Raw genomic sequence first — 71,876 nt, forward strand, 5'->3', positions numbered from 1 at the left:
GCCAGGCCGAAGTCCAGGAGCCCCAATGCCAGGCCAGCAGACTCACCAGGCCAAGACAATATATGCACATGGCAGGTGAGGACCTGCGATTAATTGGAGATGGAAAGTCTTTCAAAATTCTAGCAACCTTTGTTTTTAATATTAAAGAATGATAGTCATCGAGTGTGCTTGTTACGGTTCCAGTCAGGATTACGTTTAGAAGGTCTGGACCTTTTAGGTTTTCCAGATTGATTGGAATCACGGGGATATCCCAGAATTTGAAAATTTTATTTTCCTGTTACCAGGTCACAGATAACATGCAGTTTACCACCTTTATTATTAGCTTAGTGGAGAATCCCCATTTGTAGGCAATGTCCGCCTGTCTATGGGCAGTGGTTAAGGGCAGAAGCCATCTTCTAGCATAAGATGTTGCCTGTGACAGATCCGCAAACAATTTGATGTCCAAAAAGGGATTCGGGAGCCGGCCCAATTTTCATGTTGGCCACATCAGTACCCCCTTAAAATAATAGGAATCTATGCATGCGATAGTATCGCAGGGCGCTGTGTCAGGCAGGAATCTGGGTGTGGGGAGTCTATGTGCTCTGTTGATAAGTTCACCAGGAGGTGTTTCGGGGAGGATCTCTAAAATTAAGCGGGATACTGCGGAATTTAACATTATTTTTTCTGCTTTGGTCTTCTACATCCGCTAATTTGTCTTTAATTAGTTGGAATTCATTTTCAAGCGAGTAGTGGCCATCAAATACTTCATTATGTGATTTTGTTAGTTCAGTGGCCAACGTTGAGCAAAATGAAAGTGACTGCAGCCGGCTGCTTACTAGCGAGGATTCCTCCCCATCCTCCTTTCTGCTTCTCCCGTTGCTCTCTGTGTGACTGCAGGTACAGTGACAAGGAGGGCCCCTGTCAGCTATTTTTCTTCCTGTTGCACTTTAACTGACAGTGAGGGAGGGAGCTGTGGCCGACTCTGTGCAAAGTAAAACCAAAAACGTGGCTCGGCTGCTTGCTACCAGGGATTCTCCCTCCATCTTCCTTCCTGCCCCTCCTGTCCCCATAATGCTGTGGGTGTGGTGGCAAAGAAGTCACCTTTTCTTTTATGCTCTGGGCACACTGCCATGCTGGTGCTGTGGGAAGCTGCTGCTGCGGTCTTCTCCTCCTGCCACTCCTCGCTCCTGCATTTCATCCGGTGCCATCTTGGGAGAGGCCTCCAGCGCCGGGAAGAACTTGTCCAGCTTCCTTGACTGGGCTCTAGATGGCTTCTTCTTGGCTGCATCCAGTTATTTGGGTCCTCTGACCAGCTGCAAAACAACCACATTGTCTCTAGTGCTTGTACGTCGCTGTATGAGAGGTTATAGCGGGGAGCTCCCCTTCACATGTCCATCCTGCTCCTCATCCAGTTCTTGTCCATCTGTCTCCTTTCTGAACTGTGGAACATACCTTGGAACGTAGAGGTTTTGCCGGCGTTAGTTACACCGTGATTAAGGATCAGTCTATTCTGTCCTTTGATTAAATCAAACACTTTCTGCTACCATCAAAGAAAACAATTTGCACTGTCTTGGGATTGTGTTATCACTGAAACAACAAAAAGATTATAAAACAATAATATTAGAGGGACGGTGCACCCATGAAAAATATAGTATGGAAAGGTGAGAGTCAAAATAAGAACTCGCCAGTAGGCTTGCTGCCATAAGCTTAGATGGTGGCCTTAGTGTAGTCCAGTAGTGGAATTATCTGTACTTCCTATATCCACCAGAAAGGAGAGTGAACAGACCAATCACCGGAGGGCATAGAGCGATCCAGGAATAATAACATGGGTAAAAGGAAAAAGGACTTGAGCTCATAGGAAATCCTCCAGGAGTTTACCTCTGGACATTAAAAAAGGCAGTGTGAAATGAGCCTTACCTACTGCTCTGCCCTCCCCTGTGATTCGCTTTGCTCCTTTCAGTTTCAGTAAGAGCTTGTGACTGAAGGAAAACCTACATAGGCTCTTTATGATGCAATGAACTATTCTGGAAGTACAAAATGTGTAAAGTGATCAACTGCTGCTCCCAATCATTAGGATATATAGCCCTATAGTAGACTGACACATGCTGTGATACAGATAGTACATGAAAGGTATGGATTAAACCAAACTCTACGTTACATGGGATCTAAAAATCATACCCAGCCTAACAAGAAGCTCTTTTACACGACCAACAATCGGGCATGAACATCACCTGCCCGATTATCAGCCCGTCTGAATACACTGACAATCAGCCAAAAGATCAAGCAAGAACTTGTTCAACAGCCAACTGGCCTTTTCTAATGTCGGCGGCGCATTCCCACGAGCAAACAGGAGGGGTGCCATGGGGAGATGAATAATTGTAGCAACAATTATACATCCCCCATACTTGTGGTCCATCTGTCCATGTAAAAATGTAAAGGGAACCTGTCATATCCTATAGTTCCCATAAATTAAGCTATGGAGCTTATAGGACAGGGAACGAGGAGTCCACAGTTGAAGCCTAGAGGCAATGGATGTCATATGAGAAATCCTGATGGACATTAAATAAAGGCAGTGGAAATGGACTTGAACACCAGTTCTGTACACGTTACCCTGCAGAACAAGAAGTGTCCTTTCCCTTTCACACCTCCAGAAATAACACAGGTGAGCTTGCTGCCTAAAAAAAAAAAAAAAAGGACTCTAGCGTTACTTCAAACTGCGTGGTTAAGTTTGTAAATTATTGTAAAAATGTAACTATATCAGTGTTATAGTCAGCTATGTATTAATTAAGCTGTCATATAGGCATCGGATATGCAACCCGCGCTTTATTGTGTTTCTTGTTCACTAAAGCTTTTTTAAACTTTGCATTTAGTCTGCTGTGAGTCTCTATATGCCTAGGCGTATAACTTCAAAATATTACAATAATGCTGAGGGGCTGATAATAGACTGTGGTGGTAGATAACACCATTGAATAAGATTTTGATGATCTATAACTTCAAAATCAATACAATTATGCTATGATAGCCAGGGGTTGATACTCTAATAGTAGACTTTAGCAGTAGATAATGCAATAGTCATAATACAGTGAAAATGAATTGGAGAGAATAACTCCAATCAGCCGCTAGGGAGCAGTATAATAACATATGCTAATGTAGGCGGGGATACAGCCTCTGGAAGGGGTCAGCTATCACACTATGGAAGGGGTGAGGGAGGAGTGTCAATTAACCTATAAAAGGGGGCATGGCCCCTGGCACTTTGCTAGAAGGGGCATTTGAGATATATAGACTCTAGAATACTTACCTGAATCCCCGCGCTCCGGTGACTTCTTACTTACCGATTGAAGATGGCCGCCGGGATCTTCTCCCTCCGTGGACCGCAGCTCTTCTGTGCGGTCCATTGCCGATTCCAGCCTCCTGATTGGCTGGAATCGGCACGTGACGGGGCGGAGCTACACGGAGCCCCATTGAGAAGAGAAGAAGACCCGGACTGCGCAAGCGCGTCTAATTTGGCCATTAGACGCCGAAAATTAGGCGGCTCCATGGAAACGAGGACGCTAGCAACGGAACAGGTAAGTGAATAACTTCTTATAACTTCTGTATGGCTCATAATTAATGCACAATGTACATTACAAAGTGCATTAATATGGCCATACAGAAGTGTATAGACCCACTTGCTTTCGCGGGACAACCCCTTTAAGAGATTTATCTAGAAAAGATAGAGCTATATTGCATTTATTTGTAGCAAAAAGCGAGTTTTGGTTAGTATGATATAGTTTAATAACCATTGCAGTATACATTCAAACTTCAGAGCTAGCTATTTAATTGATGCCAGTAATATAAAGTTACTCAATGGTAGGGACACAAGTAAGAACTGATGAGCCATATAGAATAATTTTAGTTTCTTTCATTTCTGTTAATAAGAATTTGGCTTGTAGTCCTGAGGGTGCGCCATTAGTGGCCCATAACTGAACAACCCCTTGGTACTCCTGGCTTCCAGTTTTTCTTAACCATTGGGACTACGGGTAATACAAACAGGATCCTTGCTAACACTGCAATGGTACCTGGAAATGGGGAGAACGTGGCAGCGGGAAGCAGTAAGCTTTAGGTGTTGGATCATCTCTGCTGGAAATTGGCAACATTGGGCGCTTTGTGTCCAAGTGGTCGGGTGCTGAAGTCCCATAAATGCTATGGGCAATCATCAAGACAGGAATTGGAAATCTTATGGTCCCACCTGTCTTGGAGAGGGGCTGTGCTTCTTTGCACACCTCAGTACTTTACATTGAATCCCACTATATTATTTTTTTGCATGGATTCAAAGAGGGGAGGAAATGGGAAGAGTAACCACTGACCAGCCTGATAATACTCTAGTTTTTTTTTTTAATCACTAGATTCTCATAGAACAAAATTGCATCTGAGCATGTTAAAAATAAACCTAATGCAGTTGCTATTGCAAGGTTTGAGTTTTTTGTAGATTGTTCCAAAATACCATGATGGACAAGCAGAAGAGGTTATGCATTGATGACCAAAATTGGAAGTCGGGAGGAAAAAAACAAAACACTCCTTTCCTGGGCCGTTTGAGAAGAATGGAGATGATGGCACTCACTGCAATGGGGGGCTTGTTTGAAGGTAAGCACTGACTTAAGGGACACTTTTGGAATCAAATTCAATTTCACACCCTTGTAGCGCAATGAATATTTTGTTATTTTTGTTGAATCATTGTGTATCCAGAATACAGAAGCAGTGTCTTTGTTGTACAAAGCTTTAGATCTTCCCACACATGTAGTTGTCATCAAGATCCGCCAAGTTCACACCAAGGATGTAACTTCTGAGGCTGTAAAGAACCTGAGAGTAGATGCAGTAGACTGACTCTCCTCAACTAAGGTACGGCTGCTAACTTGGTTACACCAGGATTGCGTGTGGATATCTGTCTGGTGCTTAAATAGCAGCAACAGGTCTGAGGGGCACTATGACTGAGAGAAGAAAGAAGAATGAACCACACTAACAGCATCGGGAAGAAGGATTAACTCCTGTGCTTTTCTCACACGCTCTACACCATGATGTCTCACCTGAGCCATGCCATCAATCTATGTGGTATAATGTGATCAAAAAAAGATGATAAAAATCTCAGCATTTCCTTAAAAGTTCAACTTTACTGTTAATGCATAAAAATGACAAAAGGTAGTGACTGCACACAACAACTCCTACGTGTTTCAAGCATTACGGCTCTTAGTCACGGGATACAGAAAAGTGAAAACTCCAAAATTTAAAAGCAACCCTACCCAATCAAGTGGTATAATACACATCACATGTTGAGCACACATCAATTGAAATATTGACCCCATGCGTGCCAGAGAGAAGAGGAAAAAAAACACTATTGCCTTAACAGCATTGGCCTTCCATTTATACACCGCTAGTGATTACACATATGAATTGAAAGGATATATCCTTAGAGCAGTCCAAAATGTATTGGAGCATAATTATTTAGTGTCTGACCAGCAATACTATTTACAAACATGCGGCTGTCTCTTGCTAACCTATTTGTCTCTTGGTGGGAGGAGAGAAACATCTTACCCATGACAATCGATACCTCCACCATATACACTAATATGGTCGTTTCCACACAATCACAATATTGTCTATGAATGGAGATGGGAATAATTTACCCAATTTCATCTCATTTTTGAACAATGACATTAATTTACAATCTAGCAGTACCTTTGACAAAAAATATTCATTTGTTGGATATAACGTCGATTGGTGATTCCAAATTGCAGTGTACAGTAACAACACATTGCCATAAGGACACAGCCAGAAATAGCATTCCTCAGGCTTCCAGCAGTCATCCCCCCACACGGTTAAATCCATACCAGTGGGTGAACTCATTAGACATAAACAGGCATGTTCAGATACCGCAACTGTTGACAAGCAAGAGAAAGCGGTCATAGACAGGTTTACCAAATGGAGTTATCCTGCTGGATTTTGAATAGAGCCAAGAATATAGCTCTTAGAATAGATAGGAAGTATCTTCTGAGCTCCAATCACAATAAACATGGAGTGTCTCACTTTTCTGTATGCCATGACTAAGAGGGGTAACACTTGAAACGTGTAGGTGCTGTTGTGCAGTCACTACCTTTGTCATTTTTATGGAAAGGCATTACGCCGAAACGCGTTCTTGTGATACCATGTACCTGATCATGCAAGCTTAAATGAAAATAAAGCAAAGAAAATTCAACTCGCGTGTCCGGATTCCTACATATTTTTCTGCTATTGAGGTTGAGGGCAACATTTGCAGGATTTGGCGAGTTGACCTTTTTTTCAGTTTTTTTAATTGTGCGGTAGTGTCTTCTGTTTGATTTGCCCCAGGGTTCAACACTGCTGCGAGCCGGTTAGTACTGGGCTGCATTGTATGCGCCCGTCACAATCCAGACCAACTGGTCAGCGTACCTCCTCGCTGAGCGCCAGACTAACCGTTTTAGTGACTGCAGATGACTGCATACAGCTACCAGAGGTAGGCGTCTTGGAGTTTATATTGGTTTGCATCGACCTCTTCTTCACTAGAAGCATGGCTTGTAGAATAAAATAAATAAAAATGATAACATCAAACCTACAGCTAAGAGATTGACAACTGAAATTATAACACACACACACACACACACACACACACGGCAAAACACTTCTGCATGCCCACAAGCAGAAATCAACTGTGATATCCGTTAATGGAAGTTGTCCGCCCCGCAGTGGATCCATATCGTGGCCGATGTGTCATTCTCAGCACTGCACATATGTATCGGCTCACCCGCTAGAACATCCGCAGGGCAGAGAAGACGACATGACAGGTACGTGTGGGAAGGGGGGGCGGGGGTCACTGCTGGGGAACAGGGTCCAATTCCAATGCAAGATCTCGCAGTCAGAACCCAACCCGGCCACGGGCATTTGCCCTAAGAGGATTATCTTAGGTCAGCGGCTTTGATGAATGGATCCCACAAAAAGAGAGATATTAAGATTCTGGTTCAAAGAGTTTCCTTCAAGTGATTCTAGTTCCTCAGGAACCCAATAGCCCAAATTATAGAGTAGGAGTAACTGTCCCGATTCTGGCAGACCCAGGAAGGCTACTAATCAAAAGCTCCCCGATTATAGAGCATAGTATTGGAAACTCTCAGTAATAAAACCCTTAAAGGGGTTGTCCCGCGAAACAAAGTTGGGGTATACACTTCTGTATGGCCATATTAATGCACTTTGTAATGTACATCGTGCATTAATTATGAGCCATACAGAAGTTATTCACTTACCTGTTCCGTTGCTAGCGTCCTCGTCTCCATGGTGCCGTCTAATTTTCAGCGTCTAATCGCCCGATTAGACGGGCTTGCGCAGTCCGGTCTTCTCCCTTTCTGAATGGGGCCGCTCGTGCCGGAGAGCGGCTCCTCGTAGCTCCGCCCCGTCACGTGTGCCGATTCCAGCCAATCAGGAGGCTGGAATCGGCAATGGACCGCACGGTGCACCGCATGGTGCACCGTGGGTAAAGATCCCGGCGGCCATCTTACTTAAGTAAGAAGTCGCCGGAGCGCGGGGATTCGGGTAAGTACTGGCCGTTTTTTTTTTTTTATTCCTGCATCAGGTTTATCTCACGCCGAACGGGGGGCCTATTGAAAAAAAAAAACCCGTTTCGGCGCGGGACAACCCCTTTAAAGGACTAGAGACAATCTTCAAGATGCACTGAAAAGTCCCAGGACTAAAAGCCCACAGTGGGGCTTGACCCAATCACTGCCAATAAAAAAAAATCCCAAACCCCTATAATTGTAGCTCCTGCCAGCCTGGATGGTGGACTATCAGGTGAGATCTGGTTCAACTCTGAGTCCACAGGTATATATAGATCAGATAAACGTCCCCTCCAATCAGGGCGTGGCCCCTACTGGCCAATCAGATACAAGAGGAGGTATCTGCTATGTAAAGCCAGACTCGTGAAAGGACACGCCTATCCCGGTCTGCGAAATACCGGAAGTCAAGGACTAGTCGCATAACGTTACAGGAAATTCCCTCTGGACAAGGATCGTAAAAGACACGCCCAGCACGATGACGCTAAACGTTTGGCTCTGCCCCATGCAAGAATGTTAGCGCTAGAGGCAGAACCACCAGGTAATGACGGTGGAGGGCGGGCCTCCGTGGGACGTGATGACGTTGGGGGCGGCCACCTTGCAACGTTAGGGTAGATGATTGCCAGCTTTACGACGTGATGGCGTCAGGAGTGGGGTGGTGCCACCGTGCGAGCTCAGGTTGGGGGCGTGTCCAGTATGACATGGTTGCTACGGGCAACAAAGGCGGTTTAATGAATGCGACCTCAAACGGATTCCCCGCTTCACACAACCCTGATTAGCCCCTCCGTGCAAGTCTACAGAGCCACGCCCACTACTGTGGCCACAGCTCCGCCCCCACTGCGCCGCGCGTCATGGCGACTCTGTCACACTCACCGGAAGCGGAAATAGAACTGTTGTCGTCACTGACTCTCCAGCGGGCCGGAAGTGGCGAGAAAGAGCGCCTAGCGGTAATATACCGAGCGGGGATGTTGTGGAGCCTGCCGTGTGTCCGTGCGGCGGCCGGGCCTCCCGTTATCTGTAGTCCTGCCATCCCATGCCCGTCCTGCGGAGGGCGCTGCAGGGAGTGCTGTGGGGGCACGGAGAGCAAGCCGCCGAGCAACTTCAGGCTTTTCTTTGTTGTGTCTTCCTCACCCCTTAAGCTGGGACAACCAACATGGTCGCCGCAGGTTGTCAGCGCAGTTGTGGGTGACTGGTGGCGAGCGGACAGGTGGGGTGCATCCGTCTGCAGGAGGCCCGCGTCCTGGTACCGTCTGCGAGTCGCGGCGCCACAATGTGGATCCGCGGGTCAGTATCGGTGGCAGGTCTCAGAGGCGGTGCCAGTGTTAGGTACAGACGGGCGCAGGCAGCAAGTCCGTAAGAAGCGCTTGGTTTTCTCGCACGTATCTCCTTTTACATCGGTGCGGCGTGTCGTCTCTTTATCTCACAGGCAAATAAAAAAGCAAGAAGGCCCAAGTGATGCCAGTTTTGTCGCAGCCCGCAGGGTCCGTCGCACCTTGCCGCACTTTTTTTCCCACATCTGTAGACTTTAATGGTGAATTTGGTCCATAAATACGGAACAAAATGAGAAGCGCGCAAAATAAAAAATCGCAGCAACATTGGTCACATAGGGTGGGTGACCCCGCGGACAGGTGTATGTAGACAGCGCCTCCCTGGGGGCCACTTAGGTTGGGTGACCCCGCGGACAGGTGTATGTAGACAGCCCCTCCCTGGGGGCCCCTTAGGTCGGGTGACCCCGCGGACAGGTGTATGTAGACAGCCCCTCCCTGGGGGCCCCTTAGGGTGGGTGACCCCTCAGACAAGTGTATGTAGACAGCCCCTCCCTGGGGGCCCCTTAGGTCGGGTGACCCCGCGGACGTGTATGTAGACAGCCCCTCCCTGGGGGCCCCTTAGGTCGGGTGACCCCGCGGACAGGTGTATGTAGACAGCCCCTCCCTGGGGGCCCCTTAGGTCGGGTGACCCCGCGGACAGGTGTATGTAGACAGCCCCTCCCTGGGGGCCCCTTAGGTTGGATGACCCTGTGGACAGGTGTATGTAGACAGCCCCTCCCTGGGGGCCCTTGGGGTGGGGGACCCCGCGGACAGGTGTATGTAGACAGCCCCTCCCTGGTGAGCCCTTGGGGTGGGTGACCCCGTGGACAGGTGTATGTAGACAGCCCCTCCCTGGGGGCCCCTTAGGTCGGGTGACCCCGCGGACAGGTGTATGTAGACAGCCCCTCCCTGGTGGGCCCTTGGGGTGGGGGACCCCGCGGACAGGTGTATGTAGACAGCCCCTCCCTGGGGGCCCCTTAGGTTGGATGACCCTGTGGACAGGTGTATGTAGACAGCGCCTCCCTGGGGGCCCCTTAGGTCGGGTGACCCCGCGGACAGGTGTATGTAGACAGCCCCTCCCTGGGGGCCCCTTAGGGTGGGTGACCCCGCGGACAGGTGTATGTAGACAGCCCCTCCCTGGGGACCCCTTAGGGTGGGTGACCCCCGCGGACAGGTGTATGTAGACAGCCCCTCCCTGGGGGCCCCTTAGGTCGGGTGACCCCCGCGGACAAGTGTATGTAGACAGCGCCTCCCTGGGGGCCCCTTAGGTCGGGTGACCCCCGCGGACAGGTGTATGTAGACAGCCCCCATGGTGGGCCCTTGGGGTGAGTAACCCTGCGAACAGGTGTATGTAGACAGGCAGGGCCCACCCGGTGGGCCCTTAGGGTGGGGGACCCCGCGGACAGGTGTATGTAGACAGCCCCCATGGTGGGCCCTTGGGGTGAGTAACCCTGCGAACAGGTGTATGTAGACAGTCCCACCCCTGGTGGGCCCTAAGGGTGGGTGACGCCGCGACAGGTGTGTAGGTGGTTTCCCCTCCCCAATCCCCCGTGGTCGGTCGTAATCCGGGGTTAGTTATAGTCCGCACGTCTCTGGTGGCACATGGGAGGAGCACTTAGCGGCAGTCTGTCGGAGCCGTCCTTTTCACTTCTACCTACCTCTCTCCACAGGTCACTCTCGGTCGTTGCTGCATGAGTCCTGCTATGGTTACTCCGTCCCAACTGTGAGTTCCTGAAAGACAAAGATGTCAGAAGTGAATGAAATCATCGTGCTAGATGACAATGAAGACGAGGAAGAGCCGCCGCGTCCCGCAGCAGCCAACGCAACGTCCTGCCAGTCATCCAATGGGAAGGAGGAGGAAAGCCACCCCAGTAAGGCCCAGGTGATCAGTGCCCAGAACAAGGCCCTCTTCAATGAGGTGAGGACGGACTTCATACCTCTTTATTAGATTCCATTCTCTTCTGCTGCGGAGGGGATTGTGCCCCTTCAGGCCGGGAGGCGCTTCACTGGTTTTTAGTCTGTGCTAGTTTATTGGCTGCACTCTTGGGCTATTCACGATTGAGGTTTTCCCCATGACCATTGCTCGTTCTTCCTAACATTTGTATACACAAGCTTTTCTTTAATTTTTTTTAAGCATCTTTAGGCTTGTAGTAAAAAAAAAAAAATTTTGTAACCCTATAGCATTATCCTGAAACACTTCTTGTTTGTATCAGTCAGTGTTTAGTTATTAAAGGGCTTCTGTCATTAAAAAAAACAGTGCTTACTAGTGATGAGCGGGCATACTCGCTAAAGGGCTATTGCTCGAGCAATAAATAAATGACTTGAAGGCACTGCGGAATAATTCATTTATTGGCACGGAATGGTTTGCTACTATTGATTAACTATCATATAGCTGGCAGCGCAGTCATGTGACAGAACGACACGATGTAGATGCCTTGTTGTCAAATTATTTTTCCAACATCAAATTGATGGAGGATGCAGAAGTCCATGGTGGGAGAGTGAAGACTGATTTTAAAGGTAAGTATATTGCGATGTTGTTTGTTTTCAGACCTGGAGCTGCTTCATGATATTATACCTCAGACTCCCCTGTGTCATCAGAAAATGACCAATTGTTTTAATCTCCCCTGAAAATAATCGGGCATGTTGAAATTCAAAGTTCCTGACCTTTCATACTGCAACATCTGCCATCGGGGTTAAGTCAGGACACCATCATACACATTTGTCAGCTGGTTCCATTGAAATTGGCAAGTTTGGCCAACATTTATGTAATGTGTATGGCCACCTTAACAATGAAAGGTAACAACTGTTTATAGATACCAACTTTCACAAAAGTTGATGGTCACAGCTCTCCTTCTCCACACTCGATGACCTCTGGCAGGTGGATAGAAGCCAATGAGTCCTCTTCAGTCTACATATCCTCTGAACTGCTTCCAGTGGCTCGGGCTAGATGGCTGCCCCCATAATTTTGTAAAAAACAGAAGAAAATGCGATCACTTGAGTGGGACCGCTAGCGAGTACTAAATGCTTGAGCGTGGCTCTCTGGCTGGTCCCACTGAAGTTACCGGTGCTGTGGCTCGCATGCACAGCCACCGCTGACTAACATTACAGTGTGCGCCAAGGTTGATCTCTCTGAACTGGTAGTCCCAATGGTTGGATTCCCACCGATCACCAAAGTTATCCTCTATTCCCTACCTGCTGAATGTCTTGAACATAAAAGAATAAATAGAAGGGCTGTGGAGGATCCACCTGAACACAGTATTCTAGTACTCGGGGGAGAACCGATTCTAACACCTCAGCAATCCCCAATGAGCGCCGGAGCACCTCAGAAGTTATGAAGCAGCTGCTAGCCGTGTGCATCAAACAAGTACTTGGTGAAGCGTTCAACGCGTTTCAAGGAGTCGACCACTTCTCCTGTAAGCAAGTGGTTCGGGGCATCACCCTACATGCGCATCTGCTGACAGTCACTCTATTCAAACAATCCTGTTTGTTTAATGTTACTCCTGAGGAAGAGTCACGTCTTCACCGTGTACCAATAAGGATCTGCTGTGTGATGCAGCTTCTTCATAACTTCTCAGGTCCTCCAGGATTCTTTCTGGGTTGTTAGGGTGTGAGGATTGGTTCTGCTCCTCTGAGTACTTACTGAATGCACTACCTGTATGCTGTTGAATCTCCACTACATTCCAGGCGGATCCTTAGGCGCTTTTTTTTTTTTTCTCCCATTCCTTATGCTCATATACGGGTGATCCTCTGCGGTGTCATGGTCCCTGACGGATAACCCTTGCGGGAAGAGGGGCCGTACTGGGTGAAGAGTATTTCCGATCTATTAATTGATTGAACGGGGGCCGCACGCTTGTGGGTTATATTTTTTTGAAATCTCTACTACTTTGGCACCATGAAGGATTTTTTAAATGTACATTTGTCCCTTTAATGTCTTGGCTTGTGTTTTCCGCGGTCTGTAATCCTCATGTTTCTTCCTATTTCTACTGATTGTTCTGAACTTTTCTACATCAGAATCTTAACTCGTTATATAATTTTGTTTCAGTTTATCGATTACTGCTCAAAACTGACTTCGGAGCACCCAGAAGTGATCTCGTTTCTTCAGGGAAGATACACCAAGGCCAACCCCTCCTATTTGTCATCTGTTGAGTTCCAAAACACCCTGAGTCGTTGTCTTACTCGGGTGCAGGCCAAGCGATCCAAAATCTTTGTTTACATAAACGAACTCTGCACCGCCCTCAAAGCAAACTCACAGAAGCGTAAGGTGAGCTTACAGACCCAAACTATGCAGCCGCCCACCACAGAGAAGACGGAGGTGCTGAAAGAAAACGATGGGGAGGCGGAGGACCCTCCTGTGAAGAAAACCGGCTCCAAGCGTCAGATTCGCCACCTGGAGAACCTTCTGAGGCAATACTCTCAAGAGATAAAGAAGCTGCAAGAGAAGGAGATGAGCCTGGAGGAGCTCGAGGACGAGGACTCCAGCTACATCCAGGAGTCCAGGCTCAAGCGCAAATTGCTGCGCATATTTGAGAAACTTTGTGAGCTAAAAGACTGTTCTAGTCTTACCGGTCGAGTCATAGAGCAGAGAATACTCTACCGGGGTACCCGCTACCCAGAAGTCAATCGGCGGCTGGAAAAGTTCATCAATAGTAGCCGAGACCTCTTCCCCGATTATGGGGATATTCTTCGTGTAGTTGAGCGAGCAAATGATAAGCATAGCTTAGGACTGATGCGCAAGCAGATGCAGAGCATGGCCCAAGATGCCTTCAGAGAACTTGGTAACAAGCTCCAGGACAGGAGACACTTGGATATGGTCTATAACTTTGGCTGTCACCTGACGGACACCTACAAAAGTGGTGAGTGGAGTGACATGCTTTGTGTTTGGGAAAGGGATATTTGGCTTACTTAACTTAAAACCGGTCAGGACGCGCTCACACCTTGCGGAAACGCTGCGGATTTTCTGCAGTAGAAACGTTTACTATTAAAGTGAATGGGAATCAAGCAAGTCCTGCTCACATGTAGAGGGGAAACCACTGTGGATTTCCTTCTGTAACTGTACTGTGAATCTAACCTGCGGTTTTGCTGCAGATCCACTGCGGAAATTCCTGAACAAATCCATAGCATTTCTGCAATGTGTGTATGCACCCTTAGGAAAGTGCAGCAAAAGCGCAGGTTAGACTTACAGCAGTAAGTCTACAGCGGGGTTTTCTCTATTCTTGCTTTAATCTTTCCCTTTTATAGGAAACTTTTCTGCTGTGGTTTTTCCACATCGCCATCTGGGTCGGAGCAAGAAGCCGAGCAGACTTCGCTCTCATTGCGTTCAGTTAAGGTGCCCCTGAGACTTCCTGCTCCAAACCCAATGACATTTGGCCCTGTCGAACTGACAGCACACCAGGCAATCGGGTAATCACCAGGGATCCTGAACGGCGAATCCCCCGCAATTAACTATTGATGACCTGTCCTGAGGATAGACCGTCCATAGTATTTTCAGGAAAACCCCTCAACGTTTTTTCAGTCCATTATACGGTACATTTAATGGCACCATTGAAAAATGCAGCTCGTCCCATAAAAACAACAAGTCTCCAGACCGCGCTATATTGACTGAAAAATAAATGTGAGGAGGAGAAACAAAAAAAGAATAAATGGCTATGTCCTCAAGGGGTTAACTTTTATTTTGCTCATCTAGCTAAGGTGGTTTATAGTTAAAGTAATTTGTAAATTTTATGTAACTTGCACATTTAAAAAAAAAACCAAAAAACAACCCTGCTGTAAACGGCCTTGTCGTCTCTGGCTCCTAGAAGAGCGCAGGTAGCAGTTAACCCCCTCTCTGCAGACCTGCACCGCCCAGTCAAAAGACAAGCTGCAGATAAAGGGGTTAAACCATGCCTCCAGGACCAGGTGGGGGTCAGATCACCAGATGACTCCCCCCCCCCCCCCCCCCCCCTTTTTTTTTCAAACCTGTGCAGCCACCACCCACCTGTGATGTAAGAGGGCCACGTCGCCCGTCAGACTACCCAATGCACAGTGACCACTGGTGGTGCATTGGTAGGCAGAGACATTACAGGCCATTGTGGAGGGTCAGCGCTGCTGATGTGAGTAACCCTGGCACAACGCACAGTGTGGACCAACGGGACACCACTGCCATCTTGGATCACCATGGTGCGGCCACAGGGAACTAGCATATTGGTAGCCGTGTGCCCAAAAACATCCCTCCCAGCAGTCGGCCCAGGAGCGCTACTCTTATTAACAACAGACTTTGCTTTCACTTATGATGCGTCCATTTGTATCCATAGCAGAATGCAAACTGCTGTGATCCCCACCTGAGGGTTATTCCCGGAGACTTTGTTTCAAAAGGTTTTTATTTGGGTTTAATAAGAAAGTTGGCAACACTCTGCCGCATAGACCCCAGGGGGATGTAACCAAATCTTTCTTGGCGTATAGAGATTCCATTAGCAAACTAACAGAAAAAACAATCAAAAAAAGTAAAAATGTAAATTGTATACAGGTAATATTGAGTATCTCTCCATATATCACCCAAGAAAGGGATAATCCCAATATCTCCATTATTTGTGGTGTTTTAGATCACATTAAACATAGGCCTAGATCTGCTTGAATAATATCATTAATCTCCGGGTATGTTACTGATTCATTCACCCTCCTATAGTCTCACAAAGTAGTGTAAGATAGGAACATCAACAAAGGTTATCCGGGGGCTCCAGATCTTTTCTAATTGCGAGATCTTATCTTGGCGTATAGCTATGAGTTTTTCCTTTCAAAAGGATTTTATTTATGCGGGATATAAGGGGTTCAAATGGGAGTGTTGGTTTCTGCCACTGCTGTGCTATCGAAATACGTGCTGCCATAGTAATATATTGCAGCTATTTAAAGGGGGCATTGCATATACCCGTGGGTTTGTTTCCCAGCAGTAAGACATAGGGGTTGAGTCCAGGACTCTTCCCAGTCACAGAACCTATGAGGTGGGAGACCCTTCTCCAAAAAAGCTTGCACCATTGACCATGTCCACGAAATATGGTGATGTGAGCCTATGTCATCACAGCCTCGAAAACATAAATTGGAGATCTCCGGGTAGATGGCATTTAGCCTCTCGGCTACCAGATAGGCTCTATGTAACACCTTTAATGATGTCTCGGTCAAAGAGACTTGCCAGCTATTTTTGCTTAAAGTCTCACAGTAGTGGTGCCAACGGTCTAATGACAAGGAGGGATGCAAATCTGACTCCCATTGAAACATAAAAGGAAGCTTGGAATCTTGTAACGTTCCATTCAAAATATTATAGAATTGAGACGGTGCCTGGGTGTATGGGGCAGAATTTACATATGGCTTCCATGCGACTCATCTCTACCTTGGTTGATTGTATAATGGAGGACCAATAATGGAAATCCTGCATTCTTTTCCGCCATTCCTCCAGAGGTGGTTTATATTGGCTATTCCCGGAGACCGCTTTAAGGGTGTGTTCACACACATCTAACTTAGTGCAGATCTGCAGTGGACATCACCCTTTCAGTTGAAGATGTAAAATCTGCACCAAAGTGCGCAGCAGATCAGCTACACGTGATTGTATCCTAAGGGAGTGTTCACACGTACCCGATCTGAAAAAAATCTGCAGCACAATCCATGTCAGGCTGTACATTTAATGCAGATTTCAGCCCTTCAACTCAAAATCCACAAGAGAATCGGCACCAGACGGACCCGGTGGTAGTTTGTAAACGTGTTCCACTAAGGCCGGCTTCATATCTGCGTCAGAACTTCTGGCCGGAGGTCCCTTCGCAGATGCAGTTGAAAATATCGGAATAAAAAGTGCGGCATGCTGCGCTTCTTCCATCCAAGAGCCGGGCAGCTGAGCGGAAAGCAGGTGGACCCCATTATAGTCAACGGGGTCCGACCACAGCAGAATCCCCAGCACAGATGTGAAAGACCTGTAGTTGCCATCTTGTAAATGTCCAATGACTATAATGGGCTTGACTACTAGAATATTCCGGATGTTCTGGTGTAATTAGCGATGCATTCTAGGAGACAGAGGTCCGGTTACGTTGTATTATCTGACCTTTACTAATTGATATGTAAGTAATGAAGTCCATATCTTATGCATTTTTCAGGACATTTCATGTTCTAGACCATTTTTTCATAAGAGATGATTATATTCGCCATGTTATAATTGTGGTTCGCCTGTCCATCCTTTTCATTGCTGTTGTTTTCTGGGCCTTTTATTAAGATTCGTTTATGATATTGGCATTGTTCAACATCCTAAAGACAGACTTGTGGTGTTTCGGTATGGGGAGTCCGACTAATTGGCTGGGTAAGACCGCCCAAAAATTCTGAATCGCGTTGTTGATTTTTTTTTTTTCCACTTTATGTGGAACCGCACCAGATATGAACTGCCTGCGGCGCTGAGAAGTGGAGCGTCCTCCATACAATGTTGTGTAGTAGGGCTAACAAAGCTGAATATGTGAATGATTGGCAGTTATAAGACCCCGTGGACCATCCGTAAGAGAGGGAATACCAGCGCTCCAGCTGCGGGATTAAGGAGGTGTATAAATGGGAGGTCCGTCCTTTAGCTTCCAAGTAAAGGGTCAGAGGGAGTGGCTGGAGGGGGCTCTGGATATATGGAGGCGTGGAACCTGTGAAGGTCTGATAGGGGTAGATGGTACATCTGATCTAGGGATATATGTGATGAGAACGGCACTCCATGTCCAACCCAATAACCAGAGGAAGATGTGCACGGCGCGTCATTCTCTGCACTCCGCATGTGAGGCGGCACGTTCCTGGTGCATCCGAGACCGGTACGCGGGGGTCACTGGCCGGCATACTGCAGCATCTATGCTGCCACTTATTTAGATTTTATGTGGCTTTGCATGTTATCCACCTTACCCTGAAGGGCTTGACTTGTGTGCAGTCAGAGTTCATTCCTGTCTGTCTGAAGTGACCATGAACTCCAGGCAGCGGCACCAACTAGAGGTGATGGCAGATATATTCCACCGGAAGAGGGCGCTTTTTTAATACTGATTAAATAAACTTTTTTTTTCCCTGCAATACGGCCCCATCTATGCTGCCGCTTTATATAACCCCTTAGACCTCATGTCCACTAGAAAAATACAATCCGCGCAGTATCTGTCGCGGATTTGCTTTAAATGGTATTTTTTTTTGCATGCAGATATCCGCACACATTGCTATCAATGTGATAGCAATGTTGCCGATCTGCGCGGAATCCACGGCAGAATGCTGCGTTTTTTTCTTCCGCGCGTGAAAAACGCAATTGTTTTAAAATGCCATCCGTAGGTGCAAAAATCAATTTAATGGACCGCGGATGGCCAATGATTCCCTATGGGCAAAATCCGCTGCGGATTCCGCAATTCCATTTAGCTAGTGGACATGAGGCCTAAGTGACGGAGCTTTTTTGCTTTTTACCATTTTCGTTTTTTCCTCCTCCCGTATAAAAAATAGTAGCTCCTTTATTTATCCATCGACGTTGCTGCCTGAGGGCTTGTTTTTTGTGGGCCGAGTTGCATTATTCAATGGTGCTATTTATTGTACCATATAATGTGCTGAAACACTTAAAAAAAATTCTGAGAGGAGAGAAATGGAAAAAAAAACTACATTCCACCATCTTTTGGTGCGTCTTGTTTCTACGGCGCACAAACTGAAACAGACATGATAACTTTATTCTATGGGTCAGTATGATTACTACTATACGAAACTTATATAGTTATTTTTTTTGTTTGCTGTACTACTTGTATTGTATTATTTTTTTAAGATAATTTTTTACATTTATCTTATGTCTCCAGATTCCGCGCACAATAACTTTTTTTTTTTTCCGTCAACATGGTTGTATGAAGGCTTATTTTGTGTGGTACGTCTTTTCGTTTCCGTTGGTACAGTTTTTGAATAGAATAGACTTTTTGATCGCTTTTTCTTATATTTGTTTCTTGAAGATAGGGTGACCAAAAAAGCGCATTTCTGGAGTTCTTTTTTTTTTTTTTTTTGGACGACTTTCACCGTGCGGTGTAAATGATGCATTACTTTGACCGGACTTTTACGGGTGCAGTGATACCAAATACGTATTTTTGTTTTATTATTTAGATTCTTTAATTGTAAATATGGCAAAACGTTTTTTGGGGTTTTTTTAACCTTTTTTTTTTTTTTTTTTTTTATTCAGTAATTAGTAAAATGTTATTGTTTTTATTTTTACTAGAGATGAGCGAACGTACTCGTCCGAGCTTGATATTCGTTCGAGTATTAGCGTGTTTGAGATGCTCGTTACTAGAGGCGAGTACCACGCGATGTTCAAGTTACTTTCACTTTCATCTCTGAGACGTTAGCGCGCTTTTCTGGCCAATAGAAAGGCAAGGAAGGCATTACAACTTCCCCCTGCGACGTTCAAGCCCTATACCACCCCCCTGCAGTGAGTGGCTGGCGAGATCAGGTGTCACCCGAGTATAAAAATCGGCCCCTCCCGCGGCTCGCCACAGATGCGTTCTGACATAGATCAGGGAAAGTGCTGCTGATGCTGCTGCTGCTATAGGGAGAGCGTTAGGAGTTATTTTAGGCTTGAAGAACCCCAACGGTCCTTCTTAGGGCCACATCTGACCATGTGCAGTACTGTTGAGGCTGCTGTGAGCAGTGTTGCACTTTTTTTTTTTTTTTTGTATATCGGCCGTGCAGAGCATTGCGTCCTCAGTCTGCAGTCCTTGTACATAGTATAGGGCCAGTACTGGTGAGGCAGGGAAAGAGATAAACTGTCTATATAGGCAGTGGGCTTTTTCAAACAAATTTGGGGAAAAAAAAATATATATTTGGGCTGCCTGTGACCGTCTTGAGTGTACTGCGTCTCTGCTGGGGGTAGTAGTCCTAATTAATACGCAGCTAAGTGTTACAGCAGGCTTGCGCAAAATTCTTTCCCGGCTCTGCGTTGCCCGTTACATCAGCGCCGTCATCCCGTCCAGAGGGAAACAGTATACATATATACGCTGCCTACAGTATCTCTCTGCTGTCTCAGCTCAGCCTTTAAAAAAATAGAAGCAAAATACTTAAGGCCTACTACTGGCCTTTGGACACTTGACTGCTTCTGTGCTGTGAATTCCACTAGCTCAGTCATACGCACCTACGTCTCACTACAGGCTTGCGCAAAATTCTTTCCTGGCTCTGCTGTGCGTTCCGTAAGCGAAGTCAGCCTCCAACCACAGGCCAATAAGCAGCACATTTAATTACAGCGTTCTGTTTCTGCACTACTGGTAATACACCATGCTGAGGGATAGGGGTAGGCCTAGAGGACGTGGACGCGGGCGAGGACGCGGAGGCCCAAGTCAGGGTGTGGGCACAGGCCGAGCTCCTGATCCAGGTGTATCGCAGCCGACTGCTGCGGGATTAGGAGAGAGGCGCATTTCTGGCGTCCCCACATTCATCTCACAATTAATGGGTCCACGCGGTAGACCTTTATTAGAAAATGAGCAGTGTGAGCAGGTCCTGTCGTGGATGGCAGAAAGTGCATCCAGCAATCTATCGACCACCCAGAATTCTGCGCTGTCCACTGCTGCAACTCTGAATCCTCTGGCTGCTGCTCCTCCTTCCTCCCAGCCTCCTCACTCTATTACAATGACACATTCTGAGAAGCATGCAGACTCCCAGGAACTGTTCTCGGGCCCCTACCCAGAATGGGCAGCAATGGTTCCTATCCCACCGGAGGAGTTTGTCGTGACCGATGCCCAACCTTTGGAAAGTTCCCGGGGTCCGGGGGATGAGGCTGGGGACTTCCGGCAACTGTCTCAAGAGCTTTCAGTGGGTGAGGAGGACGACGACGATGAGACACAGTTGTCTATCACTCAGGTAGTAGTAATTGCAGTAAGTCCGAGGGAGGAGCGCACAGAGGAGTCGGAGGAAGAGCAGCAGGACGATGAGGTGACTGACCCCACCTGGTTTGCTAAGCCTACTGAGGACAGGTCTTCAGAGGGGGAGGCAAGTGCAGCAGCAGGGCAGGTTGGAAGAGGCAGTGCGGTGGCCAGGGGTAGAGGCAGGGCCAGACCGAATACTCCACCAACTGTTTCCCAAAGCGCCCCCTCGCGCCATGCCACCCTGCAGAGGCCGAGGTGCTCAAAGGTGTGGCAGTTTTTCACTGAGAGTGCAGACGACCGACGAACAGTGGTGTGCAACCTTTGTCGCGCCAAGATCAGCCGGGGAGCCACCACCACCAGCATGCGCAGGCATATGATGGCCAAGCACCCCACAAGGTGGGACGAATGCCGTTCACCGCCTCCAGTTTGCACCGCTGCCTCTACCCCTGTGCCCCAACCTGCCACTGAGATCCAACCCCCCTCTGAGGACACAGGCACTACCGTCTCCCGGCCTGCACCCACACCCTCACCTCCGCTGTCCTCGGCCCCATCCAGCAATGTCTCTCAGCGCACCGTCCAGCCGTCGCTAGCACAAGTGTTTGAGCGCAAGCACGCTGCCACGCACCCGCACGCTCAAGCGTTAAACGTGCACATAGCCAAATTGATCAGCCTGGAGACGCTGCCGTATAGGCTTGTGGAAACAGAGGCTTTCAAAAACATGATGGCGGCGGCGGCGGCCCCGCGCTATTCGGTTCCCAGTCGCCACTACTTTTCCCGATGTGCCGTCCCAGCCCTGCACGACCATGTCTCCCGCAACATTGTACACGCCCTCACCAACGCGGTTATTGCCAAGGTCCACTTAACAACGGACACGTGGACAAGCACAGGCGGGCAGGGCCACTATATCTCCCTGACGGCACATTGGGTGAATTTAGTGGAGGCTGGGACCGAGTCAGAGCCTGGGACCGCTCATGTCCTACCCACCCCCAGAATTGCGTGCCCCAGCTCGGTGCTGATATCTGCGGCAGTGTATGCTTCCTCCACTAAACCACCCTCCTCCTCCTATGCAACCTCTGTCTCGCAATCAAGATGCAGGAGGAGGAGGATCCTCCTCACGCCGAAGAGGCAATTTTTCTTAGGCCCGCAAGGCTCAGTCATATTACTTTTGTAAACAATTTTTATACGTTTCAATGCTCATTAAAGCGTTGAAACTTGCACCTGAACCAATTTTTATTTTAACTGGGCTGCCTCCAGGCCTACCGTATATACCGGCGTATAAGGCGACGGGGCGTATAAGACGACCCCCCCAACTGTCACCTTATACGCCGGTATACAGTCTCGAAAAAAAAAAAAATTCATTACTCGCCTGCCCCGCCGTTCTGTCGCGCTCCGGCAGGCTGTCGCTCGCTCCTCGTCCCCGGCGCAGCATAGCGTTCTGAATGCGGGGCTTGAAATCCCCGCTTCCAGAAAGCTAATACACACGCCGTCAGCCATGACATCATTGAATGGCTGTGATTGGCTAAAGCACACGTGGCTTCAGCCAATCACACTATTCAATGACATCATTGAATGGGTGTGATTGCTAACACGTGCGCCTTCAGCCAATCACAGCCATTCAATGCTGTCATGGCTGCCGGCGTGTGTATTAGCTTTCTGGAAGCGGGGATTTCAAGCCCCGCATTCAGAAAGCTATGCTGCGCCGGGGACGAGGAGCGAGCGACAGCCTGCCGGAGCGAGCGACATCCTGCCGGAGCGCGACAGAACGCCGGGGCAGGTGAGTAATGAATTTTTTTTTTTTACACTTTTTTTTTTTTGTATTACCGGCGCATAAGACGACCCCCGACTGCAGAGCAGATTTTTCGGGGTTCAAAAGTCGTCTTATACGCTGGTATATACGGTAGTTACAAATTAAGCCACAGTAACCAAAGTGATTAATGGGTTTCACCTGCCCTCTTGGTTGGGCATGGGCAATTTTTCTGACGTACATTAGTAAGTACTGTTGGTACACCAATTTTTGTTTGGGGCCCTCGCCTACAGTGTAATCCTAGTCATTTTTATGGGCTTCGGCTGCACTCATGGTACAGCAAGGTGTGTGGGGTTGGCCTACACTTTTGCTACATAAATGTAACTGGGGCCTTGTCTATACTGCAACTACTGAAATGTGAAAGAGACTGTTATCTCCCTAAACTGCTGCAACAGGAATGTTACTGTGGCCTGTCTTGACTGCTACTATTACTGAAATGGAACTAAGACTGTGCTACCCCTATACTGCTGCTAGTGATATGTTACTGGGGCCTGTAACCAAAGCGATTAATGGGTTTCACCTGCCCTCTTGGTTGGGCATGGGCAATTTTTCTGAAGTACATTTGTACTGTTGGTACACCAATTGTTTTGGGCCCTCGCGTACATTGTAATCCTAGTAATTTTTAGCCCACCTGCATTAAAGCTGACGTTACCTCAGCTGTGATGGGCACTGCAATGGCATTTATTTATGTACCGCCGGTGGGTTCCAGGGAGCCACCCATGCTGTGGGTCCACAGGGACTTCACATTAGGGATTTGTACCTGCCAGTGTCTATGTATTAAAAACCCTGGTCAGACTGGGGCATGCAGTGTGGGCCGAAGACCACCTGCATTAAACCTGACGTTACATCAGCTGTGTTGGGCACTGCAATGGGATATATTTATGTACTGCCGGTGGCTTCCTGGGACCCACCCATGCTGTCGGTCCACACGGAGTTGTAACTACATGTGTCCACTTCTAAAGAACCCCAGTCTGACTGGGGATGCAGTGTGGGCCGAAGCCCACCTGCATTAAACCTGACGTTACCTCAGCTGTGGTGGGCAATGCAATGGGATACATTTATGTACAGCCGGTGGGTTCCAGGGAGCCGCCCATGCTGTGGGTGCACACGAAATTCCCATTGCGGAGTTGTACCTGCCTGTGACTATTTATAAAAAAAACCCCGGTCTAACTGGGGCATGCGGACACCTTGACAGAATGAATAGTGTGTGGCACATGGGTTCCCCATTGCTATGCCCACGTGTGCAGCTCCTGATGGAGGTGGCACAGGATTGGATTTCTCATTGCTTCTGTACAGCATTATGGGCTATTGCCCCGCCCCTTTTAAAGAGGGTCGCTGCCTCTTTAGTGTGTGCCTGCGGTTCCTCCTCATGGCAGACGCACTTATAAATAGACATGAGGGCAGCTGAAGGCTGCGCAGGGACACTTTGGTGTGCGCTGTGGACACTGGGTCGTGCGGGGGGGTGGGGGTGGGGGGTTGGGCAGCATGTAACCCAGAAGAAGTGGCAGTGGAGTGTCATGCAGGCAGTGATTGTGCTTTGTTGGAGGTAGTGTGGTGCTTAGCTAAGGTATGCATTGCTAATGAGGGTTTTTCAGAAGTAAAAATTGTTGGGGGGGGGGGGGGGGGGCACTCTTGCCGCTATTGTGGCTTAATAGTGGGACCTGGGAACTTGAGATGCAGCCCAACATGTAGCCCCTCGCCTGCCCTATCCGTTGCTGTGTCGTTCCCATCACTTTCTTGAATTGCCCAGATTTTCACAAATCGAAACCTTAGCGAGCATCGGCGATATACAAAAATGCTCGAGTCGCCCATTGACTTCAATGGGGTTCGTTACTCGAAACGAACCCTCGAGCATCGCGAGAATTTCATCTCGAGTAACGAGCACCCGAGCATTTTGGTGCTCGCTCATCTCTAATTTTTACACTTTTAGTCCCCAGGGGGGACCACAACCAGCTATGCTTTGATCGCTCCTGCAGTATGATGTAATGCCGTAACATTACATCATACTGCATTCTGACAGGCAGCCTACCAAGCCACCCCACGGGGACTGCTTGATGGGCAGTCTGCCAAGACAGCCTTGGGTCCTTTGAGAAGGCTCCTGGCTGCCATGACACCTGCACGGCTCCCCCGATGTCACCGCCGAGGGGCTGTACGGGATGTTCGGGGGATTTAAATGCCGCAGTCAGAATCGACCGGCATTTAAAGGGTTAATAGCCGCGATCGGCCCCATGGCCGATTACAGCTATTGCCGGCGGGTGTCAGCTGCAATAAACAGCTGACGCCTGCACTGTATGGAGGGAGATAGCGGTGCTATCTCCCTCCATACACGTCCTGCAATGACAGGACGTAAAAACATTATTGGGCCGTCACTAAGGGGTTAAATTTTCTGTGGCCGGCACGGTGGGTTTTCACTGTGAGATCTCGCAATCTGAATCCGACCTGGCTGTGTGCATGTGGCCTAAGGGACAACCAAATAACTATGTATAAATCCATGAGGGGGCAATACAAGGATCTCTTTCATGATCTGTTTATACCCAGGACTGCAACGGTAACAAGAGGGAATCCGCTACGTCTAGAAGAAAGCAGGTTTCATCACCAACACAGAAGGGGTTCTTTACTGTAAGAGCAGTGAGACTGTGGAACTCTGTTTGAGGATGTGGTGATGGCAAAATCCATAGAGGCATTTAAGAGGGACTAGATGTCTTTCTAGAGCGGAAGGATATTACAGGATAAAGACATTAGGTGACCAGCGGGTTATCGTTCTGGGTCTTGGAGTCAGCTGGGAACTCTCAAATGTTGATCCAGAGATTATTCTGCAGGACCCTGACAAGCTGGTGAGAGGAGCATCCAAAGAGCTGTGACTGGTGATATGAGCGCTGCTCCGGCCTCCTCTTACTACAGCTGGAGAGAGGAGCATCCAAAGAGCTGTGACTGGTGATATGAGCGCTGCTCTGGCTTCCTCTTACTACAGCTGGAGAGAGGAGCATCCAAAGAGCTGTGGGATTGGTGATATGAGTGCTGCTCCGGCCTCCTCTTACTACAGCTGGAGAGAGAGACACAGAATGCACTGGGCAATAGTCGCAGACACACTACATTGAATTGGATGAGATAGACCTATTATATGCCAGATATATACAACAGCCGGTATTATGCGTCTCGCTCTTTTAATATGAACGCTAATTACTTATGAGTAGTTACGATTATGTGTGTAACCCTCCGAAAAGTTCAGAAGCAGCCGACTAAATGCGTCAGATTTACTGAGACGTACGCTAATCGCTCCACCTATCCTCTTGCTGTAGAGTAGGACATAATCCACCCGTCTTCGGGGGCTTTTACAGTTTCTCGTTCACTCGGCGATCAGGTTAAACACAAACTAAATGTTTTGTTTTTAATCAGGATTGTTCAGTCGTTCGGTTTGCGGCATCAGTGAATGAGAACGGCGGAATAAGCGCTGTTTAAACCGAACGTCTAGCGAGCCATGATTTTTATGCTTGCATGCAATGAAAAGCAAAGGAATTATCATTTATTGTTCAGTCGTTGGCCGTGTTCACACTGAACCATAATCGTTCCATGTAAGAGCGTCTTTAGTAAATATGGCCATTACTTGCTAACAGCGGTCCTTGCTGAGTGGCGCTCCCTTCCATGTTTTATCGGGTCACCATGACTACTTTTTACACCTCTTTAGTTGGTTTCCTTTTTTTTTTTTTATGAGACTCCCTGTGTCTTCTGTACTCAGTTGCTCTTCTTGTCACAGTCTTCAGCCTTTTTCAGGTAGTCTGTTGTGTAAACATGAGGACACAGACAATGTTAGCGCCCCCACCAGAGACTGAACCCATAACGCGTGTAACTGGAGATAGGAGCTGTCGTGATGACATCGCTGTAGGTGGAGTTATAGGTTCCCAGCTCTCTATATGGAGCCCCTATAGTTCCTGCCCTGCAGCAGCTGCCGCCGTGTCTTTGGGAGATGATTATAAGATGATATATGTAGGATAAGACTACTTCTGGAATATTGCGTTGCAGCGATCACTCCCATCATGGTCGCTGTGTAAGGAGAAATCCAGACAAAAGACAAACACCACAATATAGATTGTCGGCTCACGCACGGACCTCACCGTCAGACACCATGGGATCGGGGAGTGGGTGCTTGTCACCATAACTTAAAGGTGCTGTTCGGAGGTGACTGGTTCCCTTTAAAGTGTTTTTCTGCTTGTTAAGGAAATTTTCAAAATTTCCAGATCTAAAAGTTCTTTGCGCCATATTTATGGGTATAAATAACACAGCTGTTACTTTCTTATCCTGTCCCCCAATTCTGATGTTCCCCACCTCACTGGTTTCCAAGATGGTTGCCGTATCCCTTCTGACATACAGCTTGAGATTACACTTATCACACTGAAAAACGGTGGTAATGTTCAGTGTCGCTGGATGCGAGAAGGTGCGGCAGTGACAGACGGAGGCAGAGGCGGCACATCATTACAAAAATGCTTTTACTGGCCATAAACCGATTAAACATGGTTTCTCTCCACAGGAGGGTTTTTTGTACTTTTTGTTAAGTGATAAACTTGCGGGATAAAGTGACAGTACACGAAATACGTTCTGTGACTCAAAATCCACACCTCATCAAACAGCGCCTCTTCCTGACCTGTACGTCTCTTCTCATCCCTTGGCAGCCGCGAGGCTCATGACTACACAACTGGTCTGTTCCACTGGATTGGTGCATAGCCAATATGATGCCTAGAAAAAGGAAGAATGGGAAGCATTGAAAGAGATCAGGATGGATGAACGGAGAACTTACACAATGTTATAAACGAAGAAAAGTATGTTTAGTAAATGGAAAGAGGGGGGAATATCTAAGAAGAATATAATGCGGTCTGCAGAAACTGTAGGGCAAGGGTCAGAAAAGCTAAAGCTAATAATGAATTGAGGCTTGCAACAGAGGCCAAAAGCAATAAAGGATTTTGGGGGTATGTCAAAAACAAAAGAAAAGTCAGATTCTATTGTATGCTTACAAGATAAAAATGGTGAATTGGTTAAGAATGATATTGGGAAGGCCAAACTTTTAAATTGCTATTTTGTATCTGTTTTCTCTCAAAGTAAATGGAACATCAACTGATCTTCCCTGTGCTATTGAGGGAATAAAAGAATGTAGGCTATCTGTAAGCAGAGAGATGGTGAGAGAATACATAGCTAACTTAAATGAATTCAGGACTCAAGGTCCAGATGAATTACATCCTAGGATACTAAAGGAAGCAGCAGAGGTAATTGGTGAACCACTCGCCATAATCTGAAAATTCCTGGAGAACAGGTGAAGTCCCAAAAGATTGGAAAAGAGCAAATGTTGTCCCTATCTTTAAAAAAGGGAAGAAGGTGGATCCAGGAAACTACAGGCCTGTGAGCCTGACTTCTATACCGGGAAAGATATTTGAACAAATTATTAAACAGCATGTATGCAAGTACTTGGATGAAAATAGAGTAATTAACCAGAGCCAGCATGGGTTTGTAACAAACAAGTCATGCCAGACTAATCTAATTTCCTTCTATGATAGTATCACTGACTGAGTTGATCAGGGAAATGCAGTGGAATTAGTATATCTTGACCATAGTAAAGCATTTGACAAAGTACCTCATACTATATTTATTGAATAATTGGCTAAATATGGGATTGGCAAGGCAACTCTTAGGTGGATTCACAACTGGCTGAGTGATCGTACTCAGAGTGGTCATAAATGGCTGCACATCCAAGCGGAAGAATGTATCAAGTGGGGTACCACAAGGCTCTGTCCTAGGCCCAGTGTTGTTCAATATCTTTATAAATCTGGACGAGGGAACTGATGACAAACTGATCGAATTTGCTGACAACACAAAGCTAGGAGGGATAGCTCACACTAGGGAAGAGAGGGCGTATTCAAAAAGATCTAGAAAAGCTTGCACAGTGGGCGGTGACCAACAGAATGGTATTTAACAGAGGGCAATGCATAGTCCTACATCTGGGCGAGAAAAATGAAAAAAAAAACACATACAGAATGGTAGGAATTGGACTAAGCAGCAGCACATGTGAAAAAGACTTGGGTATACTAATAGATCATAGACTGCACATGAGTCAACAATGTGATGCAGCAGCCAAAAAGGTAAACAGAATTCTGGGATGTATTCAGAGAAGCATAGTCTAGATCACGTGAGGTAATTATTCCCCTTTACTCTACTCTTCCTTAGTCAGACCTCATCTGGAATACTGTGTCAAGTTCTGGGCACCCTAATTTAAAAAAGACCTAGACAAACGAGCAAGTTTAGAGAAGAGTTACCAAGATGGTACCAATCATGTCCTATGAAGAACAGTTAAAGAATCTGGGAATGTTTAGCTTGCAGAAGAGAAGACTGAGAGGAGACTTAATAGCTGTCTACAAATATCTGAAGGACTGTCACAGTGCTGAGGGATCAGCCCTATTCTCATCTGCACAAGGAAAGACTAGAAGAAATTGAATGAAACAAAGGGAGGAGACACAGATTAGATATTAGATAGTGAGTGGAACAGGTTGCCATGGGAGGTGGACAAATATATGTCTAGGATGATTTAGTGAATCCTGCACTGAGCAGGAGGTTGGACCTCATCACCCTGGACGTCCCTTCTAACTCTACAAGTCTATGATTCTATTATCCCACAATGGGGTGCAGATGGAGCTCTTATTTTCTTCTTACTCCCAAGTCCCATATTCTACAAGTTTATATAAAGGTGAAAGGTGCTGAGAATATAAGCCAAGACTTACTAGCACGGAAGAGTCGTACCAAGTGTTGGGATCAGGCGGCAGGTCGTCCCACACCTAGTATTGTAAGTAGCGCAGTTGTCCTGCTACATAGTATAAGTTAACACCCGGTCGGGCCACTAAGTCTTCGGGGGGTTGGAGGATTTCAATTTGAATCCTGTGTATGGCGTCTCCCATATAAAATGACAAGCGGGAGTAAAGAGTTGTGTTACCATGCGGCGGTTGCTGGTCCTCCCGGAGCGGCGGTGTGGGGGGTCCCGCGGTCCGGGCGTGTCCCCCCAGCTTGTTGTTCGGCTGCCGGGGCGCAGCTGCCTGGCCGGCGTGGTGCTGGTGACGCGTGCATGCACCTGTGAGTACAGTTGCCTTGCACAAGCTCCCTTTTATTATGTTCTGTTGGGAGTTGGCTGTCTCCCTCTCACCGCCCCTGGGCGGAGGCTTTTGTTTAAAGGTCGGGCAGAGACTTGCAATCGCTGACAGTTATTGGTTTCCCTCAGTGTGCTAGCTAGTCTGCCTTTGTTGGTCTCCTGCCTCTGTCAGCTTGTCTGCTATACCTTGCTATTATCCGCCAGGTTTTTCCATCTGCCTCAGTTCTGCTTAGTATTGTTTGTGTTGGTTATTTACATCTGCCTTTTCTGTCGGTATTCTACCCTTTCCATCCAGGTACTCCAGCGCCCCTTTTTTGGTCCCTAGTTAGAGTTGGGACCGCCGCCCAGTTGCCCGCCTGGGATTAGCCAGTAGTGGAGGCAAGCAGGCAGGGACAGGGGTTGTGGGTGAGATCTAGGGCACCAGGACTGGCGTATCACGGGTAGTATACCGTAACATTTGTGGTGCAAGAACGGGGGGGGGGGGGGTGTTGGATGCTATAAAGAAATTTTGGAAGTGATATCACTATGATGGTCTAGATTATAAATGTATCTCTCAGGAAAGAAGGTAGAGCAGTAATAGGGGTATAATCTGGGACTATATAGGTGTGTAAGCTCTGAGACTGACTATTCTCCTTCAGTAAGGGGCATGCATGTTGATTTCTGAGAAGAATCCAAATTGGTCTGCCAATGATATAGTATATGGTTAAGTGTGGAGGGAGTAATATATCGCCAGCTTGTAGGCCTGTACGGTCCTCCGGGGACCGTGTTATGCTGTCTAATTAGTGCTACAGCTTGTAGAGCGATGGCAAATAGAGGGGGGGGGGGGGGGGGGAGATGATGGGCATCCTTGTCGCCTACTAAGATTAAAGCCCGGGGTCGTTGCCTTTAGCATGAGGCACGTTGTAGATATTGCAAATGTATCTAATAAAAAGATTTCCAAAACCCATGTCCAACCTCTAGCTGATGGGACCGTTCTAGTGAACCAAATCCTTTGCGGTATCCGAGGCGCTCGGGCCCAGTCAGTCCTTGCTTCCAACTGACCTGCTACACGACTGTTAGCTGATGATCATTCAGCAGGTAGAAATCCTGCTTCCTGCGAAGGAATATATAATGTGGAATGAGGAGATTTGGTCATTATTTCTACCTGTATTTAGGAGAGAGATTGGTTTGTTAGACCCACATCCTTCAGCCGGATTCAGTAGGACTAGAATAGTCACCTCAAACGAACCTGGAAATCGACCCTCTTTTTTATAATTTTGTGAAAGAGAACAGAACCGTCGGATTACACCTTCACTGTACGGTAAATGATCTTCAACAGGGGCATCCGGGCCTGGTGAGTCGCCCATGGCCATTTAAGATACTTGCTGCTATTTCTTCCTGTGGGATCGGTGAATCCAAAAAGGAGACTTCTAAAGAAAGTTCAGGGAAATCTAGTTTATTCAGGTAGTTTTGAAGGTCTTTGTCTCACATGTGGCTCGGGTTCACTATAAAGTTTTGTAAAATTGAGCAAATCCGTTAAGTATATTGATGGGGTCAGTGAGGATCCTGGGAGAGTATTATCTGTACTGGAGAGGAAGAATTTGATGGATCCCGTGAGCTTTAAGCTTAGTGGATCGCCCAACTCAAACATCGGTGGAGAATACTTTCCGATTGGCAACATAGTACTTTAGGCTGAAGGGAGACAACATCCATCCAGTTCAGCCTATTACCCCCCCTTGTTGATCCAGTGGAAGGCAAAAAAACCCAATGAGGTAGTTTACCTCATTGTGGTGGAAAATATTCCTTCCTAACTCCATAATGGCAGTCAGAATAATCCCCGGATCAACGCGCTTCAGAGAAGGTTCCTTCCTGACTCCAAGTCCGGCAGTTGAAAGATCTTCCAGTTTTTAGCCCTCTAATTCTAGAGTGTCTCTTAGAGCATTTTCTGCCTCCGCACTTCTAAGGCCTCCTGCACACGGGCAGATTTGCATTGCGAAATCCGGTGCGGGATTCCACCTCTGGATTCTGCAGCAATTCCAGTCCATAGCATGCTATGAGAAAACACAATTTTCTTCCCACGAGAGGAAATCGATTTGAGTTTTTCCGCCCGTGGGGGAGAAATCGCAGCATGCTGCGACTTTGTGCTTGCTACGCACAGCCGGCTTTGGTTGAAATCAATGGAAGCTGTCCGTCCCGTGGCCATTCTGCAATCATTATTGCAGAATGGTTGCTGGAGCCACATCACCATAGCAATGGCGCAACGTCCTCTGTACTGCGCATGTTCCAGATGGCACATCAGCAGCAGAGGAGAAGACGGCGGAGAGGTAAGCTGTGGTCACCGGGTTGAACTCCGCTGCGGAATTCCCACATGAGGGGTCGGACCTGCCCGTGTGCAGGGGGCCTAATTCTGAGTTCTTTTTTTCTCTTGACTGTAGTTTGTGTGATGAACTAGAGATGACTGTAAAAACCTATGGGGGCTGCAGATTCTTACAGCCGAGGTCACATTTAGCTGATAACTGTAGATTGTCCACAGCAGACCGGCAGAAAAATCTGCACCGTTGGATTTACTGCAAATCTCACCCCGCAATATAAAGTGAAAAGGTGAAAGAGCGCACCCCGACGTTTGGGTGTAGCCCTGTATCCGGTGTGTGGGCGCACCCCGACGTTTGGGTGTAGCCCTGTATCCGGTGTGTGGGCGCACCCCGACGCTTGGGTGCAGCCCTGTATCCGGTGTGTGGGCGCACCCCGACGCTTGGGTGCAGCCCTGTATCCGGTGTGTGGGCGCACCCCGACGCTTGGGTGCAGCCCTGTATCCGGTGTGTGGGCGCACCCCGACGCTTGGGTGCAGCCCTGTATCCGGTGTGTGGGCGCACCCCGACGCTTGGGTGCAGCCCTGTATCCCTGTTAAACACCATGTAAATGTTTTTCAGTTCACGATCCGGCTCAGCAGGACACAAGTTTGTCGCGACGTCTGCGAGAAAACCGTAACGTGGCACTGTCTCACCTGGATGAAATCATCAGGAAGTATGCGGAACTGCAGGATGATGGAGAGGATGATTATAGGAAGAAAACGAGAAAGGTACGTGACCCGCCAACTGATCTGCCGGCAGCTCAGTCTATCACTCTTCTTTTTATGGCCTTGTCATTGAACCAGTCTCTTGTTCGCCATCTTTAGAAGTGTTATCAGGGGCAAACCTTTTATTTGTCATGTACGTCTTGTCCGTACAGGACTGTGTGTTTGGGGGGGGGGGGGCGGGACTGTGTGTGTGGGTGGGGGCCGTCTTGTCCTCACGGGACGGTGGGGTGGGGGGTGTTTGGGTGGGCGGACGTCCTATCCTGGTATGTTTCCCAGTGGCAGATTTGCTTTGGGTTTCAATACTCCTGCGAATCCACAGGAAATTTCACCCCTTCAGTGAAGCAAATGGTGCAGATTGCCACGCTGATTTGCTGAGAATCTACAACAAATCCGCCAGCTGGGACTCTCCAGGAAATGAGGAGCGACTTGTTCCCCGCTACTCTACCTAAATAAACCAGTTTCCTTTTTCTCATTGCTAGGGATCTGAACGGAATAGACAGTCCTCGTCTGAGAGGTCGGAGGAGGACGAAGAGTCAGAAGAATCGGACACGGACATTGAGGAGGAGCTAAAGCAAAGTGACAAGATGCCAGACAGTGAGGAGGGAGAGAATGAGGAAGGTGAGACTGGATGATGTGAAACCCTTCTAACGCAGAGCCCAAATGCTAATCTGTGTAACGGCCTCGTCGTCCTGAAGGACCCCATTGCCTTAGAGCAGATGGAACAGAAGTGAAAACACTGCTTAACGTTTGCCCTGTTAAAGGGGTTGTCCAGGGTTACAAAAACATGGCTGCTCTTTTCCAAACACAGCGCCACCCTTGTCCGTGGGTTGTGTCTGGTATTGCAGCTCCCATTCACTTCAATGGAGCTGAGCTGCATTACCACATACAAGCCACAGACAAGGGAAGTGCTATGTTTGAAAGAAAGCACCCATGCTTCTCTAACCCTAGACAACCCCTTTAATGCTAATACATTTATGAGCAGCCGCAGCTTTTTCATCGGATTTCTTGATATCAGACTCTGAGCATCAGGCCGACTTATATTTAAAGAAAAACCTATTATTGTGGTGAAAAACACCTCTAAATCTTTGTACTTATGAAATATGACAACTGTGGTCCTGTGAACTAAATAGCAAATAGTAACAAATTTCTGTGTTTTTTTTTTTTTTTAAATTTGCTGTAATATTAAAGGGATTGTCCCATGAAAACAAGTTATCCACAGAATAAGGAATAACTGATAGGCTGGGGGACATGCTATTCCCAAAAAAACAGGGGTCTGAAGCGACCCCCACTGAGGGCAGCAGCAGTCATACATATGCACCGCCACTCTATGCAATTCGATGGGCCAGGGACGTATATGACTGCTGTTACCTTTGTTGTCGGTTGCTCCGTACCCCTCTTTCTGATCGTGGGGGTCTCACTGTTGTTACCCCCACTGATTCCAAAAAGTTATCCCATATCCTGTGAATAGAGGGTAAGTTATGTTCATGAGACAACCCATTTAAAGCGACCCTCCAGTGTTGGGACTAAATTCTTCAAAGCAGAACTGTGTGAAGAGGAGCGATTCTTGAAGTGTCTGAGAGTCCGCCCCAACTAAACGGATAACATTAGACTCACATGGTCAGTCTTGGTCTATGAGTAGTTCACAGTGTGCATTACTGTGATCAGGCCAAAACCAACGGATCAGAGGGGCTACAGAGGACAACTACTGCAGATATTATACGTCCCTCTGCCTCCGGTCCCAGAACAGTCCCAAAACCGCAGAGTGGCTTTAATCCTAGAAATGTTGGTTCATTATATAAAATGTTTTATTCCTCTTTCGTTTAGAAGAAACGTCTGTTGACCAAGAAAATGAGGCTGACCAAAAAATGGATATGGCATCTGATGAGGACAGGGACAAAGAAAAGGAAGACTGTGATGATGAGACCGACAACGTAATGGAAGAAGCGACAGAACAAGAATCCTCTCCAGCATCTACATCGTCATCACAAGATAAAGGCTCTCCCAACACCACTCTGGAGTCGGAGGTGGAAGCACAACTCTCCAGTTCCTCCGGCCTTCCGAGCAGTCCTGCCAAAGCCAAGTCCGATGACGAGGACAACGAGGAGCAGGAGGCCTGCGACACCACTAGAGATCTCGTGGAGGAGAGCGAGGAACCCAGTGGTTTGGTGCCAAGTTCTGTGGACAAAGGGCCGACGCAAATTAAAGACGATTCAGATGTGTCTTTGGATTCTAAAACAAATGAAAAGCATAAAAGTGCGCAAAATTATTTATTGCCCAATATAAGGGTGTCGTTGGAAAACAAAGACGAGGATAACTCTGAACAAGATGGTGAAGATGTTGCAGTGCCTACAGATCATCCTCCATGTGCGGGAAGTGATGCGGAGATCGATAGTGAGCTGGCTAGATCTCCTGTGGTTGAAGAAGAAAGTTGGGTAAATGTAAATACAGAGGAGACGCATGTAAAACGGATGAGGAGTCCCGACAGCGAGGCGGCGAGTATGGAAGAGGAGCCGCTCTGTACAGAGACCGCTGGGGATCATGACAATGAGGACGCCGCAGCCAGTGACGGTCAGAGGTCCGCAGATAGTCCTGCTGCTACCAAAGTCCACACAGAGGCAGCAGAACTGGACCCTTGTGGAAATATCAGAGACTGTGACTCTTCACCCCTGGGCAGCAGCAATGGCGTACATGCCACCACACCAGTGCGGAGCACTTCGGTAAATCGCCTTAAACTTAACAAGGACAAGGCGACCCACAGAAACTCTCATAAGCCTAGAAAAACGGAGGAAGACAGTCCCACGCCTTACAGGAAAAGAAAATACATGTCCTCCGGGAGCTGGGCTGAGAGGAATGGACTGAAGAGGCACAATGGAAAGAAATACCCTGAAGATCACATAGAAAGCAACCGCAAGAGAGTGAAGATGGACTGGTAAGAAGTGTGAGGGGGTCACTTCATGCAACAGGCAGTCATGGGTTAAGATGGGACTGTATGTAAGCCGCACCATAAGAGAGAGGTAGTGGGGGTTTGGGTTTAAAGGGGCTGTGCAGGAGTATAAAAACAGAAACCGCTCAGCTTTAGTCCTTGGGTTGTCTGGTATTGCAGCTCAGCTTCATTGAAGTGAATGGGACTAAGTTGCAAAACCGCACACCATAAACACCACAGACCCTTTTAGATTAGCCGGCATTGGTCCAAGGGAGGTGGCAATTATGTGTTGCATATCTGAGCCACAGGCCCCATACTGCATGCTCGTCCTCCAATGCTGCAGGTTGTATTTCTGTGTTATATTAGTTGTATCATATAAAGAGGTTTTCTGGGAGTAAAGTATTCATTAATGGGGTCCATCTCTTAGAAAGCCCACTGTTTGAAGGGACAGCGGAGCTCGGGTGAGTCCTTACCAGGCATAGCATCAGACATTGTACAGCGTCTGTAACCTGTAATTCAGCTCAGTCCTATTTACCTAACCGGCACTGAGCTGATGTCCGGCCATGTCACCAATGACATCACAAGTCCGAGAAGAGGCTGCAGTTCTCACCCGAGCACCGCGGCCTGCCAGTCAGCTGATGGCAGAGATCCCGAGCCGCGGACCTCAGTAAATGTAGAATGATTTGAAACGTTACATCTTGACGTTGATGCTGGGACGAGTGTTTTCTGTCTAAAGATGACGCTCCACCTGGTTTTCAAAGTGTAGGCTCACATATAAGTAGCTATGATCTGATAACCCATGGGATGTGGAGCTGCTGAGGACGTTGTTTCTGTGTTCAATCTCTTCTTTATAAGAAAGTAAATGGCCACCGATGATTAAAATAAGAGTCTGGGAATTTTTGAAAAAACTAGCGATAATTGGGGACTATCAGTTTATCTTCTGCCCTCATGTTGGATAGCGTCTGGGTACTCGGTCACCTCGATGCAAGGATCTGCAGAAACCTATTCAGGTTGCTGCTTACTGAAAGGTGGCGTCACATCTACACTGTACAAGAAGGATGTTCCCCACCGCTGGTTGAGGCTTATGGGGTAAAGTGTGATTGTTCTCAGTAAGAGAAACCAAGCAATCTTGTAGATATGATGCCTTTTAATGGCTAACAAAAAATATGATGTTACAGAAAGCTTTTAGGATATCTCCCCCCTTCATCAGGCTAATGAGTGAAACTAGTTTGGATGGCACATAATTATAACATGCAGATGAAGAGGGGAGCGGGGACACACTTCTCTTGATCTAAATAAATTTTCACACACAGAAATTTGAGTCTTAAAAAATACACTAGACAGTCTAAGCAATGAGATAAACACTAAATCAGGCCACTGAGCTGAAGAATGCGACAGTTTTATGATGTTGGGTCATCTTTAATGCACATGTTAGAAGATGGAAATACTACCAAAACAGCGCCACCTATTGGATGGAAGCATTCTTACAATCAATTTCAAAATTTTTATAAGAAAAACCTAAAATGATTGGGAAGAGGACATCTATCTTGACCTATTTCAGACCTTTCATATTCCGCACTCATGCAAGAATCCCGGGCTGAGGTTCATTCCATTCTTGAGGGTGTCAGACATGGCCCTAAACTTATACTTCCAAATTCTTCTGTGACTGTGATTTGAAGTTTCCCTTCCGTATAATAACTCTCATCTGCTCTATGTTATGTCCCTGACCACAAAAATGTTTGCCACAGGTAATTCTGTCTTTTCCTCTCCAATTGAGTGGCAATGAGATCTCATCCTGGGTCTGTGTTTGTCCTGTTTCCCCTGACCTAAAGGCCACCAACAGGACATTTACTGCAAACGATCAAGTACACAACATCAGATGTGGAACATGTGAATGTCCACAGGATCTTATAGTCCTGCTGTGTGTTGGGAATTTGTATCCTGTCCGCGGTCCGTAGATGTCAGCAGGTCTTGCAGTTCCTCACATTAAGGGATAAGTTCCTTTTTGTGTGTCCAAGGGCAGTGCACTGCTGACTATAAATTTCCTCAGACTTGGAGGTTGCCTGTAGGAGGGCAGGGTCCGGGAATATGGAGATCAGATGGTCCTCCTTGTGTAGGGTATGATGGAGTTTCTTTGCAGTCTTCCTTAGTACCTCTAGCTGTGAATTGTAGGTCCCTACTAGAGGTACATGTCTGGTTTTTTTTTCTTACTCCTTGTATTGGAGTAGTTGATTCCTGGGTATCCTGATGGCTCTGATGATTTGGTCATCAATTAAGGTGAGATGGTAGCCCTTATTTAAAAATATCCTTTTAAGATGGTATAAATGTTCCTCTTTGTACTGTTGGGTTGGAGCGGATCTGGTTATACCTGATGGCCTGGCTGTAGATTATGGACTTTTTGATTTGTTTTAGAATGGGAAATGTCCCATCTGAGGTATGTGGGTTGATCAATCGGTTTCCGGTATAGGGATGTCTGTATTGAGTTGTTTGAAATTTTTATGGTGGTGACCAAAAAGTTGATTTTGGTATACGAGCAGCTTAGTGTCAGGTTTATGGTGGGTGGAATGCATTGAATCTCTCATGGAATTTTATTAATTTTGTTCAGTGTTAGTCCAGATGATTATGATGTCACCAATGTAGCAGAAGTAGGCCAATGGTTTGCTGGAGGCCAGAAAGTCACTCCCCAGTTTTGTCATGAAAAGGTTGGCATATTGCAGTGCCATTTTATTTCTCATGGCGGTCCCAGTGAGTTGCAGGAAAATCTTTTTGCCAAAGGAGAAATAATTGTGTGCAACACAGATTCAGAGGCGATCCCATTGGCCTCACGGTGCGCCTGGCAGGCGGTCAGTCCATCTTCATGTGGGATGTTGGAGTATAAGGACTCCACATCCACGGTGACCAGGATGGCGCGATCAGGGAGGGGATCTATGGTTGGCAGTTTGTTCAGTAGGTCTGTGGTGTCGTGCAAGTAGCTGGCTGTGTTTTTCACCAGTGGTTTGAGGACACCACCTATCCATCCTGAGATTCCTTCAGTGAAGACAAACGGGCCCAGGTACCAATATTGTGAAGTTTTGGCTGCCTTGACTTGGTCGGGCAGCAGGTGTGCACGACCATTTTACTTCTGTCCCTCCTACTGGAGCATTTGAAGAATATCCTACCTTCCCTGGTTTTATTTGTTGGCTTAGTCCCAAGAGAGGAGCATTCTGAGAGGTAGGAATCCAACTTTCCCAGGTTGAGATTTACCACCTTGTATTAGTGTTAGGACCCATCTATCTGAGAGCTTGGTCACCTGGACGTTGGTAGATGGGCCAATGTAATTTGATCGCATTATATACCAAGAACCTTGCATTATGTAACCCCTTAACGACCAGCCCATAGTGTTTGTACGTCCTGCCCAAGTGGGCTTTATTCTCTGAGGACGTAAAAACATGTGTCCTGCAGAGAATAAAGCCCCGTGGGCTATGGACGTGACAGCTCCATGCTGTCAGTGCCCGCAGGTAGCCGCAGTCCCGCCCCGCCCCCCCCCCCTCCCCCGGCAATAGATAGCGCCGATCGCAATAAAGTGTAAAAAAAAAAAAAAAAAATTAAATATAGTGAAAATACTCACCCAGGTTCCCCGATGTCTGGCGCGGAGAAAGGGTCCTCTGGCTCTTCTGCGCATGCGCGCCAGACGAATGACGTCACGCGCGTGCGCAGAAGAATGGGAACCCCGGGGAGTTTAAAATCTCCTGGTTCCCGGCTCCTGAAGGTAGCCGGGAACCAGGAGATGTCCCCGGGGACCGCAGCGAGCGGTCCCCTGACCTGCGATCGCCACTATCCAGTGGATAGCGGCGATCGCGAAAAAGTTTTAAAAAAAGTAAAATTCAGCTTAATTTCACCTCCCCTCATGGATCCGATCCATGAGGGGAGGTGAAAATACTCACCCCCGGTCCTCAGCGGCGTTCCGGTCTTCCGGGACCTGAGTCCCCTTCTGCGCATGCGCGCCCGATGATTGACATCGGGCGCGTACACAGAGGGGCTCAGGACCCTGGAAATTTAAAATCCCTCTGCTCCTGGCTGCCGTGTAGCCCGGAGCAGAGGGATGTCCCTGCAGAGATGATCACTGTTATCCAATGGATAGCAGTGATCATTTAAAGTAAAAAAAAGTTTAAAAAGTAAAAAAAAAAAGTTTAAAAAGCATACATTTCATCTCCCCTCATGGATCATATCCATGAGGGAGGATGAAATTACGTACCTAAATCCGGGGGCCTTATCCGCGGACCTTACCACAGCTTCTGCGCACGCGGCCGTCGCCAACGCAGCAGACGCATGCGCAAAAGCCGTGGATTGCCAGGATAACTTAAAATCTCCCTGCTCTTGGCTACAAAACTTAGCCGAGAGCCTGGAGATTTCACAGGCGGCCGCGGTGAGCGGTTCCTGATCACATGTTCGCCGTTATCCAAGAAATAATGGCGATCACGTAAAAGTTTAAAAAAAAGTTAGTTTCATTTCCCCTCACCGATGCGATCGGTGAGAGGAGATGAAACTTTTTACCGGAGGCCTCCGTATTTGAACCCCGACGAGATCTTCCTCCGTGAACTTTCCCGGATTCTGCACATGCGACCGCCGGCAAAACACCGGACACATACGCAGAAGTCGGGGAGCCCAGGAAACTTAAAAACTCCTTGCTCCCAGCGACCCACGGTCGCCGAGAGCTTGGAGCAGTGACGGGTGGCCTCGTTGAGCGGTCCCAGGTCACGTGATAAAAAGGTAGTGATCTACCTTAGGTCGGTCTCACATGACCGGATAGGAATTACGGATTCCGCATGCGTCTGATCCGCGGTAATACGCAGATCAATCGCATTGGATTACACCATTCCGCTCACATTAGTGTGTTGGAATTTCGTAATCCACTCGCAGAAAAGAGAACACAGCAGGTTCTATTTTACTGCGGATATCCGCAACATAGAGCCCATTGTGCTCCATGGTCGTGGATATACCCGCAGCCCATACGCAACTACGTTCTATACGGGCTGCGGGTACCCACGTCATCGCTAAGCAACGGTGCGGGAAATACAAAGAAAAAAAAGTACTGCGCATGACCGCCTGTGTGAGTAGGCAGTTATGCGCAGTACATTACGCGGCCGTACGCAGGGTCACAGCCGGGCTCACAGCTGGGATCCGCTGCGGGCCTCCACAAGCGGATTCCACCTACGGCTGCGTGAGCCCGGCGTTATTCAGATCGCTACCTGTAATCCGTAATTTACAAGAAGCTCCGGGAACGCTTGCCTTCATGCTGTTCCAGGAGCAGCTTGTTGAGCGCCTTCTGTGTGAGACCGCCACACTGCAGCAAGATTACAAAACCTCACAGAGCGCCACTTTTTACACCCCATCCCTGCCGCTGAAGTCACGAAATACCCCCAAGCGAGAGGGGGGATACCCAGTTTTCTTGCCCCATGTACCCATCCCAACCAGCCTCCGTAATTACCCCTGTCTTCGGACATAAAATGCGGTTTATATTATTACTTTTATCTAATATTTAGGGAATGCCAAAAAATGATGGGGGGGGGGGATTATTTTTAGGAAGTCAATTTTTTTTCCATATAAGTGGGCAATGGGGCCCGGAATTTATTCAGTTGTACCCTGATATACAGCGGGCATTCCCTGAATTATGGGCCTAGCCATGTGTCCTGTAAGTAGATTAGGGACACAGCTGGTATGTTTCTGAACACGGGACAAACGGGGTATCCATTTTGGGGTGAAGGTCTTCATTCCTATGTACACTGTACAAAAAAACTGTTTTTAAATTGACAAAATTGACAAAAAAATGAAAATCGTAAAATTTTTTCTTCTGCTTTGCTTAGATTCAGTCAAATACTGTGGGGTTAAAATATGCAGTACACCCCTAGATGAATTTGTTAAGGGGTCTAGTTTTCAAAATGGGGTCATTTGTGGGGGTTCTTTATCGTTTTGGCCGCTCAATGTCTCTACAAGTGGGCGATGGGGCCTGGAATTTATTCAGTTGTACCCTGAAATCCAAAGGGTGCTCCTTCCATTATAGGCCTAGCCATGTGTCCTTTAAGTAGATTAGGGCCACAATAGGTATGTTTCTGAACACGGGACAAACAGGGTATAGAGATGAGCAAACGTACTCGTCCGAGCTTGATGCTCGTTCGAGTATTAGCGTGTTCGAGATGCTCGTTACTAGAGGCGAGTACCACGCGATGTTCGGGTTACTTTCACTTTCATCTCTGAGACATTAGCGCGCTTTTCTGGCCAATAGAAAGACAGGGAAGGCATTACAACTTCCCCCTGCGACGTTCAAGCCCTATACCACCCCCCTGCAGTGAGTGGCTGGGGAGATCAGGTGTCACCCGAGTATTTAAATCTGCCCCTCCCGCGGCTCGCCACAGATGCATTCTGACATAGATCAGGGAAAGTGCTGCTGATGCTGCTGCTGCTATAGGGAGAGCGTTGGGGTTCTTCAAGACGAATATAACACCTAACGGTCCTTCTTAGGGCCACATCTGACTGTGTGCAGTACTGTTGAGGCTGCTTTTAGCAGTGTTGCACAATTTTTTTATTTTTTTGTATATCGGGCGTGCAGAGCATTGCGTCCTCAGTCTGCAGTCATTTTACTCAGTATAGGGGCAGTACTGGTGAGGCAGGGAAAGAGGGAAAGGTGAAAGAGATATACTGTCTATATAGGCAGTGGGCTTTTTCAAAAAAATTGGGGAAAAATACTATATTTGGGCTGCCTGTGACCGTCTTCAGTGTACTGCGTGTCTGCTGGGGATAGTAAACCTAATTAATACGCAGCTAAGCGTTACAGCAGGCTTGCGCAAAATTGTTTCCTGGCTCTGCTGTGCCCGTTACATCACCGCCGTCATAGCGCCAGAGGGAAACAATATACATAATATACGCTGCATACAGTATCTGTCTGCTGTTTCAGCTCATCATTTAAAAAAAGGGAAGCCAAATACTTAAGGCGTACCACTGCCCTTTGGCGACTTGACTGCTTCTGCGCTGTGAATTCCACTAGCTCAGTGATACGCACCTACGTCTCAATACAGGCGTGTGCATAATTGTTTCCTGGCTCTGCTGTGCCTTTTGTCCACCAGGACCCTGGCGGACAAACTGATGGTAATATTCCCATCCGACAGCGCTAGTGGCAGAAGGCGCAGTTCCGAGGGCCAGGTAGCAGGGGAGGCGCGGAGATCAGGCAGCATGTACAGCGCAGGCAGGGGAACACTCTCCAAGGCCTTTGCCAGCTTTCTGGCTCCCCAGCAAGACTGTGTCACCGCTCCCCAGTCAAGGCTGAGTTGGCGGGAGCACTGTAAAAGGATGGTGAGGGAGTACGTAGCCGATCGCACGACCGTCCTCCGTGACGCCTCTGCCACCTACAACTACTGGGTGTCGAAGCTGGACACGTGGCCTGAACTCGCGCTGTATGCCCTGGAGGTGCTTGCTTGTCCTGCGGCTAGCGTCCTGTCAGAGAGGGTGTTTAGTGCAGCTGGGGGAATCATCACAGATAAGCGTACCCGCCTGTCAACCGACAGTGCCGACAGGCTTACACTCATCAAGATGAACAAAGCCTGGATTTCCCCAGACTTCTCTTCTCCACCAGCGGACAGCAGCGATACCTAAGCAATACGTAGGCTGCACCCGCGGATGGAAGCATCGTTCTCTATCACCATCCAAAACGGGGACCTTTTTGCTTCATCAATCTGTGTATAATATTCCTCCTCCTCCTCCTGCTCCTCCTCCTGAAACCTCACATAATCACGCTGAACGGGCAATTTTTCTTAGGCCCACAAGGCTCAGTCATATGACTTTAGTAAACAATTTTTATATGTTTCAATGCTCATTAAAGCGTTGAAACTTTCACCTGAACCAATTTTTATTTTAACTGGGCTGCCTCCAGGCCTAGTTACCAATTAAGCCACATTAACCAAAGCGATTAATGGGTTTCACCTGCCCTCTTGGTTGGGCATGGGCAATTTTTCTGAGGTACATTAGTACTGTTGGTACACCAATTTTTTTGGGCCCTCGCCTACAGTGTAATCCAATTAATTTTTATGGGCTTCGCCTGCACTCATGGTACAGCAAGGTGTGTGGGGTTGGCCTACACTTTTGCTACATAAACATATTACCAGTCTGGGCCAAAGCCCACCTGTATTGTATGTGACGTTAGCTCTGCTGAGCAGGGCACTGCAATGGGATATATTTATGTACCGCCAGTGGGTTCCAGGGAGCCACCCATGCCGTGGGTCCACAGGGACTTCACATTAGGGAGTTGTACTTGCCAGTGTCTATGTATTAAAAACCCCGGTCAGACTGGGGCATGCAGTGTGGGCTGAAGACCACCTGCATTAAACCTGACGTTACCTCAGCTGTGATGGGCACTGCAGTGGGATTTATTTATGTACCGCCGGTGGGTTCCAGGGAGCCACCAATGCTGTGGGTCCACAGGGACTTCACAATAGGGAGTTGTACGTGCCTGTGTCTACTTATAAAAAAAACCCAGTCTGACTGGGGCATGCAGTGTGGGCCGAAGCCCACCTGCATTTAATCTGACGTTAGCTCTGCTGTCCAGGGCACTGCAATGGGATACATTTATGTACAGCCAGTGGGTTCCAGGGAGCCACCCATGCTGTGGGTGCACACGGAATTCTCATTGCGGAGTTGTACCTGCCTGTGACTATTTATAAAAAACCCCGGTCTGACTGGGGCATGCAGACACCTTGACAGAATGAATAGTATGTGGCACATGGGTTCCCCATTGTTATGCCCACGTGTGCAGCTCCTGATGGCGGTGGCACAGGATTGGATTTCTCATTGCTTCTGTACAGCATTGTGGGCTATCGCCCCACCCCTTTTAAAGAGGGTCGCTGCCTGGCCGTGCCAACCCTCTGCAGTGTGTGCCTCCGGTTCCTCCTCATGGCAGACGCACTTATAAATAGAGGGTGGTGTGGCTATGAGGCCAGCGTGTGGCATGAGTGCAGCTGAAGGCTGCGCAGGGACACTTTGGTGTGCGCTGCGGACACTGGGTCGTGTGAGGTGGGGGGGGGGGGGGTTGGGCAGCAGATTCATTCAAAAACTGTGAAGTCAGAAAAGTCATCGTACCCCTAGATAAATTCGTTAAGGGGTCTACTTTTTAAAATAGGGTCACTTGTGGGCGTTCTCCATCATTTTGGTCACTCAATGGCTCTACAAGTGGGCAATAAGGCCTAAATCTCCTTCAAGCAAAATTTCTGTTCCGAAAGCCACCCGTTGCTCCTTTCATTTTGGGCCCCATTGTGCATCCAGACGTAAGATTAGGGCCACAATGGGTATGTTTCTGAGCACGGGACAAACAGGGGTATCCATTCTGGGGTGCAAATCCTCATTTTCATGTGTACTATAGAAAAAAGTCCTGTCTTTAAAATGACAAATTTGCAAAAATTTGAAATTTTAGTTTTTCTTTTCTAAATTGCATTGACTCCTGAAAAAAAACTGTGGGGTCAAAATACTAATGACACCCCTCAGTGAATACGTTAAGGGGTGTAGTTTTTAAAATGGGGTCACTTGTGGGGGTATCTATCATTTTGACTCCTATGAGCCTTTCCAATCTTGGCTTGATGTAGGAAAACAAAGTGTTCCTCAAAATGCTGAAAAGTAATGTTAAATTTGTACGTCTCCTACGAAAGTTTTTCCAATGTGCGCCCAAAATAAAGTAAACGGATGTAAATATATATCTTAGCAAAAATTTCTATATTATGTTTGCACATATTTGAGATATTGCAGTTGGAAATGTGAAAAAAATGACGATTTTTTTTTTCAAAATTTTCCAAATTTTGGCGCTTTTAATAAATAAACACAAATTCTATCGGTCTTTTTTTTCCGCCTAAATGAAGTACAACATGTGGCGAAAAAACAATGTCAGAATCGCTTGGATATGCAAAACCTTTCTGGTGTTTTTCCATGTTAAAGTGACACATGTCAGATTTGCAAAATTTGGCCTGGCCATCAAGGCGCAAACAGGCTTGGTCACTAAGGGGTTAATGTGGTTAGATTATAGGTATGTATACCTCTGATAGTACATTTATTTTGTGTGCTGTTGCCATTTTTGGTTTCTGCTTCTACTGTATGTTGCAGCCATGGTTTAACGTGCACCTATATATTTCTATTGAGATATATTTCCATTGGGTAGTGCTGACCTATTTTATCCTTTTTTTTCTTTTTTTTTTTGCTGCTTTTTATGTAGTCTGATGTGTTCATGAGGACTACAGCGCCACCCGTATCCGCAGGCTTAACGGTGATCTCCTTGTTGTCTTTGAGTACATAGATGACCCTTCTTTCCTGCATATTGATATTAAATGCTTCTCTCTCCTGCTTGTCCGGTATAGTAGATTGCACCTCGTGCCTAAAGGAGTCTATATTTATCCAATATGGAGTTGCAGCCAGTGGGGGGTGTCCGATCAGACTTCTAATGTAATGTGAGGAACTGCAAGACTTGCTAACATATATGGACAGCAGACAGGATACGGATTTCCAACACACAGCAGGACTATAAGATCCCGGGGACATTCACATGTTCCACGTCTGATGTTGTGTGCCTAATCATGGGCAGTAAATGTCCTGTTGGTGGCCTTTATGTTGGAGAAACAGGACAAAAACTGAGAGCATGGATGAGATCTTACCGACACTCAGTTGGAGAGAAAAAATGGAATTACCAGTGGCAATACATTTTTGTGGTCACAGACATAGCATTGAGCAGATGAGTTATCATACTGAAGGGCAACTTCAAGTCACAGCGTCACAGAAGAATTTAGGAGTATAAGTTTATGGCCATGTTTGATACCCTCAAGAATAGAATGAACCCAGCCTGGGATTCTTGCATAAGTGGGGAATATGAAAGGTCGGAAGGAGGTCAAGAGGGATGTCCTCTTCCCAATCATTTTTTGTTTTTTCTCATAAAAATTCAGAAATTAATTGTAAGAATGTTTCCATCCAATAGGTGGTGCTGTTGAGGTAGTATTTCTATCTTCGTATGTGTGCATTAGAGATAACCAACACAGAACTGTCGAATTCTTCAGCTCAGTGAACTGATTTAGTGTTTTGTCTCTCTGCTCAGACTGTCTTGTGTTATTTTAAGTCTCAAATTTCTGTGTGTGAACATTTATTTAGATCAAGAGGGGTGTCCACCCTCCCCTCTGCATCTGTATGTTATAATTATGTGCTGTACAAACTAGTTTCATGCATTAGCCTGATGAAGGGGGTGATATCCCAAAAGCTCGCTGTAACATCATGTATTTTTGTAAGCCATTCAAAGGTTTCATATCTACAGGATTATGTAGTTTCTTTTGCTGAGAGCAATCACGCTTTACTGTCTGACACGGTACCAAAATCTTTTTTTCTCGTCTGTTATCATTGGGGGACACAGCTCTGACCTTGGGTATAGCTTCTGCCACTAGGAGGCGACACTAAGCACAAAAGTGTTAACTCCTCCCACTAGCTATACCCCTCCTGCAAGCAGCATGCTAGCTCAGTTTTTAGCTTAGTGTCTAGGAGGCAGGACTGTCTCTCCTGCTGAGACTATTTTTTATTTATTTTTATCAGTTTTTTCTCCGGAAGGCCAGGGCATAACGGGGAGGCAGGACTCTCCCCGTTAACCCACCGAGGGCGGCGAACAGAGGTGATATGTAGCCCTCTGTCTGCTGGGCCCCCTCTGAAGAAAAGGAGGCACACTCGGCCACCAAACTGAGTGTGACCCGCCAGCCATAGAGCCCCCCTTATTTATGGTCCGGCATCCACTGCCTCACCAAAGGCAGGCGATGATGGGGAGAAGCTCTGCTGGAGCCTGGGAGCCACCCTACCTCAGGAAGGGAGGTAAGTATGTGGGTTTATTTTGTTATTGCCACCCGATGTGCGCTGCTTGCTATGCCGCCTGCTGCGCTACTTGTTTCCCGTTGCTCTGCTTGTTAGCTGCGCTGCTAGTTATGCCGCCTGCTGCGCTGTTACAGGGCGACTGCGGCTTATGCACCCGCACCACCAATGTTTATGCTGCGCCCGCGGCTGTGTGGTGGGCGCCCGCGGCTGTGGCGTGACGGCCGTTTGGTCGGCGCCCGCAGCTTATATGCCGTGGCGGTATGGTGGGCGGCCTTTTTTAAACTTGGCGCGGTTGTGGCCGCGACTGATGTGCTGCCGGCGGCCGCCCGCTTCCAGGACGGCTGCGGCTTATGCACTTCCGGCCGCACTCGGCCACAGCTGGTGTGTTGCCGGTCGCCCGCGGCCATTTTGTTGGCCGCCCGTACTGTCCCCTCCGCGGCTGCTGTGAGCGGCCGTGGCTGTTGTGCTGCCGGCCGCCGGCGGCCACTTCAGCGGCCGTGGCGGATGTGCCGCTGGCCGCCCGTGATGTCTTCCCCCCGCGGCTGATGTGCCGCCGGCCGGCCGCGCCTTTGGGTGACGGCCGCGGCTCATGTGCGACCAGCCGCCCGCAGCTGATGGCACGGCCCCCCCGCGGCTTGCGCTGCCGGCCGGCCGCGGCTGAGGTTGCCGCGGACCCGGCGCGTGCCTGCTGCTCGTTTCGTGCAGGGGCTCCTAGCACCGTCGGCCGGGCATGCAGATGCCAAGCTGGCGTTTGAATTTTCCCCGCCAAGCGGGCGTTTGAATTTTTCCGCCGAGCGGACACCTGGATTTTCCCGCCGAGCGGGCGCCTGGATTTTCCCGCCGAGCAGGCGACTACCCTGTGGCGCCCCTCTTTCCGTAGCGCCGCCCGGTGCACGCATAGCGCCGCACAGCCGGTTTGCCGGCCCCACTCTCCGTGTCGGCGCAGGGACATTTTAAAATCGCCTCCAAAGCGGCCACGCTCTCGGCGCCACGCGCAGCAGAACAGGCCACACGATTTTTAGAGGTTGTGCACCAGCATCGCCCCCTACAGCAGCGTTGGTCACATGTTTCCTGCGTGCGTTGCCGCCGGTCAGGACGGGTGGTGGATAACCGTGTCGCACGGCCACTATTGCCTTGCTGCTGAACAGATTGCGTAGCTCGCGACGTTCGGGCGTTTGATTGCCATAAGCTGGCGTATAATGCTACTGTGCGACCCGCTTTGCCCGCAAGCAGCAGCTGACCACTCCTTACGCAATCCTCTCAGCGAAACGGAGGTTGCCGGGACCCCTTCCGTACTACACACAGACTATCGGTGGCTCCCTGGTCGCTGATAGCGCCCCTATTACCCCTTCCATACAGAAGGAATACCGCACAGCTACCCATATCTGCTCCGGACCGGGTTGAGCGTTGCCTGACGGAAGCTCCCCCATTGCCCCCCTGCAGTTCCCTGAAGCCAGCAGTACCGCGGTGTCTAATTCCAGGATGACACGTGGACAGGGCGGCCAGAGCCACATGCCAGGTGCGCTCTCGCTACAGCTCTATATATACTGACAACAGTGTGCGAACTCTTGTCAGCATTACTCGGGGCTCGCTGACTGGATTCATCGTTCCCCATGTCTCCGTATCGGGTTGAGCCTTACATGTCGGCAGCTCCCCTGTGGTTCCCCCCCGCGGTCACATGTACCATAGTGCAGCTGCCACAACAAGCAAAACCATGGTCACATCATTCCCTGCATCCCCAATGAGTAATAAGACCTCCCCTCTGTGGCCACTATAGTAATAGGACCCCTCTTGCAAATACTGTGTGCCCCCTGTGGTAATGCTGAGAGTACTTGCTATAACGTACACTTGCAGGACCTGACTGTGTCGCGTAGCCTGACCTCACTCAGAATCTAGTACCCGCTGGAGCGGAGGGAGGAGTGAGGTTAGGCTGCGCTACGTACGGTTCTACGTGTGTGCATTGTTCTAGCAGGTACTCTCGGTTCTGCCAGACTAGGGAGAGGGGTGCACAAAGTGGCCGGCCCTAAACATGTGCTCAGCCTTGTCTATTCCAATAAGTTCCGCACCGTGGGACCTTTCCGCTTCAAAACCAGCTGTCCTCTCGAACGCAGAGGTAGAAGACAGCATAGGGTGCAATGAGAGAAGTATTTCTACGTCCCTTGTGTTGTACTCGCAGGCAACTCACATTTTGCTTCCACAACTTCTTTCGGGGCATTTTTGGAAACCAAGAATGTAATGTTCCTGATCTTAGGCTGACGGCTAGATGTACAAGCGAGAGGACCACTGTCGGGGTCTGAACTGGAGACCCCCCCTTGTCACAGGCAGTGGCTTATTTTCAATTAGCTGTTTTTATGCAGTTCTTGCCACAGTGAAACTCCCATTGGGCGGAGTAGGACTCCATGTGGGATTGTTTTATGCAGTTTTAATGACGTGCCCACGTTTGTTGCCAAAGCTTTATTACACACCATCTTGTCTTATCCCTTTGTGTGCTGATTCTCTTCCTCTGGGGAAGCCATTCACTGGCGTACTATGACTGGTGGTGCCGTTGGTTCATCTCATGGGTGGTGTTAGCGCTGTTAAGCAGTTTCAGTGTAATAAGCATGAAGCTCTCCTCCAGCGCAGATGACTGCAATGTCTCCTACAAAGAGAGGGAAGCGCAGCGGGCATCAGATGTTTGCACTGCCAGTAATTCTCTATACCATCTCACAGAAGTGTCAGAACATTATAATCTATTGGTAAGAGGAAAGTGAGATGTTCAAAGACGCCCCAGTAATTCTGGTAACATCTGCGGCCGTTTCCGCCCAATCAAAGTAGAAAGCTCAAAATGAAGGCTTGGCGGATTAGTTACATGACAACCGCAGGGGAGCCCCACAATCCCCATTGACTTGGATCCAGTGCTGTCGCATTGTAGGCTACACCATTAACTCGTGGCAACGGCTTCGAACAGAACCCCCATTGCAGATGTGATCAGAGCCCGCATGTGACTGGGTTGTGATGGATACATTTCCTGATATTGGTACAAGGTGTCACAGCAGCTTCGGGTACAATACGGGTGACAAAGATAACCCAGTGACATTACTGATGACATGCAGTCATGCTCTACAGCGCCAGCTATTGGACGCTAGCATTCCTGCAAGTCAGGTGGTGCTGCAGAGCATTGTTCCATCTCCATTGCGCATTACATTTTCCCAGAGGAGCACGCATGGCCCTACATGTCCTCACCTCTGAGGTCCTCTCTCCGCAAGAAGACACGACCCTCCCAGACCACTTCTATTAGCGAGGGATGTCTTTAGCCGCATGACCTGTGTTGGAGGTAATATTTTCCAATGAGTGATCTTCGAGAGATGAGCCGAGGAGCGTAATAAGGTTCTTGATGGGAACAATCCATTTTCTGTAGTCCATGTAACTCTTGGAGCTAATACAAGGGGCTTAATATATCTAGAAATCCCTTTAATCTGACATCCAATAATCTACAAAGTCTGATAATCCGGCACTTGGCATACAGTTTTGAAGACTTAAGTAACAAGAAGCAATTCAAGAAACTCTTTCAAATACCCCAATTTCGACCAAGTGCAATACATGTACGACACTTGGTCCTGGGCTTTAACCCCTTCCCGCTGCAGGGCGTAAATTTACGCCCTGGCAGCCTGGTACTTCCCGCAACAGGACGTAAACTAACCTGCCATCCCGCAGCGGGAGCCGGCTGTCAGTCACAGCCGGCGTCCCGCTGCAACAGCGGAGGGGCATCGGAGATGCGCCCCCCGCTGTTAACCCCTTCCCTGCCGCGATCTAAGTAGATCGCGGCAGGGAAACAGTTCACAGAGGGAGCGGACTCCCTCTGTGTCTCCGGCCGGAACTTGCGATGTCATCGCGAGAGCCCGGCCTGTCACCATGGCAACAGGACGCCAGACACTGGCGTCCTGTATTGCCTATGCCTACGATCGCTGTATAAGTGATAAGCCATGGCAGAGCAGTGGCTCTGCCATATCTTATAACAGCGATCATCAGGGCAGTGGTTAAAGTCCCTCAGAGGGACACAAATGTTGTAAGAAAAACAAAGATTAAAAAAATGTTAAAAAAAGTAAAAAAACATTTTTAATGCTTTTTCTCAGATTAGCGTAAAAAAAATAAAACCCCAAATATTTGGTATTGTCGCATCTGTAACGACGCGTACAATAAGTTGCACATGCTTTTGACTGTGCACGGAAAAAAACACTTAAAAAAACGCAAAAAAACATGCGAAATGCTAATTTTTTGCATTTTGCCTCACTAAAAACGCAATAAGTGATCAAAAAAGCCGTATGTACCCCAAAATGGTACCAGTAAAAACTACAGCTCGTCTCGCAAAAAATAAGCCCTCACAGAGCGCCGTACATAGAAAAATAAGAAAGTTACAGGACTTTGAATGCAGCGATTTAGAATAGAAAAAAGATTTTAAAAAAAAAGGGTTTTTATTGCAGAAAAGTGGGAAAACCTAAAAAAAATGTAAGAATTTTGGTATCGTTGTAACCGTACCGACCCGCAGAAAAAATGTAGTGTCATTTATGCTGCATGATTAACGCTGTAAAAAAAAAATAAAAAAATCTATGGCAAAATTGATGCGTTTTCTCTCCCTGCTATCATAAAAAAAATAAAAAAAGTTCTACAATATAGTCTATGTACCCAAAAGTGGCACCGATAAAAACTACAGTTCGCCACGCAAAAAACAAGCCCCCATATGGCCGCGTCGACGGAAAAATAAAAAAGTTATGACTTTTGATAAACGGAGAAGAAAATCTGCCAAAAATTGTCGCGTCCTTAAGCCCAAAATAGGCCATGTCATGAAGGGGTTAAACTCGTGTCGTTTTAAATGTACGGCGTAGGTTTAACGCTGCAGTCTAGCAGGGGCAGGTGGGGCGCTCGGCCATCAGACCACCAGGGACCCCACGGAGGAGAAAGAGCTTTATAACCCCTCGGCCTTCGTGGCACTCAGTGAGCGCTGTGTAGTGGATAGAGGAAGTGCCAGAGTGTTCATCACGTACGGATGCCCCAGTTACAGCAGAAAGCTGCAAAATAAGACCCCATGGATGTTCTAAAAATATAATGAAGTATAAATGTTAGGGGAAAAAAGAAGGAAAAGCCCACAGCAATGTAAAACGCCGCCGTAGGCGCCCTGTAATCCCAGGCTATACACATTATATATCTGCCCGTTAAGGCCTCCCTCACACAGGCGTTTTTGTACAGCGTTTAGTGCTGCGTACTCGGCCCCCACTCATTCCCATGGGGCTGCTCACACAAGGCTGAGCACACAGGTTCCCAGCGCTGCGTACTCGGCTCCCACTCATTCCCATGGGGCTGCTCACACAAGGCTGAGCACACAGGTTCCCAGCGCTGCGTACTCGGCCCCCACTCATTCCCATGGGGCTGCTCACACAAGGCTGAGCACACAGGTTCCCAGTGCTGCGTACTCGGCTCCCACTCATTCCCATGGGGCTGCTCACACAAGGCTGAGCACACAGGTTTCCAGCGCTGTGTACTAGGCTCCCACTCATTTCCATGGGGCGGCTCACACAAGGCTGAGCACACAGGTTCCCAGCCCTGCGTACTCGGCCCCCACTCATTCCCATGGGGCTGCTCACACAAGGCTGAGCACACAGGTTCCCAGCGCTGCGTACTCGGCTCCCACTCATTCCCATGGGGCTGCTCACACAAGGCTGAGCACACAGGTTCCCAGCGCTGCGTACTCGGCCCCCACTCATTCCCATGGGGCTGCTCACACAAGGCTGAGCACACAGGTTCCCAGCGCTGCGTACTCGGCTCCCACTCATTCCCATGGGGCTGCTCACACAAGGCTGAGCACACAGGTTCCCAGCCCTGCGTACTCGGCCCCCACTCATTCCCATGGGGCTGCTCACACAAGGCTGAGCACACAGGTTCCCAGCGCTGCGTACTCGGCTCCCACTCATTCCCATGGGGCTGCTCACACAAGGCTGAGCACACAGGTTCCCAGCGCTGCGTACTCGGCCCCCACTCATTCCCATGGGGCTGCTCACACAAGGCTGAGCACACAGGTTCCCAGTGCTGCGTACTCGGCTCCCACTCATTCCCATGGGGCTGCTCACACAAGGCTGAGCACACAGGTTCCCAGCGCTGCGTACTCGGCTCCCACTCATTCCCATGGGGCTGCTCACACAAGGCTGAGCACACAGGTTCCCAGCGCTGCGTACTAGGCTCCCACTCATTCCCATGGGGCTGCTCACACAAGGCTGGGCACACAGGTTCCCAGCGTTGCGTACTCGGCCCCCACTCATTTCCATGGGGCTGCTCACACAAGGCTGAGTACACAGGGTTCCCAACGCGGCGTTCTGACAGCGTTGCATGTTCTCCTCTTGGCCGTTTTCAGCTGTGTGTCTCCCATTGAAATGAATGGGCTGAAATCGCGGCACATCTTTGTACTTCGTGTTTATAGTGTTACACGCAGGCTGCTGCGCCGGCAGGGCTGAAGAAAAGATTCCAGCTCCCTTGGCTGCATTATCAGCTGTGCTGAAAACGCTGTCAAAACGCACGCCAACGTTACTGAAAACAGTAAACACAGCGTTGAAAAACACCTGTGTGAGGGAGGCCTTACAGTAAAATCAAAGAACTACAAATACTTTTTTTTTTTATCTGTTACCCCTAATATAAAAAAATAAAAATCTGAAAAAAATTCAGTGAAAGCAGCTTTTGGAAAACAACCCTCTGTTCAGTAAAGTAATACAGCTAACATAATTTTGGTAGCTGAAGGGGAAAAAAACTGGGCTGTTAAACCACCACTGGGGTGAAATCACTGAAGTATCTGGTCGTTCAGGACTTGAAACACACTTCATTAAGAGTTCTCCACAAATAGGCTATGTAGTCTATGACCATCTGATAATCTGGCACCAATCGGGCGTCATGGTCTCTGGATTAAAGGGATGTGTGTGTTGGCTGGTCTTGCGCGATCTGCGGGTATTTACCGGGTATATTGCTACTAAACTCGTGTTTTGCCCCGGCAGCTCTTTCACGGCTCTGGCTAGCTCCTCGGACTGTGATAGTGATGATGATGATGATACTCCGGGCCTGATGATGACTTGCAGCCCACGGGAGACCCCAATCAAGAGGACCAGAAAGGTGCGGTGTAAGGGGCGCAGCAGAGAATGGGTTGTATTGTTGGGGGTCCTTGCAGTGTTACTAATATTCTCTTCTCTCCCCCATCTTTGTCCCCCGTACCTCTCCTTTCCCTTCCAGGCTCACGTCTTCACGCAGTGCGATCCAGATGAAGTGATTGTCCTCTCCGATTAACGCCTGTGCGCAGCACGTTAGAGAGCGGTGTCTGGGACCACGGGGGGCTACATGGTGTGTTGTGTCTGGATATTAGGATAATAGCAGCCGCCGAATGCTAACGATATTGAGGTGGACATTTGGGGGTGTAGGTGTGATGGACTGGGGGTGTACATATGCTCCCCATTGTATTAGTTGTGGGGACTGGGAGCTCAGGGCAAGTCATCCGTACGGGTCCACACAGCGTCTCTATGTACAGTGCCGCTTTACCGGCACCCTGCCACTATTGTGAAATAACGGAAACCACATCACATGAAGAAAACTTTGGTCTCCGTTAGACTAATTAAGGGTGTAATCCAAGGGTTCCACCAACATCTGCAAAAGGGGTATTTAGACGAAAGCCTGATTGGAAGCATTGACTTTAAAGAGGTATTCTAGGAGATCAGCAAAATGTCTGCAATTAGGTGGGTTGATGAAAGGAGGGGATGGAGACTTACCTCACGCTATTTGCTACTTACAGTGTGGCTTTTCCATGTGACACCTGTTGCAACCATCACTCAGTGGATGGAAGTGGGGGGCCGGAGATCTGCGCAGACCGCCTGCCTCACAGTAAACTGTCTGTGGAAGAGCGGCGGCCTGATTACAGGCGCTGATTGTCTTGGATTTTTATGTCGGTAGAAACTGAACGACAAACAAATGATGATTGGTGGTTCAGTTGCTGCCAGCGTTTACACTGAGCGATGATTGTCCAGATCTCTGCAATCCAGTGAGAATCTGAGCGATCGTCGTTCAGTGTAAAAGGGCCGTAAGGATTTCACACGCTGCCGACTGCAGGTATTTTGTTGATCTTAGTCTGCTCCTTTTAACCCTTTCCAATCCACTGTCTAACGTCTAAAGACGTCCTGATTGAAGGCTATACAGCTGCGACGTTGGAAGACGTCCGGCAGGGTATTCTTACTGTATATTACTGGCCGCTCTGTTGCTGGGGGCCTCTCCAGCATGTCCTATATCGCAGTACTGGCTCTATCCAGCAGATGGTGCTATTGTATAATGACAGAAAGAGAAAAACCCCTAGGAAGCCCTGAAGCCAAAATTGGATTGCAAAGGCTTAAAGTCAATCGTTCCATTCGCGTTTGCGACTAAATGCCATTTTCATCGATTCAGATGGACCCGGGGAGAAAGCCACAGCGTACACAAAGATGCCATGTGCACCCCGCATTAGCAGGAGGCTCTCTGGGTAAGATTGTATACAATGTTTTTGTTGGGGTGGATATGACTTGAATATTCCCTTTTATCTCCCGGGGACTTTGGATATCTTCTCCCATATATACCTTCTTTATTTTTGTTTTGTAAAAACAACTTTGAGAATAAATCTTTTTCTTACTTGTGTCTCCGATCTCTTCTGCTCAGGTTCATTGTTGTAGTCTTGCCTGGTAATTATATAAACAGTAAAAGGATTTGCACTGAAAGCACTGGCCCCTTAACAAATAATGCAGGAGAAACCATAGAAGATGATGGGGGTGGGGGGCAAATCTATTGAATAGTTTTTTCTCAAGTGTATTCACGAATGAAAAAGAAATGTCACACGAGATGCAGGGAAATAAAACGAACCCCCCACTAAATATTGCATGCCTAACACAGGAGGAAGTGCAGAGCTGGTTAAAGAGGATTAAAGGGGTTGTCCCGCGCCGAAACGGGTTTTTTTTTTTTTCCAACACCCCCCCCCCCCCCCCCCGTTCGGTGCGAGACAACCCCGATGCAGGGGTTAAAAAAGAACACCGGAGAGTGCTTACCTGAATCCCCGCGCTCCGGTGACTTCTTACTTACCTGCTGAAGATGGCCGCCGGGATCTTCTCTCTCGGTGGACCGCAGGGCTTCTGTGCGGTCCATTGCCGATTCCAGCCTCCTGATTGGCTGGAATCGGCACGTGACGGGGCGGAGCTACACGGAGCCGGCATCCTGCATGAGCGGCCCCATTGAAGAAAGAAGAAGACCCGGACTGCGCGCAAGCACGGCTAATTTGGCCATTAGGCGCCGAAAATTAGACGGCACCATGGAGACGAGGACGCCAGCAACGGAGCAGGTAAGTGAAAAACTTCTTATAACTTCTGTATGGCTCATAATTAATGCACAATGTACATTACAAAGTGCATTAATATGGCCATACAGAAGTGTATAGACCCACTTGCTGCCTCGGGACAACCCCTTTAAAATCAATAAATCACAGGGCCCAGATAGAATACACCCAAGGGTTCTAAGGGAACTAAGTGATGTGATAGCTAGACCGCTGTTTCTTATATTTATTGACACTATCAAGACCGAGGTCGTACCACTGGATTGGCACATTGCCGGTGTGGTTCCAAAAGAGAGCCTGGTAACTGTTACAGGCCGGTAAGTCTCACTTCAATAACTGGAAAAATATTCGAGGGGTTTCTGAGATGTGCCATCCTAGAATACCTCAAGGAGAACAATGGAATAACTCCTCACCAGCATGGATTCATGAAGGGTCGATCGTGTCAGACCAATCCGATCAGCTTCTACAATGAAGTAAGTTCTAGGCTGGACCTGGGAGAGTCTATCGATCTCGTATATCTGGATTTCTCTAAAAATTTAACACCATGCCGCATAATAGGCTGATTATATAAAATGAGACAGTCGACTAGATTTAACTAGAGCAATCAATGCCAGTCAGCTGCTGCAAAAGCTAATAAAGTCTTGGGGTGCATTAAAAGAGGTATAGGGGCGAGGGACGAGAGGCTGAACTAGATGCACTCAATGTTGATCCAGGAATTATTCTTATGTCTTATAAGACATTGTCTTCATTCACCCTAACCTACTATGTTCAGTAATGCTGTCAGCTCATGACCAGCGTGGTTGCATTAAACATTTAGCTGTCTAAATTCAACGATGGTGCCCTCTGCTTTAGCTGCTCGGCGCTGGTTGGCGATCATCATGGATTCATCCAATAGCCATTGCGGTTGTTTTTGCTTTTTTTTTTTTTTTTTTTAAGGGGATGATTTATTCAGCTGTTTTCAGTGTGATGGATTTGATTTCTCCGATAATTCGTTAGGGTCTTTTCTGATGGTGTTCAGAGGTTATTTACTTTGACTGCACATTGTGAAGGGATGTTGTCTACATCGAAACTGCGTATTGCTGGTGACCTTTTTGATTGTGCTGAATTGGACCTTGATTTTTTTGTGACTAGGAGCTGATGATCGGAGCCAGTCTGCACCGGGAAGTGTTCTCACGGCCAGAATTGAGCTTCTCCAACGCAGTTGACATGGGAAGTAGTCGATTTAATTTTAATGCCCGCCCTTTGAGGCCATCCATGTGTACGAACAGCGTTTCAGCTGCTCAAAGCATGTGTTTATGATCAATGGAGTTTTCTGTGCAACATTGGACCATACGGGCGCCTGCATTATTCTGCTCACCCAAACTGAATTTACCAACGACTGGTCGGTCTTCTCCAGAGACTATTTTTGCACAGCTGGTTCCATACATGTTCTATTGGTGATAAATCAGGCACTGGGCTGTACACAAAAGTGTGACGATGTTGTGGGGGCTTCCGGTGGCCCCTGTTGTGTGCGGCCAAACATCCTGCTGCCTCTTGAAAGCTGCCATGAGAGGAACAGGTGGTTGCAAGATGTCCTGAACATATTGCTGAGCTGTCATTGTCTCTTTTCCCACTACTAGGGGGACCGACATTCCTATGTGATGGTCCCCAGACCATCACACCAGCAGTGGGCAGTGTGCCTCTCCGCAGCAAAGGCAGGATTGAGGCGCTAACCCTGAGGTCTACAGACACAAACATGACCATTGTCTGTGCCCAAACTAAACCCGGATTCATTGCTGAAGACAACCCGGTTCCCCTCTGTAGGATCCAGTTTCATTGTTTGACATCACTGCAAACTGGGGCGATAATGGGTGTCAGAGGCCATACATGTAATGGGGGCTGTGAGACCAAATGTCCTTCAGCCAAGCGCCTGGAAATGGTTATGACTAGAGATGAGCGAGTATACTCGCTAAAGGCAATTGCTCGAGCGAGCATTGCCTTTAGCGAGTATCTCCCCCGCTCGAGACTGCAGGTTCGGATGCCGGCAGCGGGGGAGAGCGGGGCGGAACGGAGATCTCCTCCTCCTCCTCCTCCTCCTCCTCCTCCTCCTCCTCCTCCTCCTCCTCCTCCTCCTCCCCCCCCCCCCCCCCCCCCCCCCCCCCCCCCCCCCCCCCCTCCTGCTGACGGCTGCTACTCACCGCTTCCCCGCACCGGCACCCGAACCTGCAGTCTCGAGCAGGGGAGATACTCGCTAAAGGCAATGCTCGCTCATCTCTAGTTATGACAGTTACAGGGGTATAACGATGGTTCCACCTGTCTGGATTGCGGACAGCGAAACCGTTGGAGCTGCTGGTGCTTGTTGGACGATCAGACTCCTCTCTACTGGTGGTCTGTAGGGGGCGTCCTGAGCCCGGTCACCTTGTGTGCGCTCACATTTCCACTGGCCGCAACACCTCCTAACAGTCTGGTCAGACGCTCCTCTCTATTGGTGGTCTGCAGGAGGGCAGCCTGAGCCCGGTCACCTTGTGTGCCCTCATCCACTGGTTACAACACCTAATAGTCTGGTCAGAACGGCCGGTGGTGGACAGTTCATCGATACGACCATCCAGCTTCTCACATCCCAATAATGCGCCCCCCTCTGGTAACGGATGAAATCTCTTTTCTGCGTTGTAGAGGTGTCTAGTGGTCAACAAGCTCTACACAAGCAGAAGAAGAGGTCACTACACACAAGGGGCCTCCGAGAGCCTTTTATAGGCCAAGGAGGGAACCACTTTTAGGGGCTGAGGTGTCAAGACCGTCCATCTAATCACTACAACTCTCATCATTTACAAATCTGCCTGAGGTTGGATTCACACTTATTAGCATGCTATCAGGATGAGAAATTCGGACCAATATCGTGCTTGCCAACGTGCGGTTTTCACGGCGATGTGAGTGTTTTTTCATTTAAAAAACGCCTTGTATCACAGAAAAAATTGTGACCCTTGGGCACGTGTTTCACAAATGTCAGACAAACACACGTGTTTTCTATTCATTTCAATGGGAAACGTGGCACAACATGTGAGTGTCATGCAGTGCTTTTCGAGGGCTGATTGAAAACAATGGATGGGGCGTTCCGAAGGAACATCAAAAGATAGAACGTGCTGCGATTTTCTCTCTCATGTGAATAAGTTCATTCAAAAGGAGGAGTTCACATTCGTGTGAGTTTTGTGCGTCTTGTCATACACAAAACTCGCACAAGAGTCTTGGCCGTGTGAACGTAGCCTGAGATGGAACTGTATGCCGAGTTTTGCAGACAAATAACTTCTAGGGGCAGAATTGCTTTTGGCAAGGAGTGCAGGCATGTTATATAGGGACGTCCCCGAGGCTTTATACCATCATCCACCTGCATGGTGAACGGCATTACCCACTAATGAGTGGCTTTATTCCATGAGGTTTCTAGTAGCGTCATGGGCAGAGACATGGGTGAGGCTGGCGATGGACATTAATGAGGGTTCGGAGCTGCCGCCTGTTTCACACCCGCTATTAGCGTACAGCTGGTTCTTCTAGCTGTGTAGCCATCTCTGTCCATTGGTCTTTCTTCACACTACAGGCATGGTTGCTATAACCACATTCCCAGCATACGTCTGTCGGAGCGGGGTACAGACGGACCCTCGGCAGCCCCCCGCGGCTCATGTTACATTACAGGCCGCAGTAACATCTCATCCATAGCCAATGGACAAACTCGCTGCCATGATGGCCTCACAGTGGAGGAATGGCCTGGTAGTCCAGGATCAATGACCACCAAATAGGAAGGAATGCTCTAAACCAGTGTTCCCCAACTCCAGTCCTCAGGGACCACCAACAGGTCATGTTTTCAGGATTTCCTTAGTATTGCACAGGTGATGTAATTATTGTCGGGGCCTCAGACATTGCCACAGGTGTTCTTACCATAGGATATCCTGAAAACATGACCTGTTGGTGGTCCCTGAGGACTGGAGTTGGGGACCCCTGCTCTAAACTGACCACCTAATGTTTATGGGGGGCCTCGTGACTCCCTCCACAGCCGATATCCGAGGGAAGAAGGCTTGAGCAGGTCGCAGATTTCTTCTCACAGGAGATGGGCGGGGGTGATCCGTCGGGTGCAGATGCCCGCCCACTCGTCCCAGCGATAATCATTCCTCAGCTTTTACACCGGACTGAGCATCACTCAGTGAATGCAGGCGGAGCGGCCGGAGATGGTTCCGGCCTCCATTCACAGTGAACAAGCAGATCCGCAGGGGTCAGCAGATTATCCGCTGTCCTGTGGGATAACGTAGTCTTGGTACCGCCCCTTTAATGGCGGCTACAAGCCAGCTGGTGTGCGCAGCAGGTGTCACTGTGCAGTCACCATCAGACGCAGCGCTCCTCACCTCCTGTATTCGGCGCTGCCGCCGGGGGAGGGGCCAGCGTCTCTAATCACCGCAGGGGCGTCCGGCGGGAGCGTCACGGTGTGGCGGAACGCCTGGGGCCCGCTTACTACCGGGGCCACTAGAATAACTGATAAGCCACGTCCCTTTATTTCGGCCAGCGTGTTGGCGACAAAGATGACAACCCCGGCTACCATTGAGTGCGCCGCCCGCTGCTACTTCTCGTCTGCTAATAAAGTCTTTGTAGCTGCAGTGTTGTCACGGTGTTTGAGGCGGCCATGCACCTATAGAGGGCCGTCAATCATGGAGAGGTGTCGCCCATAAAGGGGCCGTCACCCATAGAGACATCACCTGTAGAACGCCCATACTACAGCCAGACAGAAGCACACACAACTACACGGTGCAACCGCACAAAGCCCGCTACTTAGCGCGACAGCCAATCAGCGTGCAGGATAGGCGCTCTTCTTCTGATTGACAAGCCGATGCTCCAATCAGCTTTGTCTCAGCGGCTCCAGCAGACGAGGTCGCCAGAAACAAAAGGGGCGCGTCCTACGGCGGCCGCCGACCAATCAGCACCGACCGCTGCGGTGACTTCGGCGATAAAGGCAAAATATTTTGTGTCGGCAGAGAGCGACGACCCTTTGTAGAGCACGATGCGCCTGCGCGCCTTTAACGAAGGGGCGGAGCCTAAGGAGGCCTGAGACACAGAAGGTGTTAAAGAGACAGCAAGACACAATCCCGGGGTGAGATAAACTGTTGTGTGCGGTTATTGCGTAGCGGTGTGAACGGGGCGGTGCGGGAGGGCGGCGGCTGGGATGTGGGGGCGGCCAGGGGCTGCACTGTGAGGCGGCAGCCGGCTGGGGCTGCCTGTCAGCATTCTAGTGGCTGCCTGTCCTCGGTGCCAGCGGATGGAGGCGCGCAGCGACTTGAGAGAAGCGGTGTCTGCGCTGCGCCGGGGTCGTGTACATCTGGAGCGCTGCTCCTCGCCGCCGCTGCGGTTCTCGTGTGTCAGAGGAGCCGCAAGACGGGGAAAAAACCGCCTCTGTTCTAGTTCCCATGGATTTAATGGAGATTTCGTAGCGCTCGTTCACTGCGTTCGTCTGCGTTACTTCTCTTCATGGAAAAAAAAACGTGGCGTTCGCGTACGGGTGAAAGTGGGCGGAACGGAGCCTCTATGACAGCCTAGGCAGCGAGCGACGGAACGGAAAGCCGCCCGCCACACGGCCGAGAATATTGTGTGAGATTTGTGCGCTGCGAGACGCAGCAGTATGAACGCCCTTCTTAACGAGGTCACAACCGAAACAATGGCAGCGCTATCTGTGGGCGGTCCCTCCGACACATCGCCCACTGTTTACAATGGGGCCGGGAATACCACAGCGGGGTGCGATGACGGGTCGCTCAGGGAAAACAATGGGCACCCCTCGCCGATCCTCTCTGCCGCACCTCACATCCGCGGGGAGATCGCACCATCCCAACCGCGATAACAGGCTGAGGTTCACGGACCGGTATCGCGCTCGCCCGTGTGTAATTAGCGTTAGAGGGGGGGGTATTGCGCTCGCCCCGTGTGTAATTAGCGTTAGAGGGGGGGGGGGTATCGCGCTCGCCCGCGTGTAATTAGCGTTAGAGGGGGGAGCCGCTGATTGCTGCCAGATTTTGTTGCAGATTTCAACTCTATTTGAATTCAGTTGAATGTGTGAAACCAGCGGCGCACGAACCGCAGAGCGGATGTAAACGCAGTGGAAACAACCCGGTGGAAGCGTCGGTTGTTCTGATTGGTCTGTCGGCGCCTCCGTTCTGCGTGTCTCAATTTTAATTCCATTCTTTTGTTTAATTTGAAAAAAAACTCATCCATTAAAAACTAAAAGGAAAGCGCTGATACAAACGGTTAATCCCTCGTGGGGCGCGGGGGGAGGGGTCCCAATGCTGATAGAGCAGCCAGTACAGAGTATCTTCTCATCTGATGTAAGAGACGCACAATTTTGTTTCCATTCACTGACAGCAAACAGATCTTGAAAATTGTGCATTGAAACAAGGAATATTGCAAAATTTAAAAAAGTGATGTTTTAAAAAAATCTTTATTAACAGAAAACCCCCTTAAGGCCTCCTTCCCACGAGCGTGACGGGCTCCGCCGCGTAATATTACGCAGTGAAGCCCGTCACGGCGCCCCCCAGAGCCCCTATACTTACCTGCGGGAGATAGCGTGAAAACGCTTCCCCGCCCGTCACCGCCCACCGCCGCCGTGTCACGTGCGCGGGCGGCCGTGTCACGTGACGCGGCCGGCCGCGTCATATGGCGTCATATGACGCGCGGCGGTGGGCGGGACGGCTTCCATTGACTGCAATGGAAGCCGTCAGCGCGTACAGCCCGTCCTCACCCGCAGAAAATAGAGCATGCTGCGGGTGAGGACGGGAGAAATCGCGGTGCGTAATTCCGCGGTGGAATTACGCATCGTGAGCATTGTGCTATTAGGTTCAATAGAACCTAATAGCAGGGTGCAACACAGCGGATTTTTGCCGCGAATTTACGCGGCGTAAATCCGTTCGTGGGAAGGAGGCCTAAAAGGGAAGCTGTTACCAGAAAGTAACCCGTTGGAGAAATCACATTTTTTGTTAGATGTTTTTTTTCTAAGAATTTTGGGTGATTTTTTTAAAACATTTTTGTAATATCATGATCTATATTATTAAAAAAACCTAAATCCTGCAGTTCTTACATCAACGACTAGGACTAATAATAGTCTGATGTCACAGCTTACCTCCTACCCTCCCTGCACACTGACCACTAGGACTAATAATAATCCTGACACTTCCTATTCTGTAGATACTTCTCAGCAGTCATCTCATTATCATCACAGACGGATTACACTGAGAGGTGACACCTATATATAGATAACACAGGAGCCACCATTCACAATAGTCACAGCTCACCTCCTCCCCTTCCTGCACAGGCAGGATTATACTGAGAGGTGACACCTATATATAGATAACACAGGACCCCACCATTCACAATAGTCACAGCTCACCTCCTCCCCTCCCTGCACAGGTCATAGAGAATGGCCATAACACTATCCCATAGAGGACCACGAGTCCCCTCCTGTCTATTGTGTCTGTATGACTTCTCTACAGAAGAGGAAGTCTCAGACTATTATTAGCTTCAGTGACCAGAGAATTATTAGGGATTTTTTAAAATATACATAGTGACATGGAAAAAAATATATATTTTTTTAAAAAACTTGATTTGGACTAATTTGACATGGGTGAGCGCAATATCGGGCCACACACGTGCAATGTTCCCGCAGAGCGGGGTGTTTTTGTGTCAGGGAAGTAGTGATCATCCGGGTTTTTCAATGGGAAACCTGGCATCGCGTGGCCGTGTGTTGGGTTCGCCGGTCCCATTGCATACAGAGGGCGAGGCGTTCCGAGGGAAGAACCAAGGTCAGGACATGCCGAGAGTTTTTCCCGCACTGTGATGTGGGAAAAAATTTTTTTTTAAATGGCTCATGCACATGACCCCATTCAAATGAATGGGGTTCATATTCGAGCGTCTCGCAACACACAAATCTTGTTTGAGTTTTCTCAGCAGTGTGAAAGCAGCCTTAAACTGTATTGTATTTCTTTTCAGATGATACATTCCCTTTAAGGGGACATGTAGGCACAGGTAGTCCGGCTCTGGCAAACTCTTTACTACAGTTGAGTTACGTTTTTTTCTACTAAACACAAAAGATGAAGCTTTATATGATGTCAGACGGGGTATCATCCCCACAGCACTCTGCCACAGAAGTCTATAGGAATGGTCACAGCTCACCTCCTCCCCTCACAGGTTACAGAGCAGGCAGAGCATGCCCACAGCACTCTTCCATAGAAGTCAATAGGTCCTCTGTGTCTGTACAGTAAAGCCACTCTCTAAACACGATTAACTGCATCTCAGGCAAGATGGCTGCCCCCATAGTCCGGTACAGAGAGTAGAATCATACAATCAGAAAGTAAAAAAACAGATTAGGAAAATGTTTCACTGTCTGGTCTTAATTACTAAAAATATACAGGTGATACATTCGCTTTAAATAGTACAATTTCTATTATTTCCTATATGGTTACTTTGACACGTTACAGAGCTTGACGCTGGAGCTGATTGGCGCTGTGGGCGGTTTCTATACTTTTCACCAAGTGTAATTGTTGGAGTAACCCTTTAAATTTAGAATCGGTAATAAGGCACCCGGAATCTGAGGTCTTATGTGCCCTAATTAATTAACAATGATATTGGAGAAAGAACAAGAGACATGAACTCTGTGAAGTCACCACTGCGCTCTTTCTGAAGAGCCCAGCCCAGCCTTAACTTTATTTATAGTGTGAGCAGACAAGAGAGTCTAGCTATCTGTCAGGGCCGACCCCCTTCCTGAACATAACACATCATGACAAAGTGTAATAAATAATTATGTGACTTGTTCCCCTCACGGTCCTAGTAAAGGAATGCAGACAGAATGACCAAATGCAGTCTGTAGGAAATGTCCAAAATCCCCCGTACCAAGAATAGCTCAGGCAGCTCTGTGCGGCTTTAAAAGTGTCAGACTTAGGGTGCAATCAGACGACCGTACATCGGCTGGGTTTTCATGCCCAGCTGATATACAGCGTCCCTCTTTGCAGGGGAAGGAGGCTGGAAGAGGCGGGAGCAGTTTACTGAGCTTCACCCCCCTGCACTATTTTCAATGAGGAGAGGCAGGATGGGGGTGGAGCTAATTCCCGTAATTTACCCCTGCCCCCGTCCCACCTCCTCTCATTGCAAATAGTGCAGAGGGGGCGGGAGCTCAGATCACTGCTCCCGGCTCTTCTAGCCTCCTCCCCCTGCAGAGAGGGACACCGTATATTCACATCGGCCGATATACGGTCGTCTGAATGCGCCCTTAAAGTTGTATTAACCCATGAATGACAAGTGTAACAATCACGTTTAGACCGCTCCCACACTCACCACTTCTTACCACCATTAGCGTGGCGTCCTGGTACATTGCTCCCATTGATTTTAATTGGGCTTCTTAGACCTGTGCTTGAACGCGTCATTTGTAACGCCATAATTTCCGAGCGCTGTCTGTTCTATTTTTTAGTGTTTTCACTTTTTTTAACCCGTTTAGGACCAGGTGCAGTAAATATATGGCTCCTGGGCTTAAAATTACGGCGGGGATTTAAAGGGGTTGTCTCGCGAAAGCAAGTGGTGTTATACACTTCTGTATGGCCATATTAATGCGCTTTGTAATATACATCGTGCATTAAATATGAGCCATACAGAAGTTATTCACTTACCTTCCCTGCGCTGGCGTCCCCGTCTCCATGGCTCCGTCTAACTTCAGCGTCTAATCGCCCGATTAGACGCGCTTGCGCAGAAGGGTCTTCTGCCTTCTGGTCTGTCCGGCAGCAGTGGCGTTCTGGCTCTGCCCCCTTCTACGCGTCATCGTGTAGCTCCGCCCCGTCACGTGTGCCGATTCCAGCCTCCTGATTGGCTGGAATCGGCACACGTGACGGGGCGGAGCTACGCAATGATGCGTAGAAGGGGCGGAGCCAGAACGCCGCTCGTGCCAGACCGAGCTGAAGGCAGAAGACCCTTCTGCGCAAGCGCGTCTAATCGGGCGATTAAACGCTGAAGTTAGACGGAGCCATGGAGACGGGGACGCCAGCGCAGGGAAGGTAAGTGAATAACTTCTGTATGGCTCATATTTAATGCACGATGTATATTACAAACTGCATTAATATGGCCATACAGAAGTGCTGAACCCCACTTGCTTTTGCGAGACAACCCCTTTAAGCCTCCTGCTCTGCAATCAATCAGAGGCGGGACGGGCTGTTAATAACAGCTAATAACCTGGAGGAGAAGGCAGGAGGGTATTTTTAACCCTTTCTGACTTTTCCTTCCCTGAGTAGACAGCGCTCAATGAGCATTGTGTACTGAAAAGTAAAAGTGGAAATGTAACTTCCACTACGGGAGCCGGGGGTCACACGACCGCCAGGATTCCCTGCTACAGCAGAGCTGCTAAAATCCCTAAAAGGTGTCTGGTCCTTAAAGGGGTTGTCCCGAGGCAGCAAGTGGGTCTATACACTTCTGTATGGCCATAATAATGCACTTTGTAATGTACATTGTGCATTAATTATGAGCCATACAGAAGTTATAAAAAGTTTTTTACTTACCTGCTCCGTTGCTAGCGTCCTCGTTCCCATGGAGCCGACTAATTTTTGGCCTCCGATGGCCAAATTAGCCGCGCTTGCGCAGTCCGGGTCTTCAGCAGTCTTCTATGGAGCCGCTCGTGCCAGAGAGCGGCTCCGTGTAGCTCCGCCCCGTCACGTGCCGATTCCAGCCAATCAGGAGGCTGGAATCGGCAGTGGACCGCACAGAAGAGCTGCGGTCCACGAAGACGGAGGATCCCGGCGGCCATCTTCAGCGGTAAGTATTGAAGTCACCGGACCGCCGGGATTCAGGTAAGCGCTGTGCGGGTGGTTTTTTTAACCCCTGCATCGGGGTTGTCTCGCGCCGAACGGGGGGGGGGTTGAAAAAAAAAAAAACCCGTTTCGGCGCGGGACATCTCCTTTAAGTTACAATACAGCTTGGTCCTTAAGGGGTTAATGCACCCATCACATGACAGGGTGCGTTAAAAAGCCCCGTCAAAACACTGTACAATGCGTTCAAAAAGGCCGCTCAGAGTCGTAGTAAAACGCCTTCATGTAGTAACCCCCTCTGTGTATCATTTACAGAAGTTACTTATTTAGATAAAGTAGAATTTTTTTTCTTTCAAAATCCAAGATTAATACCGATTTCTTCCAACGACAATCACACGTTTCCATCCAATTTTGCATGTGTGTTTTAGATGCTCCTGGCCGGGTTACACCGATCAGCCCATGGTTGTGTTAGACATGGAATAAACAGGAGGGTGGCAAGCTGAGGACTGCCGGGACCTGCCAACAATGAGTAGTAATCCTCTTTGGAGCCAACAGAGTGTTTCGAGGTATTAGACCCCTTCATCAGGCATGGAAATCATACAGTAGTGGCCGGGGATCTTCATGGCCATCAATAACTGTAAATGACATTGATGACTATCAGGGCCCCCGGGCCACCACTGTGTAATTTCCATGCCTGATGAAGAAGTGTAATATATATCAAAACGCATTACGCTGCTTCTTACACTACTGCTGGCTCCATTACATTGTCAGTGTTGTGCGCCGGGCTCTCAGCCTCACAGTTACTCCATGTTGTTAACTTTGTCTCAAATATGTCACCGCTGGGTAAAAACAGTTGCGGCCTGTTGCTCACCTTGTCACGGGGTTGATGCTCCCCTCCCGCAGGTACTAACACCCACATGATAGCGCACTTGCATCTGCTGAGAGTTAGGTGCACACTAGCATAAAAAACACTCTTCCGTGTTGCGTCCACACAAAAATGACGTTTTTCATACATGTGCAGTTTCATATGCCATTTGTACGCAGTCTGAGTGTCTTTTTCTCTTACTTCCGTGTGCCATCCGTTTTTCATGTCCTTAAAAAAAAACAAAAACAAGAAACTAAAAGCAGGCGCAATTCTTATTTCCTTATGAATCCGGACAGTAGGCGGGCTGCATACAGATCGCACATGGATGGCATCCGAGTGCAGCTCATTTTGTTTCAGTATTCCCATTGACTTGGGTCGGCAAGTCTCCTACACAGATCACATCAGAATATTACATGCCGTGAGTTTTTCTCGTGATCCGTTTGTCCATGTGTATTTTGTCACATGGGGCCCTAGGTGGTCCAGGTATAGGCCACTTTATACTTGAACAGCACATGGACTGTATGTCGGAGGCCCTGGTGTAGCACATAATACAGTGACCCAACCTTGTAGCAGACAAGGAATTTCTTAACAGTCCTTTGATGTTCCTTTTCAAATCCTGTATAATTTCTGCATTATTTTCTTCCCGTTTTTGTCTTTCGTCAGGTGCCCCCCCACTCTTCCTGAGCGATCATGGACACTACTGGACCTCTCATCCATGTGGACTTCCCGGATGTGGCCAGCTCTCTCCTGGAGAGTCTGAACCAGCAGCGAGTAGAAGGGAAGTTGTGCGACGTGTCCATTCACGCACAAGGGCGTGTGTTCCGTGCTCATCGCGCTGTGCTTGCTGCCTCTTCCCCATACTTCCACGATCAAGTGCTGCTGAAAGGCATGAGCTGTGTTGCGTTGCCAGGTGTTGTCGACCCGGGGGCATTCGAAGCCGTTTTATGTGCCGCCTACACAGGCCGCTTGACTATGCTGGCAGACGAGATTGTCAATTACCTGACGGTGGGCAGCGTGCTTCAGATGTGGCATGTTGTGGATAAGTGCTCAGAACTTCTCAAGGAGTCTCGTGCCAGCAGCAGTGCTGGAAGCATGGAAGGGGCAGCAGGCAGTCATGGTCCAACGCCGCAGAGACCTCACTCTGGCAGAGCTAGCGAGAACCAGTCCCCTAGCAGCAGTAACTACTTTAGTCCACGTGAGGCCCCGCCAGAACCGTGCACTGAGAGGAGTAGACGAAGAAGCGATGTCACAAATGAAGCCGCGGCAGAAGAAGCCAGCGTAGAAGAAGAACCATCGGGAGAGGAAGCATCTGTCGCCAGTTGCTCCAGTTACCGAAGGCCCAGCATTGTTCCTCAGAGACACTGGGTGTATGTCAAAAAGGAACGGCCTCACCAGGGTCTGCTGTTGACATGTGAAGGGGAAGAAGAAGAGGATGAGGAAGAGCTTGAGGAAGACGAAGAGGAGGAACAACTGAGTATCAGTGACGTCCGCACTCTGAATGCGCCAGAAGAGCAGGTGAATTTCTGTGAGCCCTCCGATGGCATGCCCTACGAAGAAGCATCAGGCAACGGTCCTGGTTACCCACAGGGACCTCCTCTTTTGCCTCTGGATATGCAAGGAAATCAGTTGCTGGTGCTTCCTTCAGGACATGGTGCGGCTGGGCAAGGTGGGACTGGGACAAGCCAAGGAGAAGGTGGCAAAATATTCCTTTGCCACTGCGGAAAAGCGTTCTCTCACAAAAGTATGCGTGATCGCCATGTCAATATGCATCTCAATCTACGCCCGTTTGATTGCCCTGTGTGTGGGAAAAAATTCAAGATGAAGCACCACCTAACGGAACACATGAAGACGCACACCGGAGTCAAACCCTACGAGTGTGAAGTATGTGCCAAAAAGTTTATGTGGAGAGACAGCTTTATGAGACATCGTGGTCACTGTGAGAGACGGCATAGGGCAGGGGCGGGGGGAGGAGGAAGCTCCGGACAAGGGATTAGCGATACACCATCTGTGTAACCCTGGTGGGGGGCAGAGAGTGGAGGTAGAGTGGTGAAATACAGAAAAGAAAACTTTTTTTTTCTGAAGGGCAAGTTCTAATGGAGACCTCAGTAGGATGAAGACTTAAAATTCCCTGGCATGAAGGTGTGGATGCAGTGCCAAAGATCAGCACTGGAAATCCTCTTGCCTTCCAAAAAATATCCCAGGGGTCATTGGAAGAGAGTTTAGAACCTATTATGGAGGCTTAGAGGACAGCTTTGAGAGTAACCAGAGAAGTCTTATCATGACTTCTGCACTTCTACCCAAAGTTCCACCATCCATAAAGGATTGGGCAGTATAATCCTCCTGCACACTTGTTGAGTCTCCTTCTCTTTCTGTCCCTCTTACCCACTCAAGCACAAGCTGCCCCTTCTTTACAAAGACTATAACCCTTGAATGGCTGCACTGCGCCACAACTAACTGAGATGCACATGGCGAATGCTATGTCTTTTAGTATTGTATTACATGACAATAGACACTGCATCACCTACCTTGTATTTACATGACAATAGGCATCGCCCAACGTCTCTTCTCATTACTAGGATGGGGCTTCGGTACGTGCTCTACGTCATGAAGGAATCTTGACACTTTTACAGTATTTTCAGTTTTTAAGCAAAATTAGGTTGATGAGCTATGACTCTCCTCATTCCCAACCGTGTTCTCCACCTGCACATTATTTATAAAGGGATACTCAGAAAAAGATTTGGTGATCCAGAGAAGAACCTGCTCATCCATATCATGGAGAACAATGGTAATCATGTTTACGTCTACAGTCACCAGAACGATAAGAATTAGTAACACCTCGTATATATGGCACGCTATGTGATGATCAGATATAGACATAGGAAGGGATTGACCTTTGAGAAGAAAGACGATGGGAATCTAGTGGTTAAAGCATCTTCTGGAGGTTCTTACTTAGGGCTTCAAGACTTTTCCAGATGACCTTGAGTGAAAGAACCCCCATCGTAGTACTCTTCTGGGCTCCCATCATAGTACTCTTCTGGGCTGTCCCGCTTCTATGAACCACTGGAGCTAATACGATGTTGGGTAAAGAAGGGGGAACACTACAGTATTTGACTCTCACTGACCGATTACCCAGGCACATTGGAAATGACCATTTTGTGGGGTAAATGATCATAAGGTCTATTGAAAGAGCCAGCATGGTCACAGGTGCTTTGTCCGAATGTCGCTCATGAGGTCCGAAATATATTTATTTCATGTTGGTTCTTATAAAACTCATCAGCTTTATAGATAGAAGTACAACCCCCAAGATGGCTGATTCCTTTGTGTTCAGGTGTCCGGCCTACTTTAAAGTGCACAAGTCACCTATATTGAAGCAGCCATTGAGTCCTTGAACCTCAATGGTCACTGATG

General features: G+C 48.4%; 2 protein-coding genes across 3 annotated transcripts in view; both read left to right on the forward strand.

The window, feature by feature from the left end:
- The first annotated feature begins 8,417 nt into the window (after positions 1–8,417).
- DAXX (death domain associated protein) lies at positions 8,418–56,140 on the forward strand. 2 transcript variants are annotated; one of them, XM_066581303.1, is made up of 8 exons: positions 8,418–8,515; positions 10,546–10,793; positions 12,918–13,728; positions 32,555–32,703; positions 33,180–33,318; positions 34,525–35,629; positions 54,487–54,601; positions 54,719–56,140. In XM_066581303.1, exons 2-8 carry the CDS (start codon positions 10,620–10,622, stop codon positions 54,770–54,772), a joined length of 2,547 nt encoding a protein of 848 aa, XP_066437400.1. In that variant the 5' UTR covers positions 8,418–8,515; positions 10,546–10,619; the 3' UTR covers positions 54,773–56,140. The 2 variants fall into 2 exon arrangements, with proteins under 2 accessions (XP_066437400.1, XP_066437401.1); XM_066581304.1 differs by having other exon boundaries at positions 8,456–8,495.
- Positions 56,141–61,864: 5,724 nt separating this feature from the next.
- ZBTB22 (zinc finger and BTB domain containing 22) overlaps positions 61,865–71,876 on the forward strand; it is a 14,806-nt gene continuing 4,794 nt past the window's right edge. Inside the window, exons 1-2 of the mRNA XM_066581305.1 lie at positions 61,865–61,932; positions 69,132–71,876. The exon at positions 69,132–71,876 is cut by the window's right edge and continues 4,794 nt beyond it. Coding sequence (XP_066437402.1) covers positions 69,159–70,481 — 1,323 coding nt within the window. The 5' untranslated portion in view covers positions 61,865–61,932; positions 69,132–69,158 and the 3' untranslated portion in view covers positions 70,482–71,876. The remainder of the gene's footprint in view (positions 61,933–69,131) is intronic.

The sequence above is a fragment of the Eleutherodactylus coqui genome, chromosome 10 (genome assembly GCF_035609145.1).
Source record: "Eleutherodactylus coqui strain aEleCoq1 chromosome 10, aEleCoq1.hap1, whole genome shotgun sequence".
In the NCBI taxonomy this organism is placed as follows: domain Eukaryota; kingdom Metazoa; phylum Chordata; class Amphibia; order Anura; family Eleutherodactylidae; genus Eleutherodactylus; species Eleutherodactylus coqui.

Coding starts and splice junctions, on each gene's coding strand:
- DAXX (XM_066581303.1), top strand. CDS start 10,620: ATGTCAGAAGTGAATGAAATCATCGTGCTAGATGACAATGAAGACGAG. Junction 13,729..32,554: donor GACGGACACCTACAAAAGTG/GTGAGTGGAGTG, acceptor AATGTTTTTCAG/TTCACGATCCGGCTCAGCAG. Junction 54,602..54,718: donor CAATCAAGAGGACCAGAAAG/GTGCGGTGTAAG, acceptor TTTCCCTTCCAG/GCTCACGTCTTCACGCAGTG.